At 43.5% G+C, this 72,089-nt stretch overlaps 1 protein-coding gene across 3 annotated transcripts; it reads right to left on the bottom strand.

Annotated features, from left to right (window-relative positions):
• Positions 1 to 23,437: 23,437 nt before the first annotated feature.
• Positions 23,438 to 53,654, bottom strand: NUF2 (NUF2 component of NDC80 kinetochore complex). 3 transcript variants are annotated; one of them, XM_086694712.1, is made up of 15 exons: positions 53,543 to 53,643; positions 52,572 to 52,787; positions 50,118 to 50,266; positions 48,793 to 48,867; positions 47,751 to 47,827; positions 47,178 to 47,239; positions 42,384 to 42,481; positions 41,165 to 41,238; positions 39,769 to 39,865; positions 38,406 to 38,468; positions 34,551 to 34,688; positions 32,425 to 32,565; positions 31,087 to 31,262; positions 29,854 to 29,989; positions 23,438 to 23,787 (listed from the first exon to the last, which is right to left on the bottom strand). In XM_086694712.1, exons 3-15 carry the CDS (start codon positions 50,238 to 50,240, stop codon positions 23,653 to 23,655), a joined length of 1,395 nt encoding a protein of 464 aa, XP_086550838.1. In that variant the 5' UTR covers positions 50,241 to 50,266; positions 52,572 to 52,787; positions 53,543 to 53,643; the 3' UTR covers positions 23,438 to 23,652. The 3 variants fall into 3 exon arrangements, 2 of the variants coding, with proteins under 2 accessions (XP_086550838.1, XP_025783635.1); XM_025927850.2 differs by lacking the exon at positions 52,572 to 52,787 and having other exon boundaries at positions 53,543 to 53,654; XR_015246422.1 differs by lacking the exon at positions 52,572 to 52,787 and having other exon boundaries at positions 23,650 to 23,787; positions 31,095 to 31,262; positions 53,543 to 53,654.
• Between the last annotated feature and the right edge of the window lie 18,435 nt (positions 53,655 to 72,089).

Raw genomic sequence — 72,089 nt, 5'->3', positions numbered from 1 at the left:
AAGAAACTCGTGCACAGGTCTTGTCTTCAGTAATTAAATTTAGTTTTTTTCCAGAACAGTTTTTCAAGCTATGGTTGGATCGATCATTAACAGTTTAAAAAAACTTTTTTTAATGTTTATTTATTTTTGAGAGAGAGAGAAAGAGTGAGACAAAGAGCATGGGACAGGGGTAGAGAGAGAGGGAGACACAGAATCCAAAGCAGGCTCCAGGCTCTGAGCTGTTAGCACAGAGCCTGACGCGGGGCTCAAACCCAGGAACCATGAGATCACGATCTGAGCCAAAGTTTGAGGGAAGGGGGGGGAAGAACCATCAATGTACTTTTGACCAAATTCCTGTCATATGGAAGAAGGTTCAAGGGTATTGTGAATGACTTTCTACTTCAGGTGGTTCAAGATCATAGGCTTTTGGGGAGGATGAAACCCAGTGACATTGGTTTTTCAATCATGATTACAGACCGTGGATCTGGCATCAGTTGCTTACCTCATACTGGGAAAACAAATTGACAAAGTAACATAACTAGTATAATTAGCCTGCTTATTTTATAACATCTGCTTGGGGAAGGGGGGATTCTGACATATGTACTAATCTATCAGGCAAAAACTTTGACCATCAAGATACCAGTGTTAATGTGAGAGCAAAGAATTCAGTTTGACAAGTATTTACAGGATGCATATCATGTCCAGGAACCATGTTAGGGTCTCCTAGGTATAACCTTGAATTTCTCCAGGCCTCGGTTTTCCCATTTGCAAAAAGGGGAGTACTACAATTTGCCTTGCAAATTTTTTTTTGTAAGGACTTAGATGAAATACTTTATGATGTTAGCTTCCTAGCAGTCACTAAATAAATAATAGCTACTGGCAATATATGTTATTCACACAGGGAACATGGAAATCGATGCACAGCTAACGAAAAAAGGAAAAATGAACAATGTGTATGAAAAGCCTATTCACAAAAGAATAAACTCAAACAGCTACTAAAAAAAGAACGTCAGCCCAACTTCACATACAAAAATATTAAAAAAAAAAAAAAAAAAAAAAAAAGAGTGAGATGCATTTCTTGGCCATCAAATTGACAACTTCTTTGAAAGTAATACTTACCTGTGGCAAGATTGTGGTAAAATGAGCTGTTTGGGGCCACACTAGTGACTTTGCAGAGTTGTGATCTTTCTGAAAAGGAATTAATCAATGTGTACCCAAGGCCTTCAAAATGTTCATGTGGCCTTCAGCCCGATAGCTCTCCTTCTGCTTAAAGATGTCTATTACACTGCTTTCTTTTTTCTTTTTTTTTTTTTTATTCTTATTTTATTTTTTTAATATAATTTATTGTCAAGTTAGCTAACATCCAGTGTATATAGCGTGCTTTTGGTTTTGGGGGTAGATTCCAGTGATTCATCGCTTACATAGAACACCCTACACTGCTTTCTATTACAAAGATTTTTAAAAACAATCTAGATATAAAAAATCGAATGGTAAGATTTCATTCTACATCCACATAGTAGACTGTCATGTAGTGATAAACATAATGTTTGGCCAGAAATTTCTTACTATGATTATGATTCAAATGTTACGGGCAAAGAAAGATACAAATCTGTTGTACTTGGTGTTGTCTCTAGCATGTAAAAATATGTATGTATCAGTAAGTTGTTGCTGTATAACAAACCGCCCCTCAAAATTCAGTGACTTAAAATAGCCATTTATTTAGTTTATAATTCTGCAGTCCGTTCAGGCTAGGATCACCTGACCAATTCTTGTCATCTATGTATACCCCTCCTGGGTTTGTTTGGGTGTCTTTGATTAGCTGGTCAGTTGGAAGCTGGCTGATATAGGACAACTTCAGCTGGAATATTAACATTGTATTTCTAGAGTGGCAGAATTACCAGTGATTTTCAGTGTTTTACGTTTTCCCACTTTTAATTTTTATTTATTTTTTAGAGAGAAAGAGTGTGCGAGCAGGGGAGAGGAGCAGAGGGAGAGAGAGACAGAATCTTGAGCAGGTTCCCTGTTCAGTGTGGAGCCCAATGTGGGGCTCAATCCCCCGCCCCTGAGATCATGACCTGAGCCCAAGTCAAAAGCCGGATGCTCAACCAACTGAGCCACTGAGGCGGCCCCGATTGTCCATTTTCTAAAAGCAAACCTTACCTTTAGAAGCAGATAGAAATTAAGATTCAAGGTGTGTATCTACCGTGTGTGCATCGAATGCCAAGGACATGTGGAAGCAGGGGTAGGATCACAGAGGAAGAGCACGGGGCACAGCCTGGGATGGAAGTCGGAGCTTCTCGAGCGGGTGGCACTTGGGCTGGAGGTTGACGGATGAGTAAAGAGGATTTGGCAAAGCAGTGGAGGGCGGGACTCTGAAGGCAGGCGAATGGGTCAGCCAGAGAGCCCTGTGCAGGTGGGGGGAAGGGTGCTGAGGCGAGGAGGGGAGTCAAGTGGGAAGGTGGTGCTGGGAGGGGAGGGCTTGTGTTTTACTGACTGGAAGCGAGCTAGGAGCGTTTAGACCCAGCCCTTACAAACTCAGAGCTGGATCACCTTGAAAGGCAGTTCTCTTTTAAGGTTTTAAAAATACTAGGGGGGTGGGGGGCCTGGGCGGCTCAGTCAGGTAAGCGTCCACTCTTGGTTTTGGCTCAGGTCACGATCTCATGGTTCGTGAGTTCAAGGCCCACATTGGGCTCTGTGCTGACAGCATGGAGCTTGTTTGGGATTCTCCCTCCCCACCCCCCACCCCCACCTCTCTCTCTCTCTCTCTGCTCCTTCCCTGCTCTCTCATTCTCTCTCAAAATAAATAAATACACTTAAAAGAATTTTAAAATATTAAATGATAGTCATGTGGACACTGGTACTAAAGAGGAGAATTCGCCTTCAGCTGAGAGCAAAACTCCCAAAGAACAAGGGCACAAGTAAACGTACCACCGTCTATTTTCGGCCGACGTCCCTCTCCCCTTTGGAAGCGCAGAAAATCCGGCAACTGCCTGCTAAGGAAGCGGTTTAGGACAGGATTAATCAGTACCTGCTGATTAAATTTTGGGCTATAAAATGATAATCTAGCTGTCATGGTTCTACTGACGGTAGTCTATGTTATGTGTCTTCCAATGAAGTGCTTAATTAAAGTGAATGCCTAGATATTTAAATTCCGAGAGCCCACCAATCAGCTAGTTGTTTATGAGTTTTCAGAGGACCCCTCCTGGTCCCAGTGGATGGTGGTCTGAGGTCCCTCTATGAAGAGCGTTCTCCTGTTTTGAGAGGCACTTGCGCGGCTCAGTCAGTTGAGCGTCCGACTTCAGCTCAGGTCACGATCTCACGGTTCACAGGTTCCAGCCCCGCGTCGGGCTCTGTGCTGACCGCTCAGAGCCTGGAGCCTGCTTTGGATTCTGTGTCTCCCTCTCTCTCTGTTCCTCCCCTGCTCATGCTCTGTCTCTTCCTGTCTCTCAAAATGAATAAACGTTAAAAAAAATTTTTTTTAATTAAAAAAAGAGCATTCACCTGTTCTGAAAATCAAGTTCAAGACCTCATCAGTGCCCAACTTAACTGCCGTAAGAAGATACAACAGAACACAGCAAACTGCTCCCCCCCACCCCCCCACCCCGGTTGACTAATGAATGGAAGTTCGCCTGTGGAATCCAGTCACCAGAGCTACAAATGCCACCTCACTCAGCAGGCTGTCAGCTCTTGTCTCTTCTTAGAAAGTCCAAGTAAATATAACGTCAGTCTGTTGTCTGTGACAGTGGTAGGCACTTAGGAAAAGCTCAGGGAATCTTTTACTCCCTTCTCTGTCTTTCCATGGCTTTCTGTGATCCTGAGCGGAGACCACGGAGACAAGGGCACTCTTTCCGTAATGATGAATGCCGGTTAATGAGGATTGCGACACTTAGCAAATAAAAATTAAGGGGTGCCCAATTCAGTTTGAATTTCAGATACACAACAGGTATAAATGTCAGACATACTTATCCTACAAGATTATTCGTCATGTATCTGACATTCAGAATGAACTGGGCATCCTATGTTTTATGTGCCAATCCCCACTTTAGGGGTTTGCCAGGATGGCACAGGTCCTTTGGCAGAAGAAGGGCAGGGCTGTGACCGGGGGTCGGAGAAGCCAGAGGGGGTGTCTGAGTCAGCATCGCTATGAGGAGCTCCTGTTTTCCGGAGCCCCTGCCGGATTCTCTTTCATCACGACATCCCGGTGTGATTTTGTTGGGCAAGTCATTTCATGGGTTTCACTAACCTCCCAATGATTCTGTCAAATTTTATGTAGCTTACCCGGAGAGAAACGAGCTTGTTTAAGCAAGACTAGCTAATTTGCTCATTTGAGAGCCAAAAGTTTGTTAGATCACAGTAGCAGCTACCCAGCCCAAATGTGCAAGGATATTGGAGTTTAAAAAAAAGAAAAAATGAAGACTTTATGAAAACCCTAAAGTATGAACTGCAAATGAGAATATTCACTTTCAGGAACCTGCCTGAGAACTCCATGGACATCAGCTAGAGCAACTATACAATAGAACTTGGACACTGCTCTTGGATTAGAAATTAGAAACTAGAAAAAAATATCCTTCAGCTTCAAGTGGCCAAGAGGGAAAAAAAAAGATAGAAAAAAAAAAAAACCACCACAAAACGGCTCTGTTCTAGAGACAGCCAGATTCCTCTTCTATCTAGTCCTAACTTTGAAGCTTCCACCTTATATTACGCTCTGTCCTCACCGCACACTGGTCCCTCTGGCGCGAGGCTTCCAAATGGCAAGGTCCTCATTAATCTGTGAAGAGTATGCTTAGAATCTGTCTGTGGTTGGGCATTGTTTGTTCTCAGCTTTACGTCCTGAATGTTTTCCAGGAGTCCCGCGAAGGATGTTTGCTCCTTCCAATACACTCTGCCAAATGTGTGCTAATTACTTCCCGCCCCAGGAATCGCTTCTCGGTCTGTTTGGTGCTGCAGCTCCGCGTTCTGGCGCCTTGGGTTGTCTGCATGCCGCGGCGACAGAGGATGTCTGTCCCCACTCTTGGGACAAAGTGCCGCTTCCTATTTGGGGTCTGATCTGAAAATCAATTCCCCACAGAGCAGAAACACTGATTTCACTCATGCATTCTTCCACGAATTATTACTGAGCACCTATTATGTGCCAGGCACTGTATGAGGCTGTGGAAACTGACGTGAAAAAAGCAATATGCCCCCTATAGCCTAATGCAGGAGGCAGATATTTATCTGATAGCTTCCACAGCGTTGAGTGTTTTTGATAGGAAAAGTGTAATATACGTGAGGATGCCACAGGGGGCTTAACCTGGGTTGGGAAAGGCTTCCTGGAGGAAGTGGTGTTTAAGCTGAATAGCAGTTAGCAAATGTAACAGAAAAATGCGTGTGTTGGGAGAGGGCGGGCAGTGAAACAGAAACAACCTATGTCAACGCCCCTCGGGAGAAGCAAGGAGTATGATGGGTCATAAAGACGACCAGAATACGAAGGAGGCTTCAGGAGGTCCACAAATATTTAGGAAGTGTCTACTGTGTACCAGGCACTGTTCTAGAATCTGGAGGTACAGCTTGGAGCCCGGCAGACATGGAGGAGGTCCTTAAATCCTAGCAGAGGAAGACGGACGACAAACAAGAAGCCAGTGAAGAGATGACCTCACGCATGGATACGTTCACGGAAACAATAAAATAATGACTTTGGGTTTGAGCGGGCTAGGAGTAGAGCTGCCTCAGCCAAGGGGGTCCGGGAGAGGGTCTTTGAGGAGATGACACTTGCAATGAGGGCTGCATGTGGGGAGGAAGCAGCCATTTTAAGGGCCAGGGTAGGCAAGAATGCCATGAGACAAAGACCCGCAGGGACCCTTAGAGCCACGTTTAGGAGTTTCAGCTTTATCTCAAGGGTAAGGAGAAAACAGCTGAGTCTGTTCCAGAGATAAGTAGTGTGATTTGAAATAATGATTATTTTGGCTTTGCTGTAGAGTCTAGATTGGAGAGGAACAAGACGGAATGTAGCAGGTGGTCCAAGGGATGGGAAAAGGGATTGTGTCCAGAAACATTTAGAAATGAGAGTTGGTTATCTTGTTGACTGGCTTGTACTGAGGATAAGGGAGGGAGAGGAGGGGAGAAGGCATTTTTTTATTTTTTTGTCTTGTGCAACTGGATAGCTTGTAGCAGCATTTGCTAAGAAGGGGAGATGAAAATAATGGGTTATATCTTGGATGTGTTGGAAGGGGGTCCCCGTGGTACATCTAAGTGGGGGTGCTCAAAAGAAAGGCACATGCCTGGGTCTAGGCTCAGAAGAAAGGTCTGGGTTGGACATGTAGAACTGGGAGCTATTAGAAGAGGAGATAACAAAGCCGAGGGGAAGCGTGGACCAAGAAAAGAGAGCCTCAGGTACAGCTCAGGATGACTTTCATTTTGCAAAATTTATTATATATCTAGCATGAAAACATTCTTCGGTAGGTACTGTGTAACACGTGTAACGTGTCTCTTGATAAGAATTGTGTATAAGGAGGCCAAGGGCATGAAGAGGATGCCACCAAGGCCAAGGATATGGGTGACCCCCAACCATATTGGTAATAAGCACAGTAACGAGTGATGCAGTGTCTCTATGCCAGGCACTGTGCTGGTTGTTGGAGATCAGCGAATGAGCCCAAAAGCTCACAGATGGAAGGGAAGTTACGCATGTAGGGAAATAACAATGGACCATCGTGGGACAAAGGACATTGTGGGACACAGAAGAGGGAGGTGGTTGTAATGGTCTGGACCACTAAGGAGAGGAAGTGATGTGCTTGACCCATGGGTGCAGCCAAATGACCAACGCTAGGACAGAGACAGATTGTACCAAGCCTCATTGGGGCTTGCAAAGATAAAGCCCTTAAAACTCTTTACAGTTCATAAAATACTTGTGGGCTGGTGGGTATTTTGAAGCTATTTTCAAACATTACAAAAATGAAAGCCTTCTATGGCAAAGTAACTTGATGAAACATCAGCTCACTCTTCCCTGGTCCACATCAGGTAACTGAATGGGGTCTGAAGTAGGAAAGCCAGAGACCGCCATCAGGAACTGCTGGGAATTTGCTTCTTGTACTTGGGCTACCCATGGGCTGTTCAACTTCTCTGGCCCTAAGTTCCTTCATCTGTAATCTAGGTGGGCAGCCTATGAAACACTCTCCACATGATGAGGATGAATGTCATGATGTCCCCAAATCAGACCAATGCACTCAGGAGATGGCCCAGGATATCCCAAGTATTCTAGTTACATTCGGTAACACTGATAAATACTTTCAGATGTATCTTCAGGACAGGCATCACATTTGATGGGCCTGGGACCAGGTGTCGCATCTTGGGATACCCCTCGGTATACTTGAGTTAATTAGCAACATTATCTGTGCCACCCATGAGTAAACTTACTGAACAGAAAGTTTACCTACTGAATAGAAAATAGAATGAACAAAGCCACAGTACTGGGGGAGCAAGTCAGAATCTCCATCCGATTGATGTGGATTAAGAAAACCAAAATGTGGGCGCCTGGGTGGCACAGTCGGTTAAGCGTCCGACTTCAGCCAGGTCACGATCTCGCGGTCCGTGAGTTCGAGCCCCGCGTCGGGCTCTGGGCTGATGGCTCAGAGCCTGGAGCCTGCTTCCGATTCTGTGTCTCCCTCTCTCTCTGCCCCTCCCCCGTTCATGCTCTGTCTCTCTCTGTCCCAAAAATAAATAAACGTTGAAAAAAAAAAAATTAAAAAAAAAAAAAAAAAGAAAACCAAAATGTAAAACAGGATCCAAGTTGCCTAAAGTTGGGATTAACTAGCAGAGATTATCCAGCATCAGGTAATAAGGTTGAAACCACCCAACGGTAAGAGTTGTTTCTAATCCTAACAATGTAATGTCCTTTCGAGTCCATAGCGATTTTGGCTGAAGCCACGATTTTAACACTAAATATGTCCTCCACCATTAATTTTTCAGTCTAGACTTTGCAAATAAAGGAGAGCATTTGTTGGTTAACCTCACATTACTTTTTAGTTACTTTTGCTGCATTAACGGCTGCTCAAGTCACCGGTTTTAGACACAAAGACTAGGCATACGGAAGGAGGTGATGCCAGCTTTGAACACACTGAAAGGGTGACAAGGGACCAGCCAGTTGGTCATGATGCCAAGCAGTGAGCAAAGAGAGGGAATTTGACACTGAAAGTTGTGGCATCAGGTGGAAGGTCTACAAGGCATTTGGGAATCTAAGGGCTGGACCCTGTTCTAGCAGTTGGATCCAGATGTCCCTCATAGCAACCACCTTGGTGGAGATGGGAACCTTCTGTGACTTTTTAAGCAGAAGGAACTCAGATCCACCTGTTCTGTCCTGGGGAGAGAACAGGAGAGTGCAGAAGTTCTAGATGGTCTTTCTCACTGTCCAGCTCCTCCGGAAGATCTTCAGGGAGCAGTGGAAATCATGCAGGAAGATCTCATCTGTCCTGAGCACTGGGCTAATTTTCTCCTCTGGCTGCCTTCACGAGTCAGGAATTCAAATAAATGGTGGTGCACTTCTTGTTCTAACAGGTCAATAATGTCAACTTCCAACAGCCACACCAGCCATGTTATCCAGCATAAAAATGAATCTGGGCATTTTACAACAGTCTGTTTTCCTTTGAGAAAAGTATTTAACTGGGTGCCTGGGAGGGCTCAGTCGGTTAAGCAACCAACTCTTGACATCGGCTCGGGTCATAATCTTGCCGTTCCTGGGACTGAGTCCTGCATCGGGCTCTGTGCTAACAGCATGGAGCCTGCTTGGGATTCTCTCTCTCTCCTCTCTCTCTGCCTCTCTCTACCTCTCAAAAATGGATAAATAAAACTTTTGTAAAAAAGTATTTATCTTTCAGGAATATGTAAGTTTACCACATTGTGAATAACAACAAACATCCCTGTACCATCATCACCTAACTTAAAAAAGGAAACATTAGGAATACAGTCGAAGCCTTTATTACAGCCCTCCATGAGGACAAGGCATGTCACCGATCTCTAGGAACCCCTAACCTGAAATTGATTGCAGTTTCAAAGGGAAAGATGGCCACCTGCGGCGAGGCGGGGACCTGGTCCGAGAACTTTCCAGGCAGTCATAGCACCGGCGCATGGTTTTCCCGGAGCCCAGGCCCTCTGAAGCCTGGTGAGATTCCCTCCCACCACGGCTCAAATCCATGCTGCCAAGTAATGCCAACGAACTTTAAAACTCTGCAGCAAGTAAGTACAGTTTAGTACATTTTTAAAAAATTCAAGTTCATTACCATGAAAATGAGCCTCTTCTCTGTCACAGCTTGCAAATTCTCTCTGACATTCAATTGACTGATCAGCAGACCTGTGCTTTATAGTAGGAGACTTTTTGCCTTTCTCTTTGATCTGATTTCCCCCTATTTAACAGACAATTATAGGCTCTTTAAATCCCACAGGTTCGGAGACAGCAAATAATTACCAGTAGCAATTTTAGAATAAAGCCAACCTGAATGAGTTCAGTTAAATTATGCAATGCTTAGTAGTGGCGTTTTTTATTTTAAATAAGGACAGCAAACCAAAACCCCAAACAATCATTATATTGCTTCCAATTCCTCCCGACAGCTGTCTGTTCAACTTCTGACCTGTTTGTAAAAATCTGCACACCATCTACCAAAGGGATACACACATGATTGCAAACTTCTGTTCTAAGGACATTAAATAAATTATTTCTTTAAGATCATATGGCAGATCTATAATTAATTAAACCCACCACGATATTACGGGCAAAATAATTTAGCTTTTCTAAAAAGGTAAATGTAATTTGCCGATCCGGTATTTGGAAGAATGCTTTGCCCAAAATCAATTCCTTTAGTTTCTAGAGAATAGAAACTAGAGGTAATCTCATTTTAATTATATCTCTTTATTGCTAACAAAGGAATGATTTATGCAATTAAATTAACTGGCTAGGAAATTATTCTCAGCTGGGCTGTCCTAATTCTTTGCTTTCTGAATTGCAGGCTCTTACACTTTCCTATGTAGATTAATTTTCCTGATATGCAAACAATGCCTCCGTGTTCGTCTTTTCCTTTTTTTTTTTTTTTTAATTCAGAAGTCCCCTTTTCTTCTTGCCAACGACATGAGTAATATTTGTGGAGCTGCTGGGCTTTGACTAGTATTTTTTTTAATGTTAAAAAGATGAAAAAGATCTTTTCTTTCCAATCTCATTATTACAGAACAGAGCAAGGTTTGAGGGTTTTCTTATCTGTGGTACTGGAACAGCAGCAAAGACACGGAAAAAATTGCAGAAATGTCAAAGGCTGCAAAATTTGAAAGTGGCTTCAGCAGCCCCAGAAGTGGTAAATTAGCAAATGCTTTTAGGACCGTCTTTCTTCAGAGCTTCCCCCTGTCCCTCCGGCCCCCACCCCCCCATCCTAGGGCCCCTCTGTCGGCCCCAATTATTTCCTACAAAGTTCAAGCAGGTAGGGGCGCCTGGGTGGCGCAGTCGGTTAAGCATCTGACTTCAGCCAGGTCACGATCTCGCGGTCCGTGAGTTCGAGCCCCGCATCAGGCTCTGGGCTGATGGCTCAGAGCCTGGAGCCTGTTTCGATTCTGTGTCTCCCTCTCTCTCTGCCCCTCCCCCGTTCATGCTCTGTCTCTCTCTGTCCCAAAAATAAATAAACGTTGAAAAAAAATTAAAAAAAAAACAAAAAAAAACAAAGTTCAAGCAGGTAAATAGCACGCGATAAAAACCACCTGCCGAAAGTCCACATTCATGGAGTGGCCTCCGTGAACAGCACTGATCATGGTGCAGGGGGTCGTAGGCAGGCAAGCGTGGGTTACAAAGGAATTCAGACACTTTCTCCGTCCCTAAATAGTTGATGACCCTGGAGGCAATTTTTGGTAGAAATGTTTATGAAATAAAATCTATTCCTGTATGGGTAGACTGAAGATAGAATGATGGCATTATTTGGGACCTACATTAAACCAGACTACTTTTTTTTTGTTTTTAAACATTTATTTTTGAGAGACAGAAAGACGCAGAGCACAAGCAGGGGAGGCGCAGAAAGAGAGAGGGAGACACAGACTCCGAAGCAGGCTCCAGGCTCCGAGCTGCCAGCACAGAGCCCGACGTGGGGCTCGAACCCACGAACCGCGAGATCAAGACCTGAGCTGAAGTTGGCCACTTAACCGACTGAGCCACCCAGGCGCCCCTAAATCAGACTATTTTTAAATATTCTGTATATTTTGTTATTGGCTCTTTTAAAATAGGAAGAGGTAAGGAGTTGCAACATATATAGGCTGGTGATGTTAAGAAAATGACAGAAGAGACTAGGTGCACTTTTTCTTTTGAAGCCATATGTGACAGTGGCATGCTTTCCAGTGCATTCACCTTTATCTACTGGACCAGGGCTCACAACCTTCCTCTGTAAAGATAACGGAGTCCAAGCTTGTCCTGCCGGCCACATGACAGGCAAGTAGGTTGAAAGGCAAGATGTTGGCATAAAGAAAGCAACTTTATTGGGAAAGCCATCAAAGCAGAAGATGGCAGACGATCATTTTATTGTCCCAAAGAACAACAAGACTGGAGCCAAAGTCAGACACTTAACCGACTGAGCCACCCAGGGGCCCCTCTCTGACCCTGGGTTTTTAAGGGGGGTACAGAGTGTTAGTTCCGTGACTTTTCTGCTTACTGTTTACCAATAGAGATCCCTTGGCTACTTTAGTTCATAAACACTGCCTCAGTTCATGAAGACCTTATTAAAATCCAAAATACATTTCCTGACAAGTCTCTCCACCATAGGTCCCCATATACTGTTTACTGAGCTAGATCGTTGTGTTGGTCCTTTTTCTTTCCTTGTTTAGCATTTCCCCTCCTGCTCCAGCTTGACAACCACTTTTAAAAAAAACAATCTTTTTTAATGTTTATTTTCGAGAGAGAGAGAGAGTGCAAGCAGGGGAGGGACAGAGAGAGAGAGAGAGAGAGAGAGAGAGAGAATCCGAAGCAGGCTCCAAGCTCTGAGCTGTCAGCACAGAGCCCGATGCGGCGCTCGAACTCACGAACCGTGAGATCGTGACCTGAGCCGAAGTTGGACACTCAACCAACTGAGCCACCCAGGTATCCCTATGTGTTCTCTTTTTTTTTTTTTTTTTTTTTTTTTTTAACATTTATTTATTTTTGGGACAGAGAGAGACAGAGCATGAACGGGGGAGGGGCAGAGAGAGAGGGAGACACAGAATCGGAAACAGGCTCCAGGCTCTGAGCCATCAGCCCAGAGCCCGACGCGGGGCTCGAACTCACGGACCGCGAGATCGTGACCTGGCTGAAGTCGGACGCTTAACCGACTGCGCCATCCAGGCGCCCCTGTGTTCTCTTTTAAATTAGGTGACAGTAGGGGCGCCTGGGTGGCTCGGTCGGTTAAGCGTCCGACTTCGGCCCAGGTCATGATCTCACAGTCCCTGAGTTTGAGCCCCGCGTCGGGCTCTGTGCCGACCGCTCAGAGCCTGGAGCCTGTTTCGGATTCTGTGTCTCCCTCTCTCTCTGCCCCTCCCATGTTCATCCTCTGTCTCTCTCTGTCTCAAAAATAAATAAACCTTAAAAAATAAATAAATAAATAAATTAGGTGACAGTATAGGGATGCTGTTATTATATTTCACAATGTAGTAGCCTTGTAGATTTCTGAAATATAATACCTTTCTTTTGGAACAACAGAAATGTCTTCACGTTCAATCCCTATGTAAAGATTTTGATCATTTAAGTGTTACAACCAAATATTTAACAAACTAAAGAGTCTGCTTGATATTCTGAATACGCAGAGTAGATTCAACTAGCTCTTGAGAAATGAAGCACATTATAGAGTTTTCATTATATTGAAACTAATGCTCACTACTGTGATTTGTATCAATTAAAACATAGCCTATTGTTTCAGGGTTTCTGGGCTGGGACCCCATGTCAGATGTTTATAATTCCTTAGGAAAAATTCTCTTATAACCAGAAAAAAAAAAAAATGGTCGCCTTCAGGAAAATAGAAAATGAGAAATATTTTTATCCGTAAGAGTTAGGGAAAACTTCTCAGTGGGTACTCTAAGTCTGACCTGGATTCCTAACCCCCTTCCAATTAGAACAGGGCTGCCTCACCACACATGCCAATGATCTATTTGAAAGACTTCGAGGGGACATTTCTCGTGGGGTTGATGGAGGCAGAAAAGACTTAGTGGGCCTGCTAAGGAAAGTCAGCCATTCGGGGCATGCTCTATAATTGCCAAATCGCGGGGACTAGGGTAGGATAGGCGGGTCTTGAGTTTCAAAGAAAAAAAATATATGGGGCAAAAGGCTGGTGGTAATCCCAGAGAGCCACAGAAGAAACAACGGTGGGAAAAGAACCGTATTTGTATTTCCTATAAGGGAACCCAGAAACCGTGCTCACCAGAATCTGCAGATCTAAGTTGCTGGCATTGCCCCTGGCTTGTAGAGCTCATGCTTTGGGCTCCAAAATTCTGGAAACATGGCTAATAAATATCTGACTGCTTTTGTTAAAAGTGACCAAAAAAGTCAGATCCTATTTGGAAGATTTTTTTTTTCCAAATAACTAAGATCTCGAATATTTTTATATTTTATTTTTTAATTAATAAATTTTTTGGTGTTTATTTATTTTTGAGAGAGAGACAGACAGAGCCCGAGCAGGGAAGGGGCAAAGAGAGAGAGAGAGACGCAAAGAATTCAAAGCAGTCTCCAGGCTCTGAGCCGTCAGCACTCGAACTCACAAACTGAGAGATCATGACCTGAGCTGAAGTCAGTTGCTTAACCAACTGAGCCACCCAGGCGCCCCTTTTTAAAAATTTTTTAATGTTTATTTATTTTTGAGAGAGAGATGGAGACACAGAATCCAAGGCAGGCTCCAGGCTCCGAGCCATCAGCACAGAGCCCCACATGGGGCTCGAACTCACAAACCTCGAGATCATGACCTGAGCCAAAGTCAGACGCTTAACTGCCTAAGCCACCCACGCGCTCATATTTTTATATTTCAAATTGCAGATACAGAGAAGTTACACAGAGTTCTAGAATACCACCAACCTTTTTGCTGTGTCATTACATAGTTAAAAGTCACAGCCAGGGGGAGTAGCTCCAGCCAAAGTCCAAGGTTTGTATTTTTTCCCTTTCCAGGTACTGCACTTACAAAAGGGGGGCCCTGGGATGTGGTACAGGGGCTGAGGGGCTCTATGGCTGAGTGCATAGATGAGAGGGGTTTTTTTTCTCGAATGCCTAGATCCCACAGAGGGACAGGTGTGAGGGGCGAGGTGTACCCCTGGGCAGATGCTCTGTAGGGTATGAGAGCATGCGCTCTGGCCTTGCCCCCCTGCCCACCTTTCTGGGCAGTTGGAGAAAGAATCTTCACTCACAGGAACCTTGGTAGTTTCCCTTCACCCTGGACATAAAAAAGTGAAGCAAAAAAGTCATCCTTCTCTTTGCTGGCAGGGGCCGGACTAGCTGTGCCACAAGAGTCGGCCCGGGTGACCTAACTGGTGACACAGCCACGGAGTACTAACGCCCGGATTGGAGCGAACGGGACAACTAACAACACGTGGACGGAGAGAAAGTCTAAGAGTTGACAAACATCCAGGGATCCTTCTTGAGAGCAGGAATCACGCATTCACTTCTTTCAAGGCACTCGTATTGGACCCGGTATAACGTGGACTCTTAGTAGATGTGGTTTGAGTTATCGAGTGAAGAAGAGGGGGAGGGGGGCGCCTGGGTGGCTCAGTCGGTTGGGCATCCGACTTCGGCTCAGGTCACGATCTCGGGGTCGGTGAGTTCGAGCCCCACGTCGGGCTCTGGGCTGATGGCTCAGAGCCTGGAGCCTGCTTCCGATTCTGTGTCTCCCTCTCTCTCTGCCCCTCCCCCGTTCATGCTCTGTCTCTCGGTCTCAAAAATAAATAAAACGTTAAAAAAAAAAATTAAAAAAAAAAAAAAAAAAAAGAAGAGGGGGAGGGGGCCTAGGCTTTGTAAAAGTGAAGAAAGCCCAGCCAGGGGTAGGAGCGCGGGGCGAACAGGGCTTCATGTATAAGACATGTCTAGGGAGGCCACCCATCCTGGTTTGCCCAGAACGGAGTGGTTTCCGGAATGTGGGACGTGTGGCTCTAAAACTACGACAATGGGGAGCCATTGGAAGGAAGAGAATTCATGGAAGAAACCAATGAGGGGCAACCCTATTATACCTTTGAATACAGTGAAGTTTCTTCACTCAGTTGTTTACCAAATATGACTTTGCTTCCATTATGTGCGAAGTTCTAAAGATTAAAAAACACAGTCTCTGGCTTCCAAAGAACTGATATATAAAGTTGCTTTGGTGACGTCGGACAACTTCGCCCTCCCGGAAAAATGCAATTGAGTTCGGAGAACTTTTTAAGAGGGATTAACATTCCCATGACATTTTTTTTCTTCGAATCTGGTCGAAAGGAAGGTTTTAAGCATCTCAGTCTTCTCTGAATCCTCTCTCCTTTGCCTGCTGATAGAGCTGAAGCAGTACGTCAACACTGGTAGTGGGTGGCTGGAATCACGAGTACAGTAGGACTTGTTTTTCTGGTTAGATTCTATTTCTTTCGAACTGTAAAATCTCACCTCGCACGTGCCACAGCCATTTCTGTTGCCTCTATTTCTTGGACTTTACTAGTAATGACAGCTGTTTACGAAGAGTGCTAAGTAGTTCGCATTTATCATCTGATTTTAACCCTCACGGCAACCTTGCGAGGTAAAGACACTACGGTCCCTGATTCGCAAATGAGGAACCTTAGGCTGGGCGTCCCAGTTCACACGGCTGGTCAGCTGTAAACACGGGGTTTGAAGGTCTTTCCAAAAGACCTTTTAAAAAAAAAAAATTTTTTTTTCATTTGTTTATTTTTGAGAGACAGAGTGAGACAAAGCGTGAGCGGGGAAGGGGCAGAGAGAGAAGGAGACACAGAATCCGAAGCAGGCTCCAGGCTCTGAGCTGTCAGCAGAGCCCGACGCAGGGCTTGAACCCACAAACCCGGAGATCATGACCTGAGCTGAAGTTGGACGCTTAACCGACTGAGCCGCCCAGGCTCCCCAGGATCACCTCCTTTTTAGAAATGCAAGGTATCGGGTCCCACCCAGACCCACTAAATGACTATTTTAACAAGAGAAGAGCTCTAGCTGACTTGCACGCATAAGGAGACCTGTAAGAAAACCTCACCCCGCTGTGGGTGGATGCCCCTTAAAGTAGTGATTCTGCAACTGGGACCCCGAGCCAGCAGCACCAGCTTCACCCGGGAACTTGACTGAAGTGCACCTTCTAGAGCCCCACCCGGCCCTTCGGAATCAGAAAGGCTGGGGCAATAAGCTGGTTGAGCCCTCCAGGTGATTCTGATCGACCCGGAGGTCTGAGAACCCTCCTGATAGCATTCTTACACCTACGCTTAACCTGGAAAGAAGAGCCAGCAGCGACACCCTGTGGAGCCAAGGGAAGTCTGCACCTTTTCTACGCGTGCACCTGCTCCTTCTCCCTGGTAAGATAAGACTGTCATGACCTTTGTTCCCTGCACTGAAAATACAAGGCTGATTTCTTTCCCTATGAACTATTTGCTTTAGGGTCTTGCGCCCGTTGTGGTCAAGCAGACCAGATTCTTTAATTCGGCAAACATTTACTCATTCGGCACCAAGCAGGTGTAAAGGATTGCAGTAGAGGTGGGGCAGAAGATAGAAAGCATATCAGATTGGTCCCCGGAGCGATCTACCAACAGTTATATCTATAGCAGCACCTGCTGCCATTTGAATATCTGCTATGTGGCAGGCACCGTGCTAATTGCTTTCCCAAACTCCCTCGGTCCTTATGTGCTAGAGATGTAGTCATTACTCCCATTTTATGATAAAGTAATATGAGGGCTAATTCTAACGCCGATGCTCTTAATCACATAGCAACAGAAGGCCATGGGGGAAGGGAAGGGGAAAAAAAAGTTTCAAACAGAAGAGGGAGGCAAACCTTAAGAGGCTTTTAAATACAGAGAACAAACTGAAGGTTGATGGGGGGTGGCGGGGGGAGAGGGGAAAACGGGTGATGGGCAGTGAGGAGGGCACTCGTGGGGATGAGCACTGGGTGTTGTATGTAAGCAACGAATCGCGGGAAATCTACTCCCGAAACCAAGAGCACACTGGATACACTGTATGTTAGCCAACCTGACAATAAGTTCTATTTAGAGAAAAAGTAAAAAATAAAAATAAATAAGTAATTTTAACATAAAAAAAATTAAGAAGGAAACAAGAAATCACAGAGCAAAGCTTCATAAAGCGATCCCCAAGGCTCCCTGTTATTAGAGTCGCTTAGTCACTTGTTTCAAGAGTAGATTCCCAGAGACGCACCAAATCAAGGCATGTTTCACAAACGTGACACTCAGTCTGGGAACTACTGTGCTACACCATACTGCCTCCGTTGCGGCATTGACCTTCGAAGGGCCCTGGAGTTATCCTGAAATGGCGAGCGGCAAAGATTCCTAAGCAGTGGGGGAAGCGATGACCAAGTTTGTATTTCAGGAAGATCTATGGGGAGGCAGTGTGAATGGATTAGAGGATGGTGACGATGTGAGGGACTGATGTGACCAGTAATCTTCTCGGAAAAAAAGAATGTCCCTGAGTTATCGATGCCAGTGACGATCTGGGTTTGTTTCCTAAGTGACTCGCTCATCGTCGTATGGGTATCTCAAATTCTTGTCTCAGGAAAAGTCGGTTTTAAGAGTTGCATGGAATCTGAGCTAGAATTCCAGAACCAAGCAGTAGGAGGATAACTCAGACAAAATAATCTTAAGGGGCCCCTGGGTGGCTCAGTCAGTGGAGTGTCTGACTCTTGATTTAGGCTCAGTCCGTGATCCCAGGGGCCGTGGGATTGGGCCCCGAGTCAGGCTCTGCCCTGAACGCGGAGCCTGCCTGAGATTCTCTCTCTCTTCCTCTGTCCCTCTCCCCAGCTCACACACTCTAATAAAAAAATATAAAATAATCTTAAAAAGATAATAAAACCGGGTCAGAAATTGGAGCTTTGGGATGAATTATCCATGTAGCGAAATTTTAAATAATTTTAAGTTACTGTTTAGAATCTATTTTGACTCTAAATAGATTGTCTCTCAGTTCTTTCTGACACTGGTTTTTGTTTTTTTTGTTTTTTTTTGTTTTTCCAGTCGTTGCTATCACTTTAAATTTGTCAGCTTTCAAATCTGAAAACCAAGTTATTCTAGCATTGGTTATGCAAGTTGCGTTATGCCCCCTGGTGGCAATATGGGTAGGCAGAACAGAGTCCTGTTTTCAATCAAAGGGACAGAGCCAACTTAATTGAAGTAGGTGGCGGGCCCTGAATTTGAAATGGAATTTCATATAAAACTTTTCTGGTCTTACTAAAAATAGGAAACATCCCGCGAAGCTAAAATCAGATGTATTAAGTTTAGCCTGCAAGGTGCATATTTCAATTTCCCTTGCTTTGTCATAAAATGGATTAGCTCCTTGAAATACGTCAGTTGAATTTGAAATTAAATATTTGCTCTACATACAGCTAAGCGGCTGGATTCCTACAAGAGGGCTAGAGTCTAAATACGTGCAGAATGTCCTTCAAGATCAGGCCGCAGTGAGTGTCACACACAATGCCATTTATTTCCTTCAGAGCACTAGTTTCCCCGCGAATAAACTTGAAAACGTTACGCCGCTCACCTAAGTCTATATGTTCAAGAAGGCTTTGGGAAAAAAACTTCGAATTTTGTACTGTATTCTTCAATGTTAACAGCCAAATACAGGTTATCATTTGGATTACACTGAGGGCTTCTTGAATGTGTGTGTTTTCTTACCTGTTTGGGGGGGGAGAGTAAAGCTCTCAAACTAGCGGAACATATGTTGGTGTTTGGTGCGAGAAAAGACCAAAGATGTGGGGGCGTCTGGGTGGCTCAGTCAGTCAAGTGTCCAACTTCGGCTCAGGTCATGATCTCGTGGTTCATGGGTTCGGGCCCCGTGTCAGGCTCTGTGCTGACAGTTCAGAGCCTGGAACCTGCTTCGGATTCTGTCTCCCTCTCTCTCTGCCTCTCCCCTGTTCCTGCCTTCTCTCTCTCTCTCTGTCTCAAAATTAACAAAAAAATAAAAAATAAATCAAATAAAGGATGAGAGAATAAAGTTTCTTGCTGGATTTAGATAAACCTGGCCTCGATGGATACATTATTTGGTCACGGGAGGAAAAAATGGCAATGCCTTAACTAAACATAAGTGACTACCAGGTGCTTAGCATGATGCTGCCCTAGAAAGTACTAGAGAGAACTGGGGGAGACACGGCCTCAAGAAACATTAAGTCTAGCAAGTGAAGATGTGTAAAAACTCACAATGATATAAATTAATGAAAATAATAACAGATATAAAGGAAAACCTGATATAAAGTTTAAAAGGGTGTATCAGCTGTAGTTTGGAATGAGACTTGAAAAAGGAGTGCTTTCCAGATGAACATACAAAGGAAAAACATAAGCTAAGGGAGAAAACACGTGCAAACAGAAAGTTCGCGGAAGTGAGATGCGCCAAAAGGACACTCAACCAGTTAAAGTTGTGATGAGAAATGGCGAGAGACAAGGCCAGAGTCTGGATTAAGAAGGGTCTTAATAGAACTCATCACATTTACTTTATCCTGTAAGTGAGGGGTCCCATGACTTTCTCATTCATGAAGCCCTTCGTCTTTCAGAGATTCTTTCAGTGTGCCCCTTGGCCAAACAAACCAAACCAAACCAAACCAAACCAAAACAAAACAAAAACAGGTCCATTAAGAAGTAGTTAGATTAGAACAACTTAAGGGGCATTTATTTCCTAACAATGTGTGCTTAGGAAAAATAACACAAAAATGGAAAGACTATTTTTATTGTGCTCTTAAATAACCAGTTACTAAGTGGATACGCATGCCTGTTGGGCATTGTACACATTCTCGAAACTTGCTCTGGAAACTTGCAGTCAGATTACACCTCACTACCCTCATTTCTTACTCCATAATGATTTCCATGTGATACTTAGTATCACAGCAAATGCCAGAAACCCACTTCATAAAGATGTATCATGGAAAGGAATGCAGGGTGATCTAACTTTGAAACTTTGGACTACCTTGGGCTAGTAGTTTCCATGGTGTCCAATAGGGAGCAACTATCGCTGTTTTCCTTTGCAAATCTCAACTATCCTGTGGTCCCCCGTGGGGTCACCACAGCACCCTGGCACAGCTGGAAAATCCAAAAAGACTTTGCACAAATCGCTGACATAATCTAACTTGCATGTTTAAAATGCCCTGATGCCTTTGTGAGGGTGGTGAGACCAGGATCCTGGTAAGATCATGGCAAACATCGGGTAGGAAATGAGGATGCGAATTGCACCACGGGTGAAGACGTGACAAGAGGCAGAGTGGGGTCCATCGAGCCACAGCTCTTGCAACTAAATGATATGAAGGAGTGAGGCGAGTGTCACAAGAGGGAAAGCAGAGGAGTTACTTTTCCAACACGGGCAGAGTGTAGTTAGTGATACTGTTTAGCAGAACGTGTGTTGAGTATTTCGATAATCGTGCTTGAATCTAATTGGTTGCCCTTGCAATCCTGCATTTTATTTCATGCATGGAAAACATCATTTTGAGAGGGCCCATTAGGCTCCACCAGAATGCCAAAAGGTTAAAACCATCTACTGACTATAGGATATACAAGTGCGAAATTCAGGAGAAACAGGAAAAATGTAATTAAACGTACATAGTGCATGTAAAAGTTGCATAGATGTTTTTAGCTTGTGGTGGAAGCTATGGGTGTAGATACAAGTTTTCAAGGAAAAGTAAGGGGTTGAAGATCAAGGGCAGAAGCCTAGAACACAAACACTTCAGAGGTTCAGAGGTTCAGAACGTTGAAAGTGGTCCCGGGGGAAAAACATTTAAAGGGACAGGGAGTGAACAGAACCAAGAAAGTGGTGCTACGGAGACAAAGAGAAAAAAGTATTGGGCAGGTGGAATGTAAGAAAGATAGAGATTTGAACAAGTATCCAGGGAACTTTGATATTAGTAATGTTTTGGTGATCTTAGAAAGTCCAATAAATTAGCATGGATAGAAGGAACAATGTCATGAAGGGCAGAGAATGAAGCAGATTCACATGGGTAGGATTACGGTTTCCTAGAAATCCGGTTCTTTTTGAAGATTAATTAACCAGTTACGATAACTGTTACTAGTTTCAGGTGGACCATATCATGATTTAGCAATTCTATCCATGACTCAGTGTTCATCATGGTAAGTGTGCCCTTGATCCCCTCCCCTCACCCTCTCCCCGTTGGTGACAAGCAGTTTGCTCTCTGTAGTCCAGGGTCTGTTTTTTATTTTTCCCTTTTTTTTGTTTCTCAAATTCCGCCTGAGTGAAACCATATAATATGTCTAATTTCACTTAGCATTATACTCTCTAGGTCCATCCATGTTGTTGCAAATGGCAAGATCTCATTCTTTTTTATGGCTGAGTAATATTCTGAAACACATACACACACACACACCCCCCTTATGTCCATTCATCTATCGATGGACACTTGGGTTGCTTCTCTATCTTGGCCTTTCTAAATGATGCTGCCATAGACATAGGGGCCCATGTGGCTCCCTGAATTAGTGTTTCCAATACCCAGTAGTGGAATTACTGCGACATATTCTATTTTATTTTTAATTTTGTGAGGAACCTCCATACCGTTTTCCACAGTGGCTGCACCAATTTACATTCCCGCCAACAGTGCATGAGTGTTCCTTTTTCTCAACACCCTTGCCAACGCTTCTTCCCTCTCTTTTTTATTTTAGCCATTCTGACAAGTGTAAGGTGGTATCTTGGTTGGGGGTAGGGGTGGGGGACAACAGCTTAAACGTGGAGATAGGTCCAGGGGGTTAAACTTTTAAATATAAAAAGAAAGAGAGGGGCGCCTGGGTAGCTCAGTGGGTTAAGTGTCCGACTTCGGCTCAGGTCATGATCTCACAGCTCATGGGTTCTAGTCCCGCATCCGGCTCTGTGCTGACAGCTCAGAGCCTGGAGCCTGCTTCGGACTCTGTGTCTCCCTCTCTCTCTGCTCTTCCCCCACTTGTGCGCTCTCTCAATAATAAATAAACATTAAAAAAAAATTGTTTAGGGGTGCCTGGGTGGCCCAGTCAGTTAAGCGTCCGACTTCAGCTCAGGCCATGATCTCACAGTTCCTGAGTTCAAACCCCATGTCAGGCTCTGGGCTGACAACTCAGAGCCTGGAACCTGCTTCAGATTCTGTGTTTCCCTCTCTGCACCTCCCCTGCTCCCACGCTGTCTCTCTCTCTCTCAAAAATAAATAAATGTTAAAAAAAAATTTTTTTTAATAAAATAAAATAAAAAGAGACGTGGTCATGTTTACACCTGTTACCTAGCCTCATAAACAGACCTTTTAAAGGCTTAAAATTCTAACTATTTAAAAAGAAGCAAGAAAGGAACAGCGCAATAGTTCAGCCTTAGCCCAACTATCCCCCACTGGACACCTAGATTTTTCCAGGGCCTCCATTCCAGGGCTTTTCCTCTCACTGAAAGGCTGGTCTCTACCTGCACTAATATTTTATTATCTCTGACAGAGACAGAAATACCCAGACTTCCCATGACTCCAGATGCTAACATGGAATACATATTGATATCTACCATGGCACTCTTCTAGGCACTTGGCACATTTTACCTCATTTTCCTCATAAAGATGTCGTGGCGCCGTGAACATGAATAAAAGGAAACCTCACCACAGTGGGGTCTGGAGGCTAGAAGGGGGAGCCCTACCTCTCAACATCGATCACTGGAAGAACGCCAGCTGCAGATCCCAACAAAAGAATCGTCCACAGTAAGGAATCGTCATCCAACAGGGAGCGATGAGCTCTGCATCTCCTACCAGGAAGAGACCACGCTGGCAACTCAGCCGATGAGAAACCATCATCGCCTTCAACTCTCACTTTTCTCCAACGGACCTGGGATCAAACGACCCCTCCCGACATCCATCTTTTCCGGAGACAGTGTTCCTCTCGTTTGCCGGACCCTCCTGTGGTCCCGCCGTTGCCCGCACGTCCTGAACTGCAATTCTCTGCTATTACTGAATAATCCCATTTTTGCTGGTGGAAAAACTGACAGTTTATTTTTAAGTGAAGCATCAGTGAAGAACTGGACCGCCACACTCAAACCTTCTCTCGCAAGTAATCACGCTAGAAAGTGGTACAGCACACACGTTCGGCACTCCAGTACCAAACAGAGCCCGGTTCAAATCTTGGCTCACCCGTTCCGTCTCTCGGGACCCACGGAGCAGTAACAGAAATATGTACGCGCATTGCCCAAGTGAGCAGCGAACAAGACCCGGACCATGCTGCTCAGGGATACCACACCTCCTGATGTCCACAAAGCAAAGGCAGCAGAAGGCAACAGGAAGATTTTGCATTCCAGTGCACCCATTTTTGTCTTATTCCAACTACTGACAACCAGGGGCAGAGGAGACACATGAACAGCTGCACAGGTTATTTTAATTGTAAGTTAATGAAAGTCTACATTACACGTATTCTCTTACAAAATAACAACCTATAAGAGCCCGTGAAAACGGCTGAGCCAACATTACGTGCTGCTTCCGATACTTCCAAGAACTTCAACCGAACTGTCCTCTTTCCCAATGTAAAAGGAAGGCGGCTAGCTGCTTGCGGAAAGACAAGTGCCTGCGTTAATCAAGCCGACGTTCTGAACATGTTCTTCTTCAGTTCAGCCGTTTTCTCCTCGATTTTAGCACCACAGTCCTCTGCTGCCTTTTCAATGCCTTCATGGTACTTCTCCAAAGCAGCTTTCAAACTCAGAAAGATTTCCTAGGTGGAAAATGAGCTGGAGTAAGGATTATCCCATGCATCAAGCTAACCTGATAATGAGTGGCAAGAACTCTCACCATCTCGTTAATATGCATTAGTCATATTTTAAAGCCCCAACGATCGTACGTGCACACACACGCACGCGTGTACCGACTCGTTTTAAAAATTCTGCAAGCTGGGCAGACACATCGAAAAAGTCCGCTACTCAGAAGAAAGCAGAGATGTGCACAACAATGCCTTGGATTCCATGATGTCAAGAATGTATTTCTAATTGTCAAGGAAGAGTTCCTACTTTGGAGCTCTTCATCTGTACCAGGCAAGTACCTGGGTTACTGACTGTATATACCACTACACCCTGTGCATCTGGCCCCGATCACCACTAAAAAGCTGTGTACGCAGGTCTAAGAAGTAATCAGGAGGACTGGAAAATACATGGTAGAGCCGCTTTAATAAAGCCATCAGGTAATTCTAATAAGCAATAATGAGTTCTCATAGAAACATATGGGGATGGGCTAAGAATTTAGAAAACCACGAGACAACAATTTTTATAGATGGAATAAAATAAAAGAAGCCAGTTGGCCTCCATGCATTCTCTTCTCTCTCGTACTTTACATAGTATGATTTTGACCTTCCTATTATTCCTTCTTCTTGAACAAAACAATTCTCAAACCTCGGTACAAGAAAAAGTGGCATTCTGAAAGTTTATAGTTTCATCACTGAAATAAAATAGCAGACAGCAGTCCTTTTCCAATGGGAAGAAAAAGCAGTAAATGGGTGTGACGGGGATAATGTTCTTAATTTTAATCGTCCCTCCCATTAACTTTTTCTTAAACCTATACTTTGTCTACTACTGACCTTAGGGGTTTTTTGTTTGTTTTAAAACGTTTATTTGTTTTAAGAGAAACAGAGAGAGTGCACGTGCGAGCGATGGAGGAGCAGAGACAGAGGGAGAGAGAGAATCCCAAGCAGGCTCTGCACTAAGCAAGGACCGTGGACCGTGGAGCTCGACGCGAGGCTCAATCCCAGGACCCTGAGATCACCACCTGAGCCGCTATGGAGAGTCAGATGCTTAGCCAACTGAGCCACCCAGGTGCCCCACTACTTACCTAAGCTTAAATTTTAGTGTAGATACTGCCTGTTTTTGAACAAACTATATAGGTTATAATTTAATATATTGCAGTTCACAGTGTTTCCAAAAAGAACAAAACTATTTCCAGACTCTGACATCTATGCAAGTGTGAGCACTCCTGCTCAAGATTCCGTGAATATAAATAGATGCTTAAGGCTAAACACTTCCCCAAATCCAAACACAGATAGTTATTAAATCCTAATACAAAAATAGAAGAGTCTTATTTAGATTTCTAAGATCTGATTGGGCATCAAATTACTACAACTATGGGATGTGAATCATTAAGAAAATAAATCAAACATTTTTGAAAGCTTTATTTCTTAAGTCTTAAAGGAAAAACAAGGTGAATTAGTTGCTAGCTTGTGTAAACACCATTTTAAAAAACTCAGCACATTCAGCAGCCATAGATCAATTTACCTTCCCAGTTCCATAGGGATGTACATTTATTCTTACTAAAAAGGAAGCTGAATAAATTTGGTAGTAAGGCAGTACTCGTGAGAAACTATTAAAACTAAGTGTTTAAATAAACACACACAATCTAAATATCTGAACCCACCGCTTCAACACCCCCAAACCCCTTCCTTCTGAGAACAGACAGACTCTCACGGAGGAACCAAAGCCCACAGATGGAGCCACCATAAATGAGTGACGCATCAAAGCCCATTCCAGGGCACAGCAACAGAAGCAAGCCGACCCTCATGGCCCTCACAGGACGTTAATGACAAGAAATCACAGCCCAAACAAATGCAGTTTTAGTTTCCAATTAAATTCTGTATCCAGGGGCACCTGGGTGGCTCAATCGGGCAAGTATCCAACTTCGGCTCAGGTCACGATCTCGCGGTTTGCGAGCTGGGGCCCCGCGTCAGGCTCTGTGCTGTCAGTGCAGGGCCCACTTTGGATCCCCCGTCTCCATCTCTCTGCCTCTCCTCTGCTCGTGCACACACGCACGCACGCTTGCTCTCTCTCTCTCTCTCAAAAATACACAGACATTTAAGATAAAAGTCCTAGAAGGCAGGGATCACGCCTTCCTTAGTCACAACTTATTCCAAGACAGGTGTAGCACCTGGCACCCAGCAGGTGCACAGGCCATTTGGAGAACAAGTGCCTGGATGAATAAAGTACAGAAAAAACAGGGAGCTCCTGTTTTTTTTTTTTTTTTTTTAATTTTTTTTTTTTTTTCAACGTTTATTTATTTTTGGGACAGAGAGAGACAGAGCATGAACGGGGAAGGGGCAGAGAGAGAGGGAGACACAGAATCGGAAACAGGCTCCAGGCTCTGAGCCATCAGCCCAGAGCCCGACGCGGGGCTCGAACTCACGGACTGCAAGATCGTGACCTGGCTGAAGTCGGACGCTTAACCGACTGCGCCACCCAGGCGCCCCAGGGAGCTCCTGTTTTCACCAGGGAAGTGTAACAACAGTGATATTCAGCAGGATGAATCTGGCAGCACTTAGGGCAGATCTGATGTAGAGAGTCATAAGTCAAGGAAGAAACTTAGCAAGTTTTTGGTACAATCCACGAGCATCACAGAATTTCGGGACAGAAAGGGGTGGTTATGAACAGTGCTACTGACTTTTAAAAAATCCTAACATTAACTTGGTGACTGGACACCAGGATTATCTAAACAAAGTCCAAAATTTCAACTCTTTGTGATAGAAAGTGATGGATGATGCCATCATATGAAGACATTGGGAAGAAATGGAGTAAAAGGGAAAGAGAGAAAGGGCAGAGGGGAAAGAAAAAGTGAGGAGGAGGAAGGCTGCTGTAAGATGCTGGGTGTCATGTGGATGTCACTCTGAAAATGTTATTTTTGTCGAGGTGGGCAAGCCCACGGAAAATATCCAGCAGGCAGTTACGAAAAAGAGCACAGTTGAGGTCACTGGACAGAACAGAAAGCCCGTGAGAAAACCCGTCCAAATAAAGGTGGTAACTGGAAGCAGAAGAGGTAGGTATCTCTGGGAAAAAAGGATATTGAAGGAAAAAAGGAATGTGAAGACCATTAGGGTCCCAGAGAATCGCACACAGCATGACTGGGCAACCGCAGTGCATCTCTTCCTTTCCACGGAGGGTGCTTATGAAAGAAGCTAAAAGGAGCTCTTTGGCAAAATGCATCGTGATTCACCAAGGATTTAGACGACCCATCCTGTTCAGAACCAACGGTTATCACAGTGCAGACTGGGTAAAGGTTAGAACCACCAGGCACCTTCAACAACTATCTCCGAAGTTTTGATCAGAGGTTCTCTGCCAGTCTGAAGGAAGAAAAACTTAACGCAGCAAAGGGCCCAATTCTAGTCAACATTCTCATTCTGGAGAAAAAGGCATGTTGGTCAAGTGTGCAGGTGACAGCTAACCCACAAAAAACAGTTAATGTGAGTGATACAAAGATTTCAAACGACCCTGATCCTTTGAAATCCACATTGAAGGAAATAAATGAAGCCTTGAAAAAATAGTAATAAAATTCTAAATTAAAAGTTCCAAGAAATGGCTGCATTAAAGTACGGGGAGACATTTTAACTAGGCAGAACTACATGTGGAAACGATAGGGGTCATTTAATTGATCACCAGCTCAATATGAGCCAAGGGCAAGCTGTTGCTCTAAAAATCCAAGCCAGGATCACACTTCATTAACAGGAGCGCCGTGCTCGGGGGCTGGCCACACCATTATTTGGAAGGCTATGTTTAGAACCAGGTCCTACATTTTAAACAGAATAATGACAAGCAGGAAACGGGGCGGAGTGGGGGGGAGAGACAGTAAACAGGATAGTAATGAATCTGAAAATTAAGCTATATAAAGAGTGGCTGGAAAACTGGGGCTCATTAACCCAGATGAGAAGGCTGAAGGAACCCACGGTCATTATCCTCAAATGTCTGCAGTGATATTAAGCAGAGGAAGATACAGATTTGTTCCAGAGAGATCTTGGTTCACTAGACTACAGAAATTATATTCTAAACTAAAAACGACAAGTAACATTTTAACAACCAAAGCTGTCCTGGTAAAACAGCTTGGGTGGTTATGGGCTCTGTGATACTGAAAACAATGAAGCGGAACCTATCAGTGGTTCTCAAAAGCCACAATAAAAAGTTCCAGTCTGTGGACCCCGTTGCTGAGGATTCTAATTCAGGACATCTGGGTGAGGGGTTGTGTTTATTTTGTAATTCCTCTTTGAATTCTAATGCAGAGCCAGTTTTAGCAATTTCATGCTAGAGGACCATCCAAGTTTACAAATATTTATGAAAAGCACACTACATAGAAGGCACCCGCCTAGGCACGGTTTCATGTACAATGATAAAAAATACATGATTGCTGCTGTCGAGAAACTTGAAATGTTACTGGCCAGACATCTCTGCGTTGCACACAGTAACATAAGGCAAGCAGGGCTGAGGGGCAGGAAGTCCTCCCACAGTAACTGCTTCACTAACTGTGCTTGACCCTGTGATAACAAGTAAATATGAATTGATTGAGTGATTTGGTTAAGAAGGAGGATTAAGGATCTCCTCTAAGATCTTTGTAAGCCACATTTTAGACATAAACAGAGGGACAAAGGCTGAGTCTTGGTGCATATCCAGGTAAGAGGCAGGAAAAAGAGAAGCCGTTGAAATCTAGAAAGAAAGGGAAGGGCAGAAAAAGTCAGGGCAGCGCACTGGGCAGACAGGCACAGGGAAACACAGCCCTTTCCCTTTCCTTTCTTGCTTCCTTCCCTCCGCAGGGGCCTCAAGACAGCCTTCAGTGTATGCACATGCACACCTACAAGTGGCCGTGCAACAACCTCTTTCAAGGACAGAACAGTCCCGAGAACGGGTGAGGGGCGTGTCTGCAGTGGCTTTTAGCATTCTGAGTCCTTGCAAACTGGATGTGGATGGTGGAAGGTAGTGACAGCAAGTATTTAAACATTTTTCAGGTATCAGGTTTTAGGAAACCTTGATCCAATATGGCAATATAAGGTGAAGGTAAGGTGAAGAAGAGTAAGGAAAAAAAAAAAGAGGTCATGGGATTTTACAAAGGGCTGTTTTCAGTGATTTCTGGTAGCAGTTTGGGCCAGTCTTGAGCATATAGGTCAAACTTCAAAAGTGAAGAGAAGATGAGGGGCTCCTGGGTGGCTCAGTCGGTTGTGCATCCGACTTCAGCTCAGGTCATGATCTCGCGGTTCACGAGTTGAAGCCCCACGTCGGGGTCTCTGCTGACAGCTCGGAGCCTGGAGCCTGCCTCGGATTCTGTGTCTCCTTCTCTCTCTGCCCCTCCCCTGCTTGTGCTCTTTCTCTCTCAAAAATAAAAAAAAAAAAACATTAAAAAAAAAAAGATTAAGAGATAATGAGCTCTAATAAACACATCAGAATAGATTACTTCTTTGAGACATCAGCAGTTAAGAAAAGGACAGAAGGTAAACACTTTATGTTTGGCACCACACCGACGTTTTGGAAGACACAAACGTGGAAGTCAAGATGTCTGTCCTCATTAAACTTGGAACTATGTACGAAATAAAATAAATACACTGAAACAAGCAAAGAATAAAACCAGTAACTTACTTTCAGGAATTGTGATAAAGATACCATTAAAAGTCTCCTCACACAGGGACTAACCTAAGCTATTTCATTTCACGTAACAACTCAAACACACTGAACACTGATGATAAATCATTTGGAGAGAAACTTTTTAGAGGACATTACTTACAATCATTATGCAAGTTTACTTATCAAAAAACGGTCAGAGCCTTTCGGGAGCACCTGCTCTTACTGCAGCAGGCCAGGGGGAAAGACCAGTGAAGAAAAGGTATGAAGGAGACAGACAAACACACACAGGTAAATGTGGAGACAGAACCCAAGGACGTAGGAGGTCAAGTTCTGCTTCAGAGAATGGACAGACCCTGACGATGAGGGTGACGGAACCGCCACTGTGAGCTGGTAGACGATGTGAAATTCACTTGTGAACACACACTCACCTGGGACTTCAGTCTCTCCCTTTCAGTGGCATCTTTCAGTTGCTGAATTCCCAATTTAATCTTCTGGATTTCTTGGTTAATTGTGGTTACTCGCTCATAGACAGCTCCTCTTTTTTCTTGAACTTTATTGCAATCTCTAAAGGAAAACAGAGACAGCTAAATTTTAATTCCACTCAAGCATCAGAAAAGGAAAACATTAACTCTAATACTGACTCCGAAGTGATCGCATCGATTTGTTTGACAAACCTAAACCCCTTCTCAAGACATAAAAGCAAATGGATGCAAACTCCGTGTGGTGCAGCCCCCGAGGGCTATTATTCAAAGCGGAGACTTGAAGTTACACTCCCCCAGGTGTCTTCACTCCTGTACTACGGATGGGGATGTGAATCAGTACAACTTTTCTGCAAGGCGGATTGGCCACAAATACAAAATCCACCGGTTCTGCCCTTTTTCTTCATCTGCATGAGGAAGAACAAAGGAAATCTTCACCATATACAGGCTGAAATATGGATCTTATGGGCATACGTGCTGTGCGTACTCTAAAAATACAGTCTCTGGGCACCTGGGTGGCTGAGTCAGTTAAGTGTCTGACTTGGGCTCAGGTCATGATCTCGTGGTTCATGGGTTGGGGCCCCGTGTCGGGCTCTATGCTGACAGCTCGGAGCCTGGAGCCTGCTTCGGATTCTGCGTCTCCGTCTCTCTCTGCCCCTCCCTGGCTCACACTCTGTCTCTCTTGCTCTCAAAAATAAATAAATATTAAATAAACAAACAAACAAACAAAAGGGAACTGACTGGAAGCACACTGGCTAACAACAATAACATGCTTACTGAAGTATTAATTCTTACTAGATTAAAAAACGGGGGCAAAACAAAACAAAATCCTCAAAACAAAACATGGATGCTATAATGCCATAGCCCAGCTGGACTGTAAGACGGGCCAGGCGGTTCATCTTCCGAGAGGGCACGGAAATGAGCAGAGATACCAGAGGCCCTTCTGGAGAACCAGGCAAAGCAAACACTAGTGTGATGTACGGAAAAGGAAAAACCGAGGACCTACAACATCTCTCCATCCGCACACAGCATTAGGAGATTCATAATGAATTCATCTCTGGTCACCCAAAGGCGGGACCCCTTTTTGAGATTACAGGAGCTTTGGAATCTTAGGGAGGTGACAACATGCTAGCTTTCCCCGCTTATTTTCTCTAACACATTGAAGTGACAATGACTCCATACTCAATCACCGTGCGTTTGTACTGCTTGACGTCCTCGTGCTTCTTATTTATTTTGAATTGTGCTGTGGCAAGTTTTTCCTTCTTCCCAATCATCAGTCTTTTGAAGGAATTTTCTTCAGTCTTCAGTTTCTTCAGTTCTGACTCATCACTCTCAATTTGGTCCTCCAAGTTCAGGCTCTGCGTTTTACCACAAGGACGTAAAGTCAATACAACCCATTACGATTTACAAACAAGAGGAATGTCTATTTCTTGGATGAGCTCTACGAAGATACAGTTGGAAGATGAGAAAAACCCGGACCGTCCGGAGGGCACGGGAAGGCGCCGGGGACCCTGGGAAAGGACGGGACACCCGGCGAGGGGTCCGTACGGGGTCGCTCATCAGTGAGGATGAGGACAGAGCCGTGTGCTAGGAGGACCGGCCGAGAGGCTGTGCCGAGGGCGCTGGGCCTGAGCTAAGGTAGGAGGAACAAGGAGAAAGGGGAAGTGCAAGGAACTGTTACGGCAGGTGCACCTCAGTCTTTTCTTGCTGACTCCAGACGGCAGATAAGGGAGTACGTGCTTGGGAAAGATTACCCCAGGCAACCTCACCTTCTACCCCTCTCTTCCCTCAAAGAAGAAGTCCTTTGTCAAATGCAAAGTCAGTGATCCTGGGGACAGTCTGGATTACTATGATAGAGTGAAGACGTGAAAAAGGATTTTCAAGCTTCCAGCCTGAGAAACTTAAGTAACATTAGTATACCTCTGGAGCCCCAGAGCAGGGCCTACATTGTAAACCTAAATCTCCTTATAGACCCCAGGGATGGCGCATTTGCAACTGTTAGTACAGGTTTAAAATTCCATTACTTTTTTCCCCAAAATACACATGGCAATATGCCATGTTACTTAATTTATTATTCATCTCATCTGAAAGTTTAACATAGGCCTTCCCACTACTGTGTGCAACAAGAAAACTTTTGGGGCGCCTGGGTGGCTCCGTCGGGTAAGCATCCAACTCAATCTCGGCTCAGATCATGATCTCACGGTGCGGGAGATCGAGCCCCATGTTAGGCTCTGTGCTGACAGCTCAGAATCTGCTTGGGATTCTCTGTCTCCCTCTCTCTGCCCCTCCCCGACTCGTTCTCTCTTTCTCTCTCTCTCTCAAAAATAAAATAAGGTAAGTATTTAAAAACAAAAAAAGAAGAAGAATGTTTCGTTGCCCAGCATACACTGCCACATCTATTATTCTCTAGAATGACCTTGCTTTTCTTTAGGAAAATAGTAACAAAAAGTAAAAGCAAATCCAAGCAACTATAGTAAACCATTACATAATAAAAGCATTAAAATGCTACATAATACAAACCTCCTTTAAGATGTTGGTTAACTTTTCCCTATTATCTGCAAGGTCCTGTATTTTCTTCTGATATAACTGTACCTCCAGCTGACATGAAGGCAAGCACTCAACTGAGTCTCTGTAGATTTCGTATTTTTCCATCACTTCTTGCTTTGAGAGAGAAAACAAAACACATAAAAGCCAGTGTGATAGTCTCCTTTATGAAACTGCAGTACTGTGTTTGGTCTTAAACAATTTCTGCACTTAATACTGAAAGCTTAAGAGCAGAGAACAATTAAGTTTCTGGGTCAGGGAGAAAGCACTATTACTGACACGTGTCTAAGTACATACAATTATGCTTCCTAATTGCCAGATATCCTTGCACAACGGAGAACTGCCACAATTTTACTAAATCACTCACTGAAGTACCTTCCAAAGGTTATTCATGGTGAGTTTAAAAGAGTTCATGTCTGCTAATATTCAAACTACTCCTAATTACTCCTGGGCAATCGTATTACCAATGATAATCTTCCTGTTCATCTTTCTAATAACCATTGCTACAGCAGATTCTTTTTAAAAGATTAATTCGTCTCCTGAAATTAGAAAATGAACATGTTTACTACAACCCCTGGAACAACAGGCTTCCTTTCCTTCTCCCAGGGGCCCGTCCCCGTCCCCGCCCACCTTATTGGCCAACTGGACTTTGTCCTCAGTGAAACGTTTCATCAGATGACTGCTCACTTTTCTGTTGTCTTTTTCTTCCCAATTTGTAAATACTTTTGCATCTCTGAGTGTCATAGATATAACCTCTTTACCTCTCATGCACTATAAACATGTTCCATAGGTCTTCTTTTCTCTACAGATTTGGATTTCCTATCTTAATTTAAAAAAAAAAAAAATCTAGCCCAGTTCAAGATTATACAAATGTTCTCCTAAAATTTCTAAAATTAAGTTTTAATCCACATAGAATTTACTTTTGTAAATGGCACATTTTCTTCTTTTCTTCTAAATGAATGGCCAACTGAGCCAGAACTGTTTACTGAATAAACTACACTTTTCTCTTAAATACTCAGATCTATTTGTTGGCTTTCATTTCCGTTCTGCTGTCTATTCCTGTAACAGGATCTTAATGATCAGGAATGGCTGGAATAACGAATTCAGAAATAAACCAGAAATGTTCCTTTAATGGAGTTTAAAAACCCTGCCTCACAAAGGATGCTAAATTGTCCACCCACTTCTACTTCTGTCCCTGTCCACCTCCATCCATCTCCCACAGTGACCCATCATCTTTTTAAACATAAATTATATCACGTTCCAACATCCCCCTTTTAAACTAGTCAGTGGTATGCCCCGCTCCCACAGTAAAATCCAGCACCCTGAAAAATCTGCCTGGTGCCAGTTTTTCTATCATCACCTCATGCCATTCCCCTTCCTACGTTTAAGGTGTTATTCTTTGAGTACACCTTGCTCCCTTCTACCTCAAAGAATTTGCAAATGCTGTTCCCACTCCTCAGATGCTCTTCCATGCATTTAGTAGGATAAACATTGTTCATCCTTCAGACGTCAACATCAATTTCTACTTCCTTCCCCCTCTACTCCCAGAGTTCCAAAATATTAAATTAGACCACCATCATTGCATTATTTCAAAGAACCCCATATGATTTTGTTTGTTTCTCTTTTTGGCACTTTTTAAAAAGTATTTTTAGAACAGTTTTAGGTTCACAGTAAACCTGAGTCAGCAGGTACAGGGATTTCCCATGTGCTTCCTACCCCAACACACGCACACCCTGCGCATTTTCATAATACATATTATAATCTGTAATTATGTACTTGATTATAAACTTCATACCTTTCTCCATCATATAAAGTAAGCAGGTCTCACAAGGACAGAGAATTTCTATTTTGATCATCCAGCACAAGGTCTCAAAACTTTGTTGTATAATTGAACAAATGTCTTAAAAGCGTACTTCCTTTCCCTACACCTGCTTTAGAGAAGAGCTGTATCTTAGAGACAAGGGCAAGAAGCTTAAGAAAAAAAGAAGTGTGGATAAACTGGGTACCACAAAACTAACACACCATTAAGCAAGAGTTGCTAAAAAGAAAAAATACATATAGAGAAAAGCATTAAAATTTTTTTAAATAAAAAGGAAATTCACCCTGGAATTTTTAAGTTTCTGGACGGTATCTTTCATTTTTTCTTTATAATTCTTTAGTTTCTCTGGAGAATCCACAATTTTTGTTTTCAAACTCTCTTGCACTTCTTTCAAAGAAACTACGGACAATTTTAGTTCATTCTGTTAAGAAAACATATTTATATTAGATACAATAATAAAACTGGTAACTTACCATTACGACAACGGAAAAGGACAAAGGAACGGGGTCTCTGCTCGCCGTGGTGGGGGCGGCTGTACAACTACGACCCTGTCACTCGCCTGCGTATTTGCTCCCATTCGTCTGTGGGCCGAAGACCAAGCCCCTGAGCAGGACATTCAAGGCCCTTCGCCGTGTACCCCTCCCGTCCTCGCCAGGGTCCTCTTCCGCCAGGGCCCCGCTCTACCTACGACCTGCTAACGCCAGGCCTAGGCTCGGAAGGTGCCAGCGATGTCTCTCTGATCAGCATGGTCCTTCTGAAAACCGTCAGCCCTGTGCCGCCTGTGAGCTCCATTAATCCTTGGAAATCCTGCCCCCACTGCCTTTACGTCCTTCTATAAACAACACCATCACTGTTCAGGGGACACTATCCGTATGTACTTCATATGTGTTGCTGACTTTGGCTGGGTGACCTGGAGTTGTGTAAAGTTCTTTTGTGTTCCCAGAGCACACACCAAGCACTAGCACTGAGGGGGTGATCGACACATGCTTGCTGAATTAAAACAAATTTCCTGGGGCGCCTGGGTGGCGCAGTCGGTTGGGCGTCCGACTTCAGCCAGGTCACGATCTCGCGGTCCATGAGTTCGAGCCCCGCGTCAGGCTCTGGGCTGATGGCTCAGGGCCTGGAGACTGCTTCTGATTCTGTGTCTCCCTCTCTCTCTGCCCCTCCCCCGTTCATGCTCTGTCTCTCTCTGTCCCAAAAATAAATAAAAAACGTTGAAAAAAAAATTAAAAAAAAAAAAAATTTCCTTAGTCTCCCGAATTTCAAACCACCCAGGGAACTGAGGTGAAGGGCATCAGAAAACGCTATTAAAACTTCTCTGTAAGTGTAAGGGCGCCTGGGTGGCTCAGCCAGTTGAACCTCTGACTCTTGATTTCGGCTCAGGTCGTGATCTCACGGTTCGTAGGTTCAAGCGCGGAGCCTGCTTGGGATTCTCCCTCTCTCCCTCTCTTTCTGCCCTTCCCCTGTTCATGCTCTTTCTCGCTCTCTCTCAAAATAAATAAATATTTAAAAAAAAAAATCTCTGCAAGTCTAAAATTATATAAAAAGAAAAATATTCACATGAACTTCCTCCCAAAGTATTAGCTGATAAATTACATTTACATTGTTTTGAGACACTCTATGACTCAATGAATCGATATAGAAAGGTCTCCAAGAAATATTAAGTGCAAGAACCAATTACAGATCAATATACAACACAAAACAGAATAGTTTCTACGAAAGCAGAATAATGAAAAAGCAAGACAACCATATGCCTCTACACAGGTGCACACCATGTCAGGGAAAAGGACGGGAGGGTGTGGCCTGCAGGGTAAGCGGGCCCAGAGAAGAGGGGCTTTGTGTCTCACTCGCTGTCCCTGGTCTCTCCCTGCATATATAAAGATACACACGTTATGCCATTTGAGTATTTCACAACAGGAATGTACTACTATATGGCTCGTGTAACTTGTCTACAAGTTTTTTTTTTTTAACTAAAAAGGACCACAAATGATCTCACCTTTTTTCCAACTAACTCGGGGAGGCCAAAGTTGAATGTTTGAAACAATGTGTCTGTTATTTTAGCAAACCGCCCCACTGTCTGCTCCTTCGTGCTCCACAAAACTAGTGATCACTTTCCTTACAACTGACACTGACTTTCATCACATTTTTTCCCTTTATAAAAAGCTTAGATTGGATACTATAAGTACAAAATGATTTCATTTTAATGTAGCTTTAAATGGGACAGAAAGAAATGGATAATAAAACTGAACCACAGCCAATACTACTCAGATAAAAGCCTTTGCTAATAAAAAGAGTGACAGAAAAACAAGGAACATGTTCCACCAAAGTAAATTTCAGGCGGATCTAAAGTGTCAGTGTTAACAGGGAAGCCATAAAAGTACAAGGAGACAATGTGGGATTAAACAAATGAGAAGTGGGACAGTATTTTCTACGTAAATAATTCAAGCCATGGGGCGCCTGGGTGGCGCAGTCGGTTGGGCGTCCGACTTCAGCCAGGTCACGATCTCGCGGTCCGTGAGTTCGAGCCCCGCGTCAGGCTCTGGGCTGATGGCTCGGAGCCTGGAGCCTGTTTCCGATTCTGAGTCTCCCTCTCTCTCTGCCCCTCTCCCGTTCATGCTCTGTCTCTCTCTGTCCCAAAAATAAATAAACGTTGAAAAAAAAAAAAAACAAAACTTTTAAGAATTCAAGCCACAAACCGTGAAGCCCATGTCTATATGTTTTACCACATTGAAAACATAAGCCTTCTCATGGGGAAAAAAATGATGAATTTAAAAGACAAATAGTTAATACCCCAAACTGATAAATCTTCTTTAAAAAAAATGAAATAAGCAGGGTGCCCACGTGGCTCAGTTGGTTGAGCGTCTGGCTTTGGCTCAGGTCATGATCTAACGGTTTATGAGTTCAAGCCCCATGCTGGGCTCTCCACAGACAGCTCGGAGCCTGGAGCCTGCTTCGGATCCTGGGTCTCCCTCTCTCTCTGCCCCTCCCCCTCTCGAGCTCTGTCTCTCTCAAAAATAAGTAAACATTAAAAAAATAAATTAAAAAAAAATGAAATGAAATGAAAGGAACACAGATAGCTTACAAAATAAGAAACAAAAGTAAATGATTGAATCAAGATGTCGAAATCACTAAGAATCAAAAAAAATCAAAATTAAAATGAGGTGTTTTTTTCCTACAAAAGTGACAAAGAGAGCAAACTAAAAACATCCATTTTTGGCAAGAGTGTAGGGAAAAGAACACTCATATTGTATCAGTAGGAATGCAAGTTGATATCTTTTTAGAAGTCAGTTTAGCAAGGTGGATCAATTTTAAATACTTTTTCAAGTTTATTTATTTATGTTTGAGAGACAGACAGAGAGAGTGAGCAGGGGAAGGGGAAGGAGAGAGGGAGAGACAGAATCCCAAGCAAGCTACACACGGTCAGCACAGAGCCCGACGCGGAGCTCGAACTCACAAACCGCGAGATCACGACCTGAGCCAAAACCAAGAGTCAGAGGCTCAAGCGACTGAGCCACCCAGGGGCCCCTCGGTGGGTCGATTTTACACGTGTGTTCCCCTTCACCCAGAAATCCTACATGTGGGAATTTATTCTAAGATGAAGGGCAGCAGGTGCACAAATATTGACGCCCGTACGTGTGTAGCACGTACACGCTGCTGTCCAATCGCAGAAAAATTAGAAGCCAGAGGACGTCTATCAACAGGACACTAGAAGTATCTACGTTAGCCCAACGCACAACCATGGGTAGCCATTAAGATGATGAGGATCGACGGTGACGTGCTAACTCTCTACACTCTTTTGTTACGTGAAAGCAGGCAGGTGTGAGGCGTGAAGGGTCTAGCATTCCCCATGAACATTCCCCGTGTACAATCACACGTGCTTGTCCGCAGAGACAAGCATCATCTGGGACACATCTCAGACTGTGCGGGAGCTTTCAGGTGATTTTCGCTTTCCTCACACATTTCTGTGTTTCCGTTTTTTGACAGTAGTCAGCTATTGTATTTAAATTGAAAAAAGTTCAATTAGTTTCGGTTTAAGGAAAAAGGGAGAAACACGTGACCGTAACAACACACACAGTTCAAACATTCCTCACACAACACAGGCAAACCTTCAGGGCTAGTTATATGAAAAGGAGCTTACCAAACGCTTGGTTTTCTCTGAAATCTCTGACTTCTTTTGGGAATTTCCGTCTTGTAGCACTATCTAAGGAAAAAAGCAAACAACTCTTCTCTAATGATTCAAAATAGATTTAAATTTGCCACTAACATAAAGGTAAGAAAGGAGTTAAATGGATTAGACCATAATATATATACTCAAACTTATCTATTTGTGATACCACTGCTCCAAAACAAATATCTAACAGCTCCTCTACTAAGCAGTCAAGTCCAAATAAGTGCATAAGTACTTATGTCCTAACAACTCAGTAGCCCTTTGAAAAAGCAATATATACAAATTGAAAGAAAAAGATGTTTATTTTATTCTCAAATAACCACAACTAGTCCCAAATTGGATGTGTGTACCTGTTGCACACCGCACAAATGCACACATCTTGGAATCAGATTGGACTCAGACATTCTCATTTCCTGTTCTGAGATTTTTTCACGTAGTCCTGGTTTTTTAGCACAGCCAATGTCAAAACCCAGGTTCACAAAGATACGAAAGGAAGGTAATGTGAGCTGTTGGAACTGTGGACTATCTTGAACTGGTGGTTCAAGCAGGGTATGGCAGATGCAGATTATCACTGTTTCCCTTGAAATTTTAAAATATCCTGAAGCACCCCTGCGGGTTTGCCGTGGTGTCCAGGGTGCCATGGGACAGTTTGGGAACAGCGGGAGTAGAAAAAGGGAAATCCTAAAAAACCCCAGTCAACGAGACAGCGTATAACCCTGACAACACGAGTACATAACTCATGGTCAACAGAAGCATACATCCACTCTAAGGGGCACAAGTGGGCACAGCAATGTACCCTGTATCTTTAGCAACTGGAAGTAACATGCCCTGACCCCTCCACACCCACCAAAAAAAAAAAAAAAAAAAAAAAAAAAAAAGGCGGTGTTTTTAAATTTTAAGCTAACAACCGTGAAAATAAAACGAGACCTCGCTCACATGGAGTCGGGAGGCCAGGAGGGGGAGCCCTCACCCCGCACCACTCCATGTCAATTACGGGAAGCCTCGGCAACCGCAGGCCCAATGCTGGCAGGAGGTTCATGGCATCTCCACTGGGAATCAACTCCCCCAACCACCTCGCCACTCAGCCAAGGAGAAGCCACCAGCAGCCTCAACTTCTGCTTTTCCTCCGTGGACTTTCTTTCAAAGTCGCCCCTCCCAACCCCCTCCTTCTCCATAAAGTAACATCGCTCTCCTTGTCGGACTAGCCCTCAGCTCGTGCTCAGCTGATGTGTACCGTGTACCAAGTTGCGACTCTCTGCTCTTCCCACATACACCCATTTTTGCTGATAAGATTAAGGGACTGTTTCATTTTTACGGTCAACACAGCTGATACCGTTTTCTGGCGAAACTCTTGATTCAGCGATTGCTGCAGCTCCTGAATATCATCTGAAAGCTGCTTGAACTCTGCTTGTTCTTCGACTGGAACAGAACTAAACATAGCAAAATAGATTAAAATGACACATACCAAGTTCTTAACTGTGCAAGGCCAAAACCGTCCCTGTCCTCAAATAACTCAGATGGAAAAACAAGAAACAAAAAACTATCTGTTTTCATGTTTCTGAATTCTCATCCTTTCATGTGACAGGGGTTTAAAATAGACGAGCTGACCTCTACGACACGGAAAATAAAAATCAGGTGGGCTCCTTCGGCCGCCCACCGCCCAGTCTATGGATGGACTCCTCTGCACTCATACCCGCCCCTTCTAACTTGGCTCCTGATACGAGGGGCGGGACATCCCTTTCTGTTCGTGCCCGTGCCTGCCTGGCTGCTCTCCTCCCCTCTCTCCCCTGCATCCCGCATTCCTTTACTCTGCCCGTCCTTCCTAACAGCACTTGCCCACGTAAAGGTCTCTGCCCTGCGCGTGGCTCTCAGCTTCGGTTTTGAGACGCGGTCTAGAACTGTGCTTTTTGCTATCACTTCCCTGGCTGCTAGTGCGCTGAATAATCTTGACATGTTTTCAACTGGCCATTTGCACGTATTCCTCCGTAAATCCCGTGTTCAACCTTTGCCCATTCTTCTCTCATCCTTTGGCTCCTGGTTTGTACATCTGTGTATCAGGCTTCGTTAGGGACAGGGCCGTTCTGCTGCACATGCTGGAAACACCTGCTCCTGGTTTGTTACTCATCTTTTCCCTTGGCTCACGCCAAATTTACCTGTTAAATTTTACTACCTGCCTCCTACCCCTAGACTTCACAGCTTCCGGCTGTCTCTAAATCTACACACGGACAGGTGAGGAATGTTCTCCCCGAAGCAGGTCAACTCAAAACTGTCAAGAAATCAGAAGGGATAAAAAAAATCCCTCTGCTCAAAGTCTATGTACCTGGCCAAGAAATCACAACTCCTGAATGACTCTCCCCGCTGACCAACAAAGCAAAACAAAGCTCTGTTGAAGGAGTAAAACTTGCCCAGAATTAACAGACCTTAAGGAACAGAGTCCAGTTAGTCCCCTACACTAGTAACTCCGGACACAATTTAGGAGGTAAGTTCACGGCTTTACACATCTCAGGCTAATTTCACTAACCACAAGGATAAAGTTAAAGAATATATTAGGTACGAAGAGTTAGAAAGAAGGAAAGCTAGTTTTTCTTTTTAGAACAGGTACACTTAGACCGTCTGCTATTTAGTGAGGGCAGTGGGGGAGACCTGAAGGGGACCGCAGGACTGCAAAGTCCTCCCCGCGATTCACTCTGCATCCCGAAACCGTACTCATTCGTAAATCTCCAACTTACTCAAGTCTCTCCAGTTTCATCAATGCCTCCTGGTGTGCAGTATTCAACTGGTGCATTTTGTCCACAGAAGATTTCTGTTAAAGCAAATTTTGTATTAGTGCTTTTCAATATAAACAGCGATGTGTTTAAAAAAACATCTACCGGTTCACACCACAGAATGCTTACCCCTCGTCTTTCACCATCAGAAATAAGAAATTTAAGAGAGAACAGGCATTCGTGATGAGTGAACTAGAAACTTTCTTGTTCACACATAAATGCCAAGTTCCTACCACAGGCAGGCACTGTGCTAAGTGCCAGGAACAATACCCAAGAAGACGAAGTTACACTTCGGACTTAACTAGCTCCTTGAAGAGTCAGACACACGCACGGAAGACCGCAGAGCAACCTGCTACAGGACTAGATACAATGACACCCAAACCCGACGTGGGTAACGGCTGGGGAGGAGTGTCCCCGGGGCTTCGTAAAACCAACAGATGTTTGAGCTGTGGCTTAAAAAATGAGAAATCAGCCAAGCAAAACTGTATGTTTCTGTGTGTGTTAGCAAATACGTGTGTAAGCTCTGGAGAGTGTGTGATGTTGAGGAAGTATAAGCTTAACGTGATTTGTGCAAGGAAGCACTTACATATACACTCAGTGTAGCTGTCTAATAAGTTCTAATTGTCTGGTGGTCCTCTGGCAGTCTTCTAAGAATATGATAACCCCACACTGAGGACAGATGGAAACAAATCACACAGATGACCCATAATCTTTCCAAATTCTCTAAATTGTTGACGAAATGAGTTTCCATCTGTTAGAGTGATTCACTTGGCTTGAATCTTGTAACACAATGTTGGGCAAGCTTGATAAACAGAACATCCTTTTAGACTATTTTTTAGAAAGCAAATACAAACCTCAAATATCTAATTAAATAAAAACAGACAGATTCGTTACTATTTCTCTTCTCTTACAATTCCTAATATAGGAAAAGGAGCCTCAGCTACAAGAAGAAAACAAAAGGGAACAAAAGTTCCCTAACATGATCAAATAGCAAAGAAAATCTCCTTTTGATAGATGCTTTCCAGTCATTAAAATCTTCAACCTCACATAAATATAAAATAAATTGGGCTCTAATAGCCATATGACAATTAGATACCCACGACAACTATTTCAAAACAGGTTAGTAGCTCAGAAATGATGTTACTGATCTGCTATGTGACCCCAAAATATATTTAAATCTTACGTATTGCCAAAGAAATTCCATGTATGTCTCACGGCACGCTTCTCTGAAGTGAATAAAGTTGATAATGCCACTTAAAAACCGACTTGTTCGTTTTGCCTCTAAAACAGAAAGCAAGACTCCTTAAATAAATCTTGGAGACAATGTGAAAATAAAAATTCATCCTCTCCCACTATATACGTGGCTCAGTTTATAGAATGAAACTGAGAATGTGCTATAATTAGCCAAAGTGCAAAAAAAAATGTGCTCTAATATAAAGATCAGAATGACCTTTGTATTAATAACTAAAAAAGAAAAAAAAATGCAAATCATTTCTGGCTGAGAGAGAATGATAGGGAGCAGATTTACTCTCCCATCTTAAACAACTAGGAAACCAGACAAAATATATGAAGCAACAGATTTTAGACACCGGACAACAGGCACCACAGGACAGCAGTCCCCAAGACAAACGCATGAGTGAAGCCTGTTCATGCACCAGCCTGCTACTTGGGACTTTTCAGGCGGGGAGGGAAGGACACCATCAGAACTCACACGTCCTGCTCAGTCACAGAGATAGAGTGTGGAGTTTGGAGAGCCCAAGGCAACTAGAATTTACCAGTTCGAGAGGCCTTGGCCTCTCCAAACTAATATCTTCCTGACAGCCTTTATTCTATACAGGTATCGTTTGTTCAGGAACACAGAGAAACACATCAGCATTATAAAGGGATGATTTTTAATTTTTTTTAATGTTTATTTATTTTTGAGAGAGAAGACAGAGTGTGAGCAGGGTTGGTGGGGGGGGGGGAGGTTGCAGAGAGATAGAGAGAGAGAGACAGACAGACAGACAGACAGAATCGGAAGCAGGCTCCAGGCTCCAAGCTGTCAGCACAGAACCTGATGTGGGGCTCAAACTCATGAACCGTGAGATCATGACCTGAGCAGAAGTGTGAAACTTAACTGAGACTGAGCCACCCAGGTGCCCCGGGGAAGAATTTCTTTTTAAAGGCCCGAATCAAACTTTTATACTTAAAAAATAAAATATCTGAAATGAAAAATACACCGGATGGGATGAACAGCAGAACAGCCTGAGAGATGGATATATTAGTGAAAATGAAGACAGGACAATCAAACCTATCTACAAGGCCAGAGAGAAAAAATGAATAGAGTATCTATGAACCGAGAGACATCAAGTAGCATAACAAATGTGTCATCGGAGCCCCACCAAAAGGAGGACTGGCAGAAAAAACTTATAACAGATATCTGAATATTTTCCAAATTTGATAGACACTATAGACATAGGCAAGGAAGTGAGCAAATCTAAGTTGGGTCAGGGGGAACACGACAAAGAGAAATGCCCCAAAAGGCACATCATAATCGAACTGCTAAAAACTTACAATAAGGAGAAAGTCTTATAAGCAACCAGACGGAGGAGAACCAAAAGAGCTAAGTCCAGACTAAATAAGCAAGTGGTTTGGATTATGAACTTTCATGTAGGAAGAGTTGCAAATGCCTTGGGAATTGGAGCGGAGAGGCCCCAGAAGACGTGGGATGCTAGAAGGCGACGTGTCTAGTGGAAAGGTAGACTAGGGAAAGAAAATCTCTCACGCCAGTGAGGAAAATGTCAGGTAACACTGTCTCTTAGCCTTATCTCTGGCAAGAAGACAAACACTGAGAATTCTAAACCCGGAGCCGACTACCATAGGGATTTCCGGTTTGAATTCAACTATATATGTGGTCTGAAAACTACCGAAATTAGGAATTAAAAAGTGATCTTTGTCCAATGATAACCCCGGAACAACCGCCAAAGGCAAAAAAGTATCTCAGGAGGGATGTGGCCTCAACCCCAGAAGCAGAAGACCGCAGGACTACTCTGTTAAAGACAGACTGTTGAAGACAAGCTTAAATTTACACTCCTAAGGCACACGTGCATGTGTACATGAGTGCACACACACACACGCGCACAACACACACAGAAGAAACAACCTGTCATCAGTGTGTAGGATGCAGCTAAAGCAGGACGAAAGGGAAATTTATAGCACTAAACACCTGTATTAGGAAAGAAGAAAGCTGTCACATACATGTCCTCAGCTTCTACTTAAAAAAAAAAAAAACAAAACAAAACAAAAAACAGTGGGAAAATAAAGGGCAAATCCAAAGAAAGCATGAGAAGAGAAGGAATAACACTAAGCCCAGAAACCAATAAAATAGAGAACAGAAATAAAATACAGAAAAATCAATGAAATCAAAGGCTGGTTCTTCAAAAAGATAAAATTGATAAGCTTCTAGCCAGACGGGTCCGGGAAAAACAAGAGTGAAAAAGAAATGATAAATATTAGAATGAGACAGGGGACTTCACTACTGAGCCCAAAGACTGTTAAAAATGATACAGGAAAATTACGAACAACTTTATGTTAATAAATTGCCAACTTAAATGAAGTGTATAAGTTCCCTAAAAAGGGGAAACACCAAAGCTCGCTCAGGAGTTTGGCAATAAACCACCATCATTTGATATTATCAGTGTTCCAGATTTTTCCTATTCTAATAGGTGTGCAGTGTTTGGTCAACTGATTTTTTTACAAAAAGTGTTAAGGTTAATTCCATGGGAAAAGAATAATCTTTTCAGGGGCGCCTGGGTGGCTCAGTCGGTTAAGCGTCCAACTCAGCATTTCGACTCAGGTCATGATCTCACAGTTCGCGGGTTTGAGCCCCGCATCAGGCTCCACGCTGGCGGTGCAGAGCCTGCTTGGAGTCTCTCTTTTTTTCTTATTCTCTCTGCCCCTCCTGCGCACTCTAAGTAAATACAGAAACTTAAAAAAAAAAAAAAAAAAAAGAATACTCTTTTAAACAAGTGGTGCTGGAATAATTTGATGAGTATACGCAAAAAGGAAAAAATATGAACCTTGACCTTACACAATATATAAAAATTCAAGCATTAAATAGTAAAAGCTAAAACTATAATATGCTTAAAGCAAAATATCTGAGTAAATCTTAGCAACCAAGATTTTTTAATAGTACACACAAAAAACTGGTTTTATGAATCATAAAAGAAAAAATTGATCAATTAGAATCTTCAAAATGGAAATATATTTTGCTCTTCAAAAGACACTATTATAAAATTAAAAAGGCAAGTAATAGACGGGCAGAAAATATTTGCATAATACATATCTGGTAAGTTATGTATTTTCATATCTGAAGAAGCCTTACAATTCAGTAAGACAATTCAAAACATAATTAATTAGTTAATTAATTAAACAAACAAACCCAAGCAAATGATTCAAAAAGACACTACACCAGAGAAGATACGTGGATAGTAAATAAGTATATGAAAACATGTTGCTATTAGTCATCAGGGAAATGAGAATTAAAACCATGAGATAAAACTACGTAGCCACTAAAATGGCCAAAATTAAACTTTTCTGATACCAAGCAAGTCAGGAGAGGATATGGAACAACTGAAATGACCAGATGTTGCCGATGGTGCGATGCCGCCACTTTGGCGAACGCTTTGGCAGTTTCCTAAAACAGTAAGTATGTATTTGCCCCATGAACCAGCATTTCTACTGCAAGGTATTTACCCGGAGAAATGAAAACACATGTTCTTACAAAGACTTGTAACCTAACGCTCCGAGCAGCTTTGTTCAAAACGGCCAAAAATTGGAAACAATTCGAATGTCTCTGAACTGGTCCCTGAGTAAATCATTGGGTAAATAAGTTGTGGTTTATACTTTCAAGAGAATATTATTCCAAAATAAAAAGAAACAAAGTACTAATAAATACAATTAACATGGACGAATCTCAAAAGCATTCTAAGTTGAGGAAGCCAAATGCAAAAGGCTACGGATTATTTCATTTACATCAAATGTTAGGAAAGTCAAGAAACTACAGTGACAGAAAGCAGCCCAGCAGTCGCAAGGGAAGGGGTGTCGGTCAGAAGTAACCAACTGCAAAGGACCTGAGAGAACTCTCGCAGGGTCATCGAAATCTCTATACGTGACTGTGGCAGTGGCTATACAACTATATACGCCTGTTAAGATTCACTTAATTATACATTTAAAATTGGTGAATTTGTATTTTGTGTAAATTATACATTGATAAACAAAACAAGAAATTACATCAGAAAGAGGAAAAAAACACAGTTTTAAATGGCACACTGAATCTCTTGCAACATAAAATAACTTGACATAGAAATATCAAAGAGTCAGGGATGCCTGGGTGGATCGGCCGGGTAAGCGTGTGACTACAGCTCAGGTCATGATCTCCCAGTTCTTGGGTTCAAGCCCCACACCAGCTTCGCACTGACACTGCAGAGCCTGCTTGGGATTCTCTCTCTCTCTCTCTCTCTCTCTCAAAATAAATAAACTTTAAAAAGTAAATAAACATATATCAAAGAGTCAAACGAATTAAGGACATTTAAATAGTTAAGAGAAATTGACATTTTAATCTAACATCAAGGCTATTCTTAGAAGTGCCAAAAGATATTTTCTTCATGGTAAAAAGTAATTGTTACATTTGATAAAATTGGTATGAAGAATCCGCTATGCAATATCACAGCTTGTATATTACTCATAAGCTTATTTTCAATTTACAGAGTGTTTTTTAAATGTAAGGAGTTAAGAAAAACAGATCAAGAAAAGAGCTTTTCTGCAGATCTACAAAAGAAAAAATTCCAGTCATAGGGTATGAAAAAATTCATCCTTAAGAATGGGATACACTTTCTACAGCCAATTTCCTCCAGTTTTTTTTTTTACATTTATTAATGGAAAGATAATATATGAGATTGAAGTCAGATATTAAAAACTGTTTCAAATTCCCACTTACTTGGATATAGGATATCAGCAATCTCAAAGTCATTCACCCGACAGATGGGCAGAAAGGAGTCCCTTGAAGACCAAGGAGAGAAAGAATATCGTAAATTATATACAAACCATAGGACATAAACATTTCATTTTCAGAGAGCTCTCTGGAGATGTTTCCCAACGTCAAAAGACCAAGTCAGAAGCCCACTACCGTGCATAATCCTGCAGTGCAGAAACCTATGTTTTCTGCATACTATACGGGTATTCATGCCACACCAAGGTATAAAATACCAAGGTATAAATTCTAATAAACAACACACACTTAGAGGTACTAGGACTCTTTAAGAACTCAAAACACTCCCAACAATTTTAGATTCACAACATCTCAAAACTTCCATCGCAAGCAGGATTCAAAGTGCCGCAGAGGGAGGCAGTTAGTTCTATCTGGGGGAAAGTCTGCAATTTTGAATGTACTGATGGAGTGGAGAGGGAGATGATAGAAATTCTTCCTCCAAGAAACCCTGTCATTAAGAAAGCTTAATGTAATGCACATGTGAATGTAGGTAGTCTAAGAAAATAAAAGCACTTTACTCACAGATGAATAAACAAATTGCTAACTGGCAAGAAGCCTTCCATGATATGTGGATACATGACTTCTGAGTTCACGGGCATCTAGATGTGACACATCACAAAATCTAAGTTATACACTCATTAGACAAAACGAGAAAAATCTTCAACCTCAAGATAACTTTAATCATAAGTTAAGATTAAAATAATCCTATTATCATTAAAAAAATTTTTTAATTCAGCCAACAATATAGATCCTAGCACAAAACTAGAGTTGTTGCTAATATTATAATGCTAGGTTCACAGCAGGTGCTCAGTAAAGATGTTTCAAATGAATGAAACAATGGAGGGGTAAGACTAGCACTTATTAGATATCAGGAACTAGGCTAAGCATTTTATACATATTCTTTTTTAATTTTCACAAGAACCCTAGGACAGGCTAGGACATATTCTTTTTTAATTTTTACAAGACCCTATTTTATAAACAAAGGAACTAAGCCTTAGCAAGATTTCATAGCAAATAAGCAGCAAAGCCTTTGATTTTTAAACAACATGTAATCATACTGGTGAGATTCTAAAGATACTACATTTTTAGTTAAAACTTCAGCTAATGCCCTGAAGATGTAACAACGACAAAATTAAGAAAAATGACCTTTCCTACTAGAAATACCTAATTTGCTAAAAGCTCAGTTGCCTCATTTCATTTTTTCCCAATCTTAGTGCATATCTTCTCCCCTATTTTGGGAGTCCTGCCCCGGAAGAGAACAGAATCTGTGAAGAGTCCGCTGTCGTTCATTATTGTCTCTGCAGACCAGTCCGTACGTCTGTGAATACCTGCACAGCATCGAGGAGTCGTGCCATTTAAGTCTTTTACTTCTGTTCTTGTCTTACTAAGGCTATCAATATAATCCACTATTATGCCTAAGATCTTCTGTGGGTGACATTAATTTTACATAAGCCTTTGACTTTGTTAAAAACAAAGTCAAGAACTTCTTATTCTGAAACCAGCATGCGATGCGAACGAGAGAAATACAGCAAAAGAACATAATTTTGCCTCATCTTAAACCCACCATGTAAAAATGCTCCAGTCGAATCCCATACACTATTTGCAAGGCTCGCATGTAGATCATGTTCAAGACTTCGGGCTACAAGAGAAAAACAACTGTTCACACTTGGATGCGTGACTGTAACACTGTGTCACTATCATCGTCACCATCCAATATTGTCACCACTGGATGCAGAGAAGAAAAGAGAAACAAAATGGCTCTATTGCCCTTGAAATATTCAATTTTTCCAAATTTTAACACACTTCTACACTTATCAGTCTGTTCAGATGTAGTAGGTGGTGAATAAGATTATTTGTCTAAGCTTCCGAACAGAATGAGAGCAAGTATATTCAATCCAACCCAATCCAATCCAAGCAATCCATCCACATTAGGGAAGGGAAGAAGGGTTAGTCTTTCAAAACAGATTGCAGACATGTGGCAAAAATTAAAGCACACTGAGGGTGGGGTGTTCTGTTTTCTTTTTGTTTTTTAAACAAAGACCATGGGCAAACTTAGTTCATGCTCTAGATGTTAAGGTTTCCCGAGATGTTAACAGTTTAAGTGAACACCATGACCTTGGGGATATAAACTTAACAGGGTAGCCTGGGATTTTTTAAATGTTTTCTAATACAGTAGTTGCCAAACACTGGCCTGTAGAACCTGTTCCATATACAAGTTCATTTATTGGGAGATTATTCATTCCCTTTTAAAGAATTAAAAAGGCACTGAGGTCACCAAGTTTGAGTTCTACATCATTAAACCAGGTTTTATTATGTTATCACTTCAAGACCAACACAGGAAAATGGAAGGAGACTCTGGGATTTTCGGTGACACATAAATAGTTCATTTTTGCATTTAATAACTAAAGAAACAAGAACGATGCCTGTCAAAACAACTCAATCCCCCCTTGGGGCACAATGCAAGAAAATTAATCTGCAAGCTTCCAAAGAGAATTGTTTCTAAACAATTTTTTTGTGGTTGGAAACCACCTGGAATAGGTTCCTTCAAGCCCTACTAATAAATAATGCACTCAGACCACCACTCCAATAATAATAAAAAATTTAATATACTTTAATACACTTATGATTTAGAAGGTTTGTTGTTTTGTTTTTTTTTTTTTTAAGAAAACTACCATATTAAAGAATTGAATTCCTAATGGAAATGTAAAGTCACCCCAGATACAGACTTAACATTATTTTAAAATTACAAGAAGTGAGAGATTGCTTCTGGATTAAAATGACTGGCTTACATCAAAAGGTAGCACACACGCCCTTCTCCATAAACACTGCAGACCTAAGTAGTTTCATTTGTATTTAAATGCCATCACCCACATGCAAATCACATATTACCTTTGGATTTGGATAAAGATCATTCTTGGAGAGGTTTTTACCATCAGCTCCTGTTAAGATTTTGTTGCGAATATGAATCACAATCTCCGCTACATTGTATCTGGGGAAAGACAGAGTTTCCATCCTGGGAATGTCCTGCTAGCCTGAGTCTGAAGGAAGAAAAAACAAAGATCAGTAACCTGGCAAGAGCAGCTGATCTCTTGATCCAGAAGCTGATAAACAGGAGTAAAATTAACAAGCCGAGGTTGAATATTCATAGTAGTGATAACTATCATCAAACATCCCAGTAAGAGAACACAAATGACATATATATAAATATCCTACATCATACATCTGAATTATAAATGTGGATATACGGATACTAAAATGTCTTTTATTCTGAAATGGCACCATCGTTCTCTAAGTTTCCTAACGCTGTTCTCTTTCATATGGGAAAGAGGACTTTGCATGAATATACCTGAAAAAGCATGTTTTTTTTCTTTTTTAAATTTGGGGGGCATGGAGTTTAACAAGTTTGGTCCTGAGAATTATTCTTCAAACCAAGATACAGAGGCAACCCTATCAGCAGAAGCTGTATATGAACAGTAGCAATAGAGGGCACATAATAAAACCGAACGCTGACCTTACATTCTATGCAATGTACACATAGTGAGATGGGTAATAAGATTTAAGATGCACATAGGAAGAGAGAGGGGAAACAATACAGGAGGAATAGAATGCTGTAACCGGTAGGAATTCCAATCACCGGAGAAGAGAACTTTAAAAACAACAACAAAAACCACTTTCCCCTCAGGGCCCTCAGAGGTACTCCAGCCTGTGCCCCTAGATCAGTAGTTCCCACAATGTCGCTCCCCCACCCCCGCCCCAGCGGGGGGACATCTGGCAATGTCTGAAGACATCTTTGGTTGTCTGGACTGGAGTGGGGGTGCTACTGGGACCTATGGGCAGAGGACCAGCACGATGCTGAACAACCTAATGCACAGGACAGCCCCCACAGCAAAGAATTATTCCGTCGGATTGTCAATACCGCTGAGGTTAAGAAACTCTGCCCTAGAGCCTTTAACTGTTCTAACGCCTGCCACAGTGTATTGGGATTGTGTTTACAGAACTGACACTACACTTGGAGCCCCGGTAAGCCAACGCTTTTTCACTTTCTTCGTATTTCTAGCTGCGCCCAGGAGAACAGCAGTAGTGGTAACACAGCAGGAGGAGCACCGAGAGCAGCCCCTGTCTCGGCCACTCAGTTAACAACGCCCGGTTTATTACATACGGACCCCCCCCCCCCCCCCCCCCCCGCTCTGTAAGGCAGTAGCGTAACTCAAGAGATCCCGTGTGGCTATGTTCAATTTTGCAAACAAACTGAAATGACCCACAACTCTGGACACCCAATTCTTTAGGTTCCTAATGTTTCTTAGAACACTACAGTTAAAAAGCAGCTTCGGTAATTTGCCTCAACTCTGATAAACGTAGAAAGCCAATCTGAAAGACCATTGGCAAGTAACTTCCCACTTCTGCTTGAACACGTGCAAACATCACAAACTTCACTAACTCTCAAGGCAACTTCTTCCCGCTTCACTATGGCTCTAACGATTAGATAACTCTTGGGCAGACTGTGCAGAAATCTGTGCGTTGTAACCTTCACCCACCGGTCCTCTTTGCAGTCAGTGCAGCTACAAAGAGCATGTTCATCTCTGTTTACATGACCAGAGATGGTGGTCCCTGTTCAGCCACCTCTTCTCTAAGGTTAAGCATGATGTAAGTATAGTCGCTCCTCACACAACATTACTTTGGAGACTTTACCGTTCTACTCACTTTCCTCTAAAACCAACTGTTTTGTGGTCAATGTCTTCTTAAAATCTGATGCTTAAACTGAACACGAGACTCCAGAGATGGTTTGCCGAGGGCAGCATATCAATACAGTGACCCTGGCCACTGCTGCTCTGGTCTACCACTGTAGCACTTACTGTCTGTCTGTCTGTCTGTCTGTCTGTCTCTCTCTCTCTCTCACACACACACACACACACACAATCAACTAACAACTCCCAGAACTTCTCCAATGTGACCCACTTTTATGAAGCCAGGCCTTCTCCATGTTTTTCTTAGAGAAACCTTAGGCGAGGATTTGCACTTCGCATCACTGACCTTCGTAAATTCAAGCTTTCATTCCATAGCCCGCATCTTTCTGACTCCAAATCCTGACACACCTCACATATTAGGTGTCCTTTTCAGCATAAATACACATTCCACATTTTCCTCTAAATCACAGATTTAAACACCAACAAGCTACATCTGGGTCAAAGATCATCACGATAAAGAGTAGGTGTAAAATACCTTCGTAATCATTGTCGCACATCCTTCTCGCTGCCTTGCACACTCTGTTATCAGATTAACCCTTATAAACATCACATGCCTCAGGTAACATCGTTACAAAAATACTTCAATTACCCTACCCACCGCATAAATTCAAATTTTAGCGTTGGTTTCTGAAACCTTCCAATATTTAGTAACTCAATGACTTTTCTGCTTCACGTTGGTCTCCTCCAAGATGTTTCCCAAACTCCCAGTGCTTCTTTTTGGAATCATCTGCCATTTCCAATTTCAATTTCAGTTCCGATTCATTTTTGGCCGGTGGGGGAAAAGGCCTCCCACCTACACCGTCTGAGCTCTCTCCTGGGATAAAGCATACAAATGACCTAATAATATACGTAGAGTGACCCTCAGAGAGCTTAGCAAGGAAGCAGAGATTATCTGCTAATGCTCCCTCCGGTTTCCTATTATTTGCAACACCAAAGACGCTGGGCCGAGTAGACGTTGGCAGAATACCTCTTAAATTATACACACTTCGTTTTGCTAACACAAACTAGTTCATGGAAGTCAAAATTCCGGGAGGCAAAGGCGATAAACAAAAACAAACAGAAATGACTCTCAACCTCAATAAATTAAGTACTGTAAAAAGTTTCCCGAAGTCGTTCAGAGAAAAGGAACGTCCCACGCAGGCACAGTGCCATACATGTACGACTCTTTTCCTTCGACGTTTGGGTTAAGTATGTATGTTTGCCTTTCTTGATTTTGTGGGTAAGCGATGTGTGAGCAACGGAGATCTGCAGGAAGTTGATGAGCATCTCAACCCTACCGCCTTCTAAATAAGTGGATTAACAGTACATATAAATACAAGCTGCACATGGCCAGCTTCAGCTCAAGTGTCTTCTCACACAGTCTACGCGGCACCAGACAATACTCGTTCGTTTCGTAGGAACGGAGCCTAGGTTGTTTCTGGGACCAACGCCAAATCCAAAGAGCCCCCACCTCCCGGGGGCTGGCTTCTCCGGCCTCCTCCCCAGCGCTGCGCGCGACGAAAACACTGCCAGGCCCGGCGTCCGGGCTCCAGTCCTCCCGTCCTCCCGTGTCCGTTCGCGTTCACTTACCGCGCCAGCCGCCCGCGGGAGAGCAGCGAGCCCCGGGAGGTGCTGCAGGCGAAGGCAGAAGTCGGCCGACAACAACCGTCGACGCTTTTCAAACTTGCCGCCTCCTCCTGGAAGTCCCGCCCCCTCCGCCCAGCCCACTTCCTGCGCGGCGGCCGCGCCGGGTGCCCGTAAGGCTCAACAAACTCCAGGCGGGCGGGGCTTGTGCTGCGAAGCGAGCGCGCCCGACTCCAAGCGGAACCCTTTTTCGCGGCGTTGGCGTCCAGTCGGACCTGGAGTCCGCAGGACGTGGGGCGTCGCGGTTCGCCGGAAGGGTCGGACGTTAAGGGGGTGGGGTGCTGCGGCCTTCCCCCGGACGTTTGAGAGCGTGTGGGGCCCAAGGTGAAAAGCAAAAGCCAGCGAACACGTCCTAGAGACTTGAGCCAAGCTCAGAGTGAGAAGGGAGAGGATGTAGGGCTCACCGTGGGGCAGGGTGAGTCCCAGGGTGATGATAATACCGATGATCTGATATTGACCGTGAGCGCACGCGTTCTGTTAGGCCACATTAAAAGGGGGGAAGGAAGAAGGGGCGAATAGATACTGTCATCAGATGAGGGATCTGAATCAGAGACGTTATGGAGCTGGCCCAAGGACGCGCACGGTAGTCTGTGAGTAGCACGGCCGGTATCCTGACACAGGCCCCCTGATCCGGCGTTGGTGAGCACGACTTCGAGAGGTGGATGGAACCCACGGGTACATCTGGTCAAAGCCGTTCACCTTTGCCGACAGGCGAACGGGGGTTAGCAGTGATTTGTACCAAGACAGTAAGCGGCACTGTCTGGAGCAGAACCCAGGTCTCCCGATTTTAGCTCCCTCCTCCCTCCGTGCATCTCTCCATAGAAGCCAGGCGCTGCAGGTGCTTCCCAGCACCAACTGTTCCCCAAACGTGCCGGTCCCCCAGTGAAGGGCACTTCATACATAATCACAAGCCAAGAGTGTTGCAGACTGGACTAGTTGTCATTGGAGAAGTCCTTAAGTTTTATGGCGGTTTGGGACACGGAGAGGCCATAATAGGACCCGCGTCTGACTGCAGGCAGGGTAGAGTATTAGCTGGTGAGGGTCGTATGTTGGATGGGGAGTCTGGACTGAATAAAGTGAAAACGCTGAAAATCTTGTGTTGGAAGTAGACGTTCTGGTGCTTTGTTGTGCGTATTCCTAGAGCAGTCTATACCGTTTCGAACAAATACATTCCATATTAAGTAGTTGAGGGCCAATTTTCCCCTATCTAAGCCCATGTACTTAGGTAAATCTCAAAGTCAGACTTTAGTAAAACTCAAAAGTAGGTTAGGAAAATAGAATATTAAAGATCTCAGAGAGTCAGTGAGGAAAGGAGAAAAACGACCTTTCATTGGCACTTGCGAAATCAAATTCATTACTTGTGCATACACTTCCTCTACGGGAGCACATCTCCTTAGAGGCAGGGGAAGTGAGGACACTGAAGGACAGAGAGCACAGGTCTGGAATCAGAAGTAGCCGGGTTTCAATCCCCGATCACACTACTTACTACTACCTATGTGAACTCAGGCTAGTTGTTTAACCTAAGCTGGTCTCCACCTGTTCAAAAATGGAGATAACCTTCCTATTCAACGTACAGGGTGTCATGAAGATTAAATGAATTAGTTCATATAAAGTACCTGGCAGAACTGTGGGCCCTTGGGGCACCTGGGTAGCACAGTGGGTTAAGCATCCAACTTCTGCTCAGGTCATGATCTCATGGTTCGTGGGTTCGAGCCCTGCGTCGGGCTCTGTGCTGACAGCTTGGAGCCTGGGTCCTGCTTCAGATTCTGTGTCTCCCTCTCTCTTTGTGCCCTCCCCCCTCCTCTCTCAAAAATGAATAAACATTAAAAAAAAAAGAAAGAATTGTGGGCAATCAAAAAGTGTTAGCTGTTCTTTTGACTGATAGTATTTATACCAGTCCCTGGTAAAATATCTTGTAAATGGTAAGAGCTTAACAAAATGTGTAAACTGTTGAGAGTCCAAACGAGAAAAGAGTGACCTCTGTGTAGGCCAAGAATAGAATGGACCCAATGGGGGAGGAAAAATTGCGGTGAAGGACGAGCAAGAGAACTCTACAGCATAACTGTTCAGTTGGGGGATAATTTTGTCAGAGCTGTGGCAATTTGATAGTTCTATTAGAATGAAAAGTGTGAAAAAGCAAATGGGTATTTATTAAAATCAACTCAGTTACAAGGGTAAGTGTGATTTTTTAGAAATTTGGTTGCCCAGGGGTGCCTGGGTGGCTCAGTTGGTTAAGCGTCCGACTTTGGCTCAGGTCATGGTCTTGCAGTTTGTGAGTTCGAGCCCCGCATCAGGCTCTGTGTTGACAGCTCAGAGCCTGGAGCCTGCTTCTGATCCTGTGGCTCCTTCTCTCTCTGCCCCTCCCCCGCTCATGTTCTGTCTCTGTTTCTCAATAATAAATAAACATTTTTTAAAAAGAAAAATTCAGGGGCGCCTGGGTGGCGCAGTCGGTTAAGCGTCTCGACTTCAACCAGGTCACGATCTTGCGGTCCGTGAGTTCGAGCCCCGCGTCAGGCTCTGGGCTGATGGCTCAGAGCCTGGAGCCTGTTTCCGATTCTGTGTCTCCCTCTCTCTCTGCCCCTCCCCCGTTCATGCTCTGTCTCTCTCTGTCCCAAAAATAAATAAATGTTGAAAAAAAAAAAGAAAAAAGAAAAATTCAGTTGCCTGCCACTGAGCAGTGTGAGGTAGAGACTGGAAGGGTAGAAATCTCAGACTTTCTAGAGTTTTCATCATCATCCAGAAAGACACTAACTACAGCAGACAATTAAACCTATAGCATTCTTTACAACTGTGGCATCTTGTTTTTCGGTACCCGTGTACCCTCACATGCTCTAATATCTGTTCTTTTATTTCATTATCCTTGTTAGCCCTCAGGCCATTGCCTCCCTTCCCAGCCTAAACTGCGGGGTTTATCAGCATCCAGACTCCCTGTGTCCGGTGCCTCTGACCCAGGTGCTGTCAAAACTACCCCTGAATGGATCCCAGAAATCCCTACCCTGGCACCCTCGAGGAAATAATACACGGGGACAGATGACAGAGTCTTGGTCTCCAGCTTCAGCTCACCTCTTGATTCTTGACACGCCTTTAATTTATCATTCCTCAGTTCCCCATCTTAACAGCTTTCAGGAAACTTTGTAGCAAACTACCACTTCCCTCAACCCCTTCCCAGCCCCTACTTCTCTCTAGGAGGAGGGGGCCAGTGTGGCCAAAGAGGTATTTTTCAAGCACTTCACACACATGCACGTTCACCTGCAGTTTTTATGCCTGTACGTTTTCTCATTTCCATTTCATGTTCCCTCCCTAGAGCGCAGAGAGATTGTGTGACAGACCTGTAAGGACTGAACAGACCTTTGAGTCACGTGATGGTGATGCTCAGCGAGACGATGGCATCCTGTAACGCAGGAGACTCTCTGTGGTAGCTCGTACTTTGGGTTAAAGTAAATCCCTTTTTTAAGTGCTGGGTTCCAAATTGTCACTCTGCTTTGTTTGGGGGAGATAAGTAAGGATGAAAAGGCGCTTCACTTGGTCTAGGGTGGTAGAAAATAGGTGAAATCCTAAGACTGGATTCGACTCCCTACTTGCCATCAGGCACCCATTCATGTGAACAGAGATTGTCTACGGGCCACACACATTTCCTGTAGTCTTGTTTCCAGGGAAGTGAGAAAACTCAAGCCATCAGGCAACACATTCCTGCCTCTCCCTTTCCCTCCCCGCCACATGTACCTCCTTGCTTATTTCAGAAAATGAAATATACCACCTCCGCCAATGCTATATATCGGTGCTTCTCTTTCTAGACCTCTGGGCTACATGTGTTACCATAGAGCAGACAGACCCTCCTTGAAACTTAATTCCCTTTGCTTCCCTCCCTGTTTCTTCTACCTGCCTCCCACTTCTTAGCTGGCTCTTTCTCTGTCTTAACCAGTGTAAGTTCCAACTTGTGGTTGTTACTGTTTTGTCTGTATTTTCTCCTTGGGATTATCATCCACTCTCACTTTTTTAATCCGTTTGCTCATGGAGCCTAAATCTATTGCTATTCCTGACTTCTCCCTTGAGATTCAGGCTTTTATTTCTGTTGGTTCACAAACTCCTTGGCTGGGTGTAACCTGGGTGTAACCAGACCCATACTTGGAGGGCTGGGGGAGATGGAAAAAAGAGGTGGGCCACTCCAGGTTGGTATGTAGCAGGTTGAATCGGCAAGGGAATTTACACACAAGGCTTGTCTTGGGTGGCCACAAGAGGAGTGGACCTCCACACTTGCCTGCCAAATCTTAACAGTTTATATAGAATCCTTCAGTCACATATACAATCCAGATGGCTTTCCACACCACATCACTGTCACAAGCCTGCGTCCTTGGAACCCCCTCTGGGAGGGGGGAAGGCAAGCTGGATGCACGTTCCAAGGACAGGCAGGGTGGGCAGGGGGGTGGGGGGAGCCTCCAGTTGCCAGCGTCCAACTCGTAGGTCGACCAGCGGTCATGTCTTCCTGGTGACTCCTTCAATAATTTCTTTGCCTTCTAGATAGTTATATCGGGAGGGCGCATGAGCCATTCCAAATTTAACTTGACCCTTTCATTTCAACTATCTCAGTGCTGTCTCTAGCCTTACCACCCCTGCCCACATCCCCAACTTCATCTTATAAGTAGCAGCCAGAATGATCAGTTTCAAATGTAAACCTGACCATTTCACTTGTCTGCTTAGATTTCTTCTGCCCATCCTTCTTCTCACCTCCAACATCAAGTCTTAACTCCGTTGCCTGGCTTGCTGGGACCTCCATGATCTTGTCACTATCCATGTTTCCAACCTCACCTCCCACACACCTACTTCCGGCTCATGAGGCTGTTTTATACTTTGAGACTTATTTTTGTTGACTCTCTGAACTATCCTGATTTCTTTGCCTGACTCTTACTTATCCTTACTTATTTTTCAGATGTCTTTCAAGAAGTTTTTACCTATTCCACAGTCTGAATTAGTTGCCTTGCCCCCAGCAATCATTTATTCATGCAAAAATCTTAAGCCCCTAATTTTATGCCAGATACTGAGCTAGATACTAGAAATAGAATAGTGAACAAACAAATGTGGTAAAAACCAATCTAATAATTGACCTGACCAATCTTATATTCTCATAGGGAAAGGAGGCAAGTAATAAAAGAAAAATTGTTTTAAATGCAGTTCAGTCTCCCTGGCTTCATGCTTGCGAGTATCTAGAAATTGGCCAGGTTAAATGTAGAGGTGGAGGGGAGGCAAGCATTGAAGATACAAGTAGCAACTCGTGTGAAGGCCCACGCATGAGAGGAGAGCACAGTCTGTGAACACAGATTGTAGACTCAGGGCTGAGGAGGTAAACAGGGACCAGATCATGAAGAGTATTCTAGTCATAAGGAGTTAGGACTAGTTAAGGAGTTTGGACTTCTTCCTAAAGGTGATGGAAAGTTTGAAGGTTTAGGTTTAATATAAACATGATTAGGTCTGTACTTTAGATGATGATTCTGAAATTTGTGAGAAAAATGGAATTCCGGATTAGCAAGGAAACCAGTCCAAGAGGGAGGGAAACCAACTGGGACATCAGTGTAGTAATCCAGAGAAAAGAAGAGGGCAGCCTGTCCTAGGGTATTGCCAGTGTAATGGAAATAGGTCTCAGAGGAATTTAAGAAGTAGAAGAGGCAGAACTTGATGACTGGTTGGACAAGGAGGGCAGAAATATGAGAAAGCAAGGACAGAGTCTCATAAACAGGTTTTGGTGAAGACAAGAACTACCCTATTTACCGTCATATATTCATAGCCTAGCACAAGTCCATAGTTGTTGTGGATGCTTGATAAATGTCTGTTTAGCGAGAGTTTTCTGGCTCAAGCACCTGGATAAATGGGGTGTCATTCTCTGATTTACAGAGGGAAACTCATTTTGGGTGGTGAGTGGTGGTTGAGTTTTGGACCCGTCAAGCTCGAGATGCCTGTGGGAGATCCACATGAAAATGTCCAGATACATGGCAATTGGAAGAGATCAGTGGATTCTTTGCATACTTAAAAAAAAATAAAAGTTTATGTTACGTGGAAATGATCTGTTTTGTGTCTGTCTCAACCACTTCACGGGGCTGGTTCTTAATGACTTGATTCCCTAGCACCTAACGCTACCTCCGGCACAAACTGAACACCCCGTTAATGTCTGTTGTTGAAATTAACTATTCCTTTTTAAACATGGTTCATCTGGGGCGCCTGGGTGGCTCAGCCAGTTAAGCCTCCAACTTCAGCTCAGGTCATGATCTCATGTTTTGTGGGTTCGAGCCCTACGTTGGGCTCTGTGCTGACAGATTAGAGTCTGGAGCCTGTGTCTCCCTCTCCCTCTGCCCCTTCCCCACTTGTACTGTTTCTCTCTCTGTCTCTCTCTCTCAATAAGCAAATAAACATTTAAAAAATAAATAAATGAACGTGATTCATCTAACAAAAGACAGTAGTAGTAACAGTAGTAGCCTCTGAGCAGGGAAACTGGGGGTCAGAGTGAAAGGAGGCTTTTATTGTACTTTGTTTGGTTCTTCATACATCCCCCTCTTAAGAGGGCTTATATTTCTAAGCAAAATAAAAGGATGACCAAAAAAGTTGTCTATTCAATATTTGTGAACTTTAAACTGAAAACAATATCTATGGCCTGATTGGTAGAAGGTAGGATAGTAATCCTACCTGAAATCATGACAGCATTTTTTACCACATCACGTCGCCTAATTCACAAATTATTTGGCTGTATCATTGATGCCATTATTCAACCCACTTCTATGAATTATTAATAATATTCATTCATTTCTTAAAAACGATGACTCACCACAAATAGCAAGCTGAAGTGAAATTATGAACTCATGTTGCTTGAATGGCATCAGACAAAATCTTTGAAACTTCTTATTGTGAGGTGTAGACAGCACTTCTACTGCAAAGGCATGTCATTGTTTTGTGCCTGCCTAACATTTCATAAGACAGAAAACAATGGGCCTCCTTCACCTGGCATCTAACCTCTATTGCTTGCCAACATTAGAGGTTACATTGAATATGCAAAACCCTTTATTTACAAGGGTTGGACTAGCCTTTGAACATTTTAACTGTAATTCTGCATGAGTAGGTAGAAATGTATAATGCTCTTATATTGTTTTGAACTACTATTTTAGTGCATGATTTTATAGGGAAAGTTGGGGCTGTAGGTCTACTGAAAATGCACTAATATTTAAAGAAAATGCTAAATTCGATGCACGGCATATTCACTGGGTGGCGTGGTTGCATTAACGTTAACCTTATGCCCTTTGAAAGTTTTATTTCATTTTCTTTTACATGAGTCAACAGAATTAGAGTGATAAGCATCGCACACAATGTTCTGGGGGGGATAATTAGATTCTAAATTTATTGGCTTTAAAATACACGTTTAGAGTTCAGGCTAAAGAAGACAGAGGATCGAAGTCAAAGTAGCTGCTGCTTTTACTGCCTTTTTTTTTTAATTTTTTTTTCAACGTTTATTTATTTTTGGGACAGAGAGAGACAGAGCATGAACGGGGGAGGGGCAGAGAGAGAGGGAGACACAGAATCGGAAACAGGCTCCAGGCTCTGAGCCATCAGCCCAGAGCCTGACGCGGGGCTCGAACTCACGGACCGCGAGATCGTGACCTGGCCGAAGTCGGACGCTTAACCGACTGCGCCACCCAGGCGCCCAATGCTTTTATTTATTTTTAAGAGAGAGAGAGAGGGAGAGAATGAGCAGGGGAGGGGCAGAGAACGAGGGAGACAGAATCGGAAACAGGCTCCAGGCTCCGAGCCATCAGCCCAGAGCCTGACATGGGGCTCGAACTCACGGACCGCGAGATCGTGACCTGGCTGAAGTTGGACGCTTAACCGATTGCGCCACCCAGGCGCCCCCTTTTACTGCCTTTTAATCGTTCCAGACCTATTGATCTCCTTCATTCCTTGGCTGTGTTCACTTTTGTTGGTGGATTTGGGAACTGAGTTGTGCATTTGCTATAGTGTAAACCTTATTTGCTATAGTGTAAACCTCAAATGGAATGTTTAGGTCGGAACCATAAAAGACATGTCCTTGGCTCATTTTTGATGAGCTCTAAACCAGATCCAAGGGAGCAAACACATAGTGTGCTACATTCTAACCCCTCTCGTGTCCGCTCCCCAACTTTCACACCAACATCTTGTTTTAACTTAGGTAATGTAGAATACCTTAGGGATTAATAGCCCAAACTAACTGGATACTGATAAAAATCTTTGTCCAATGTGACATTTTTTTTCAAATACAAATTTTATACCCTGGTATTTCCAATGTTGGTATTTTAACATCCTGTAGTAATTCCAGTTTTTTCAAGGGTGTTTATGAGAGTCGCAAGAAAAAACATTAGTATTAATGAATTTAAGAAACAAAACAGGTGAACGTAAGGGGAAAAAGAAGAGAGGAACACCAGAAAACAGACTCTCAACTGTAGAGCAAATGGAGGGTTACTGGAGGGGAGGTGGGTTGTGGGATGTGTTAAATGGGTGATGGGTACCAAGGAGGGCACTTGTGATGAGCACTGGGTGTCATATGTCAGTGATGAATTGCTAAATTCTACACCTGAAATTAATATTACACTGTATGTTAGCTAACTGGAATTTAAAAAAAAAAAACTTGAAAAACTATTAATAAATAATAATGTTAAAATGTAGCATTCATAACAAATTTTGGAAAAGAAAGTTACAGTGAGACCAATAATAACAGTGTCACAAATCAGAAAACTCCGGAAAAATAGCTCTTGTGAAGAGCTTGTCAAGAACAATAGTTCTTGTATCGTGTTGTCATTCCTATGCTAGTTCCTTTATGCTAGTGACTTCTCTTATCTAGAGTAAGTCTAAGGGTGCCTGGGTGGCTCAGTCTTGATGTTGGCTCAGGTCATGATCTTATGGTCATGGAATTGAGCCCCGTATCAGGCTCCGTGCTGAACGTGGAGCCTACTTGGTCTCTCTCCTTCTCTCTCTCTCTGCCCACCCTCTAAACAAACAAACAAACAAACAAACAAACAAATAAGTAAACCTTTAGGGTAAGTCTAATACACATTCTAGTTAGTGAACCCTTACAGGAAATCACTTCTCAATTGCAAACATCTTTTCATAGACCCTAATTCTGCTTTCTCTCAAGAAAGAGACTCCACATTTTATCAACAACTTCTACATAAGTACTAAGTAACAGTATTCTAAAAATACTGTTATCAAGCAGATTCGACCTGGTCAATAGAGTTTGGCCATATAAATTCAAAATTAATACCGAATAGTGTTCCCAGGATAGCCCATTAAGACATTTCCCTTTCATACATCTTTTACTTGTGGTGTTCTAATATCAATAATTACTCAGATTCATAGAAGCTCTCCCAGGTTCTAGTCCCTCTCCGTGCACTACCTCATGAATGCTCACAGCTGCGTGAAGTCGTTTCTAGGCCCATTTTCCGATGAAAAGCCAACAGTGTAAATCACTTAAGAAAACGTTAACAGTTTACTCATAGTCACGTATCTGAGAAAGCAGGGAACCAAAACTGGGCCCTGAGTAACCTAATAATAAAAGATCTGTCCGTAGCTACTGCAACCCCCCCCCCCCCCCCACACACACACACACACACATCCAATGAGAGAGTTCCCCGGGGGGCGTTAAGAGTTCCTTTGGGAAGGGTTTAGCCCATGGAACGTTTGACCTAACTAATTTGCCTCCTTGTGTTGTTAGAGGCCTTATGACCCTCTGGAGGCTTTTGGGTGGGCTGGCAGTCTCACAAGGGTATTCTAGGCCTTCAGAGGTGTCCTGTGTAGATATGTCTCATACCCAACCCTGTTCTTCCACAATTTGAAAGCTTCCAGGTCTCTCCCAGCCCCCGTTTCTCCAGGACCTACCATCTCTCCAAAGGGAGGAAAGTCCCAAGACCTCCCAGTCTCTTCCTTTGTCTTAAAAGGAAATCTCACTGCTTTAGCTGTTTGTTGATTGTCTCTTGCTTCTGGTTCTGTTCATTGACCTGCTGTCCTCCGAGGGTGGGTTTTTTTTTTTTTTTTTCCTGCAGTTAATATGAACTAAAAAAAAAACACATTTAATAATTTATCCCCACCCTAAGAATTAATTTCCTTAAGAAAACCACTATTTTCTCTACATGAAAACTTCATGGTCATAGTATTTACATAATTTTGACCTTATTTCTTAGAAATAAAACAGCTATATTATGCTCAGAGATCACTCCTACCCGGAGTGACAATGAATTATTTATCTCAAAATCACTTTATTTCTCCCCTAACCAACCGCGGCAAGGGTGTAGTTGTGTGGGGGAATGAGGACATTTTATTTCACCCCTCTTATGTTTTCATTTTCAGCTTGGAGACAAAGCACAGTGCCAAACCACCTGCATGGTTAGAACTAAGACTCTAACCCCAGGATAAATCACACTTGGCAAGGACTCAAAAGATTTTGTATAGATTATAAATATAGTGATAATCACTGTCTGTCAACAGGAATTCATCGAACACTTCTATGTGTCAGACACTGTATTTTCAGAACCCAAACTGGGGCAGATTACTGGCCAGTGCAAAATAATGTCTTAACTTTTTATTCTTCTCTAGGTGAGTGACAAGGGAAGACTGTTTCTCCTGTCAACGTTCCGTTTCACTGCTGGTCACCAAATGTGTGCGTTTTTTTCCACACCACCTAATTCTCCAGTGCCAGCTGGGTGTCCTTCAATTCAATTCCGTTCTGACACCATCTGCCCGGGGGGTTAGTGTCAGTCCCTAAGGGGCGCCTGGGTGACTCAGTCAGTTGAGCGTCTGACTTCAGCTCAGGTCACGATTTCACGGTTTGTGGGTTCCAGCCCCGCATCCAGCTCTGTGCTGACGGCTCGGAGCCTGGAGCCTGCTTCGGATTCTGTGTCTCCCTCTCGCTCTGCCCTTCCCCCTCTCACACTCTGTCTCTCTCTCTCTCTCTCTCTCAAAAATAAATAAACATTAAAAAATTAAAAAGCAAACAAAAAGAATTTTAAAAACTCAGCCCAAAGACTGCCCTACTTCAGATACCAGTCTCCAGCCCCAGGCTGTCACCCATGCTTCTGACCAACCAGCTATAAATTGGAGGTTCCATGACCCTTTCCTCAGGCTCAATAATTTGCTAAAATGGCTCAAAGAACTCAAGGAAAAACGTTTATTGGTTTATTATATAACAAAGGACATGATAAAAGATACAGGTGAACAGCCAGATGAAGAGACACACAGAACGAGGTCTGGGAATTTCTGTCCCCATGGAATTGGGGTACTATCTTCTGATATGTGGATGTGTTCACCTACCAGAAGCTCTCGGAACCCTGTAGTATTGGAATGTTTATGGAGACTTCACCACATAGGCATGATTGATCATTAACTCAATCTTTATCCCTCTTCTTGCCCTGAGAATGGGGGAAGGTCTATAAATTCTAAGCTTCTAATCGTGGCTTCGTCTTCCTGGTGACCAGCCCCCATCCTGAAGCTATCCAGAAGCCCACCACGAGTCATCTCATTAGAACAAAAGATTCTTCTATCACCCGAGAAATTCCAAAGGATTTAGGAGCCCTGTGTCAGGAACTAGGCTCAAAAACCAAATATTAGAACAAAAGATCTTCCTAGTGTCCTTTTCACTGAGGATATTACGACGGTTTCAGAAGCTCTGTGCCAGGAATGGGAGTGGGGGTGGAGAGAATATGCAGAGGAGGACAGACATCGTATATTTTTTCTATTATTTCAGTTTCCTTCTTAGTAAAACAGAGACTTTTTCTTTTTTTCTTTTTTTTTCAACGTTTATTTATTTTTGGGACAGAGAGAGACAGAGCATGAACGGGGGAGGGGCAGAGAGAGAGGGAGACACAGAATCGGAAACAGGCTCCAGGCTCTGAGCCATCAGCCCAGAGCCTGACGCGGGGCTCGAACTCACGGACCGCGAGATCGTGACCTGGCTGAAGTCGGACGCTTAACCGACTGCACCACCCAGGCGCCCCAACAGAGGCTTTTTCTAGATGGGTGCTTCCCCTCCACCAAAAAAAGACAAAAAGTTCTCATTTCTGTTTCACAAATATGTTACGTTCCCCAACTATTTGCCACTTTGCCGATGTAGAATTCTACATTTATGTTGCAGAAAACAATTTCATTTCAGGGAAAAGAACAAAGAATGCACTAGAGTTCATTTTCCCTGGGTGATGACGTCTCTTGGCTCAGAAAGGGGGTGAGGTAGAGAGGCTGGAGGGGGAAGGGCAGGAAAACCACACTTTGGGCAGCACGGCCACAGAATCCCAGGAGCTCTGCCCTCTGTTTTAGCCTCGTTTCCTATAGGTGCTTCTCCCACATGGGAGGTGAGTGCCCTTGGTACATGAGTTTAGAAATTAAGAGATTAAGAGAAAGGCCTTATGGATTAGGGCTGCCGTAACAAGTGCCACAAACAGGCTGCCTTTAACAACAGAAATTCATGGTCTCACAGTCTGGAGACCAGAAGTCCAAGATCAAGGCGTCAGCAGGATTGATTCCTTTGGAGGCTGTGAGGAAGAACCCGTTCCCTGCTTCCCCCCCGCTCCCAGTAGTTTGCTGGCTATCTCTGGTTTTCTTTGGCTTGTAGAAGTATCACCCCGGTCTCTGCTTTTCTCTTCACATGACATTCTTTGTCTGTGTGCGTCTGTGTCCAGATTTCCCATTCTTTTAAGGATACGGGTAATATTGGAATCAGGGCCACTTTAATGACCTCATTCAACTTGATTATGTCCATAAAGACCCTGTTTCCAAATAAGGTCACATTCTGAGGTTTTGTAGATGTGGACTTCAATATACCTCTCTTGGAGAACACCATTTAACCCCAAAAAACATGGTTCACAACATCATGAACCCAAAGCCTTCCTGCACAGGGTCCATAAATAGCCTGAGGGCTTGAGCCCGGACAAATGCGCCAGCTCCCCTCTGAGCAGAATACAATTCCTGGATTTGTACTTTTAAAATTGAGTACTAATCACTTACTATGTTTGCATTACTAATGCCCTTTGAGAGCAACATGCTGAATATATGTGATTCATTTTATTTTTCTTAGAAACCATTCTCTTGAAAAGCACTGCTTGGATAACTTCAGAAGGAACAAACAGAAAGTTGATAGAAGTGGTGACACTTTGGATCTCTTTCATAGAGAAAAAAATGCTCTGTTGTATCCAACAGAGCAGAGAGGATTGTCTTAATTTTCGCAGGACTGACAGCGTCTGTGAATTCTAAACTCGGCACTTAGTGACTACGTGGAGATTAAAATTGAAAGATGCATAACTGGGGGACCTGGGTGGGTCAGTCAGGGGAGCGTCCGACTTTGGCTCCGGTCATGATCTTATGGTCTGTGAGTTCGAGCCCCGTGTTGGGCTCTGTGCTGACAACTCGGAGCCTGGAACCTGCTTCGGATTCTGTGTCTCCGTCTCTCTCTGCCCCTCCCCTGCTTGTTCTCTCTCTCTCTCTCTCTCTCTCTCTCTCTATCTCTCTCAAACTTAAATAAACATTAAAAAAAATTTAAGGGGCGCCTGGGTGGCGCAGTCGGTTAAGCGTCCGACTTCAGCCAGGTCACGATCTCGCGGTCCGTGAGTTCGAGCCCCGCGTCAGGCTCTGGGCTGATGGCTCAGAGCCTGGAGCCTGTTTCCGATTCTGTGTCTCCCTCTCTCTCTGCCCCTCCCCCGTTCATGCTCTGTCTCTCTCTGTCCCAAAAATAAATAAACGTTGAAAAAAAAATTAAAAAAAAAAATTTAAAAAGAAGAATAACAAAGTATCAGTGTAAAAACAACTTTAAAAATATGCCCAAGCCCCAGACTGCTGCTAACAGGCTGGTTTGCTAACAGTGGGTTCTGCAAGGAGTTCTAGACCAGCATGGGGAGGCGCAACTCTGGTGATGTAGTTTTAGAGCATCGCTCACAGCTGACCAGCGGAGGACCGGTGACCCTACTTAAGAAAAGCTGTCTAAGAGCATGGTCAAGGGGCATATGCTGCAAGAGAATCCTGGGTAGAGTTGGAGATGCCAACAGAAGGGAGAGTCTGTCTCCTTGTCCCTTGCTGACCTGTACAGCCTGCGGCTCACTGTAGAGCTCCCACTGGAAAACGGTGGAGTGTGGGGAGGGAGTCCTTAGGGAAACCTGACAAGGGATTCAGAGGAAGAGCATGTTTGTAAACATGGAAAAAGTGCCTATTTCTTATTCTTATATTTGTATTCTTATTCTTATATTAATGAATACAGAAAGTATGCTGGTGTAGCCTGTAACTGCAGGGCTCAAAGGCACCAACGTAAGTATTTAGGAAGAGAACCCATCATATCTGTCGTTCCAAATGACAGGATACAGGGGTTCGGTGGGTGCAGGGTCTCTAGAGCAGCTCAGGCGGCCATAGGACCAAGGGACGGAGCCCTTACCCCCAAAAAAATATGGCAGCAGGGCTGGACTTAGACTAGCCTTGGGACAAGTGAACACCTCTCCAAGAAACGAAGGACACTTTCCTTACAGAGAGACCACCGCTGGTTCAACAGAAGCCACCAGCAAAGGACAGAGCCATTCCAAACCAGGGGGATTCCAGAAATGCCTTATACCTTGGTCCAGGATAGGGATGGTTTTATAAGCTGACCCTTAATTCTCCTGTCCTTCCTCCCTGCCTTCAACTTCAAAGAAAATGGGCCCAGAAGGAAGGAATGAGAGTAGGGTAAGAACCTCACCCTCTCCCCTCCTGTTTTGAACTGACAAGTCTGTGTTTTAATGATTAAAAGTGGCCAGAAAGTTATGGAATCTGCCCAAGATGCTATTAAAGAAACAGAAGAGAGAGATTCAAAACAGCTTTGTTGGAGGCAACACTTAGAAGAAAAAAAACAGTTTAAGATTTATAATGCTTAGCATTGTAAACACTCCTGAACGAGTCATAATCCTATTCTTAGAAGGAATCTCCAGGCCTGACTTCTAGACATAACTGAAGATGACTTGTTAGAACATGAGACAAGAAGAAAGCTTCTTTCCTGGCTATTTTCGGTGCTCGACCCTCTACTCATTTGAGAGTCACTGTATTGGCTGTTATACACCTAGGAATCCCAATTCAATAAACTTATCAAAATAGGAGAAATATATATTGATTGCCTATTATTAGATGGACATTATAGTAGATGTTAGCAGCACACATATAAAGAAGGTATTGTCCCTGTTCTTGAAGAGGTCATTGTGTGTGTGTGTGTGTGTCTGTGTGTGTGTGCGTGTTTATAAACAGCTAATTGTACTTCAGCCCGTGAAGAATGATACCACGGAGTTGATTGAAGTGTGGTGATAGACCCCCAACAGGAAGCAGTTAATCTCCGGGGGAAATCAAGAGAGTCCTCACACAAAGTATGGCGTTTGAGCTGGTTCTTGGAGGAGGTGCACACAAAACCCACTAAATCCATGTCGGCATTTAACGTTCAGCTTAGTTTGTCAGGTTGTTTTTCCACTTGGCAGTTGGATGACAGGAGGAAGCCTCCGAAGGGAGGAAGGAGGACCAGAGACCGGGGGCCCTATAAGGACAGAAGCTCGGTGGGCTGGGCTGAGTTTCCAAAGGGCAAGGAGACAGAGAGGTGGGGCCTCCATCACTTTCCTGAGGTCCGTCCTGGTTCTATTGACATATAGCAGGGGTCTTTTTGTAATTGTATTCTATTTAGCGTGCAGGATTGACCAGTGACCCAACAGGACAGTCCCTGATTCTTAAGACTTCATAGCTTGAAACAATGTGCAGATGTGTAAAGAGACATAAGGGCAGCAAAACAGAGGCTGAAATAGTTATACATGGAAACCCCAGAACGAGCCACTGAGTACATCCAGAAGGTTCAAGTTCTCTCCAACCTTAGAGCTCTCTAAAGCTTCAGGGATCTATGTTATATTTTTAAAACAATACCAGCTAGTCGTGTGATTTGCAGCAAGTCTCAGAGAGAGCCCGCTTTGAAAAATAATCCTAAAACTAGAAGGTTGGGCTTAATTGCCATTATGACCCTTTCCAAAGCTATCTGTAATTTATGACTGTTTGAGCTTATAATGATACAGCAGTCAGATTTGGAGACTTGCATGAAATTCATTCATTCAAAAACCACGTGGTGAGGGGAGACCTGGGTGGCTCAGTCGGTTAAGCATCCGGCTTCAGCCCAGGCCATGATATTATGGTTCATGAGTTCAAGCTCCACCTCGGGCTCTCTGCTGTCAACACAGACCCGCTTTGGGTCCTCTGTCCCCCTCTCCCTCTGCTCCTTCCCTGTTCATGCTCTCAAAAATAATAAATAAAAAGTTTTTAAATAATTTGAATATCTACTTTTAAAGTTTCCAGGTAAAATACAGGATACCTACTTACATTTGAATTTCAGATAAGGAATAGGTACTTTTTAAAAATATAAGTATGTTCTATGTAATAGCTTACATATTCAAATATCTTTAATGTTTATTTATTTATTTTGAGAGACAGAGAAAGTGCGAGCAAGGAAGGGGCAGAGAGGGAGAGAAAGAGGATCCCAAGCAGAATCCACACTGCCAGCACAGAGCCCAATGTGGGGCTCCAACCCACAAACCACAAGATCATGACCTGGGCCAAAACCCAAGAGTCCAGTGCTTAACCAACTGAGCTACCCAGACACCCCATATATTCAATTATACTTAAAAATTACACTTTATTTGAAATTCAATTTTAAGTAGATGTCCTTTTTAAATATATAGTTTTTTTTCTAAATCTAGCGTCCTTACAATTATAAGCTAGGCTCTGTGGAAAACAGTGAATTGGGTATAGACCCTCCCTTGGCTCTAAAGTGTGAAATAAGACTCAAATATAAATACCGTATTACAGTGTGAAAAGGGATAAGTTTACACAAAATATACAGAGAATGCTCTAAAGTGCACGAGGAGAAATTGCTTCCAGCCACGAGAAGTAAGGGAAGCCTTGAGGAGGGCTGGGAAAGTGGCAGGAGTGAGTCTCATGAAGGCAGAAGGGGCAGGGAGAAGGGCCTTCATGGCTGAGTTGGTGGCCCTAGAAAAGTCTTGGAGGTTGCCTTTTAGTTTTGGTGATTGTTTCCGTTGCTGTGCAAAGGGCAACCAATGGAATGGGAAAAGATATTTGCAAATGACATACCAGACAAAGGGCTAGTATCCAAAATCTATAAAGAGCTCACCAAACTCCACACCCGAAAAACAAATAATCCAGTGAAGAAATGGGCAGAAAACATGAATAGACACTTCTCCAAAGAAGACATCCGGATGGCCAACAGGCACATGAAAAGATGCTCAATGTCGCTCCTCATTAGGGAAATACAAATCAAAACCACACTCAGATACCACCTCACACCAGTCAGAGTGGCCAAAATGAACAAATCAGGAGACTATAGACGCTGGAGAGGATGTGGAGAAACGGGAACCCTCTTGCACTGTTGGTGGGAATGCAAACTGGTGCAGCCGCTCTGGAAAACAGTGTGGAAGTTCCTCAAAAAATTAAAAATAGACCTACCCTATGACTCAGCAATAGCACTGCTAGGAATTTACCCAAGGGATACAGGAATGCTGATGCATAGGGGCATGTGTACCCCTGTGTTTATAGCAGCACTTTCAACAATAGTCAAATTATGGAAAGAGCCTAAATGTCCATCAACTGACGAATGGATAAAGAAATTGTGGTTTATATACACAATGGAATACTACGTGGCAATGACAAAGAATGAAATATGGCCTTTTGTAGCAACGTGGATGGAACTGGAGAGTGTTATGCTAAGTGAAATAAGCCATACAGAGAAAGACAGATACCCTAAGTGTTCACTCTTATGTGGATCCTGAGAAACTTAACAGAAACCCATGGGGGGAGGGGAAGGAAAAAAAAAAAAAAGAGGTTAGAGAGGGAGAGAGCCAAAGCATAAGAGACTCTGAAAAACTGAGAACAAACTGAGGGTAGATGGGCGGAGAGAGGGAGGGGAGGGGAGGTGATGGGTATTGAGGAGGGCACCTTTTGGGATGAGTGTTGTATGGAAACCAGTTTGACAATAAATTTCATATTAAAAAAAAAAAAAGAAAGAAAAGTCTTGGAGGTAGGAAAGTATAGAATAAGAGAAGGCACTAGTCACTTCATGGGCCTGTGGTCTGCCTGTGAGAAGGGAAATCATGGCAGAAGGGATTGGAGAGGTAAGGTTGGGCCACACCACAGGAGCCTGGCCAGAGACAGGATGGATGGAGCCTGGAAATCTGAAGAGGCTCAGGCGTCGTCCTGGGTGCTTGGAGGTTTTTGATCCGAGGTGACACCACACACCAAGAGAAGGGAGAGTGTGAAGGAATCGTCCCCAACCAATCATCTCCAAGAAAAAATGGTCCGTTAACGTCATCTCTGTTCACAAAAGAAAACGCCCATCTTAACAAATGTAGTAAAGGAGCCCCTGGGTGGCTCCGTTGGTTAAGCGTCTGACTCTTGGTTTCAGCTCAGGTCATGATTTCATGGTTAGTAAGTTCAAGCCCCAAGTTGG

The sequence above is a fragment of the Puma concolor genome, chromosome E4 (genome assembly GCF_028749965.1).
Source record: "Puma concolor isolate L17-30 chromosome E4, mPumCon1.1.hap2, whole genome shotgun sequence".
NCBI classification, from domain to species: domain Eukaryota; kingdom Metazoa; phylum Chordata; class Mammalia; order Carnivora; family Felidae; genus Puma; species Puma concolor.
Note: the sequence above shows the minus strand (reverse complement) of the source record. Positions and strands in the feature narration are given on the sequence as shown.

Excerpts from the sequence above, each read along its gene's own strand:
- NUF2 (XM_025927850.2), bottom strand. The coding sequence starts at position 50,240 with ATGGAAACTCTGTCTTTCCCCAGATACAATGTAGCGGAGATTGTGATT. Across the intron at positions 42,482-47,177 it reads TGCTGATATCCTATATCCAA|AGGCAAAACGAACAAGTCGG; the intron begins GTAAGTGGGAAT and ends TTTCTGTTTTAG. Across the intron at positions 23,788-29,853 it reads GGGAGAGACTGAAGTCCCAG|GAAATCTTTCTGAGTTTGAA; the intron begins GTGAGTGTGTGT and ends TTTTCCACCTAG.